Genomic DNA, 60,948 nt, shown 5'->3' on the forward strand with positions numbered 1-60,948 from the left:
TCCTAGCTACTCAGGAGGCTGAGATCTGAGGATGGAGATCAAGGTTCAAAGCCAGCCCAGTAGGAAAGTTTATGAGAATCTTATCTCCAATTAACCACTAAAAAAGCTGGAAGTGGCACTGTAGCTCAAGTGATAGAGAGCTAGCGTTGAGCAAAATCTCAGAGACAGCGCCCCAAGACAGACGGACGGACAGACAGATGGACGGGGACACACACACACACACACACACACACACACACACACACACACACACACAAATTGAGTGTATCATGGTGATATATACCTGTAAACCCAGTACTCAAGAGGCAGAGGAAGTAGGATCACAAGTTCAAGTTAGCCTGTGCTAACCTGAAAATATGAATAAATGAGGTGGTCCAAAAAGGGGTCAGGGAGCACTGGACCCGGGAGTTCACTGACGCTCTGACGCAGTGGCCGAAGGCCCCGGGTTCGGGGTGACGAGCACGGCTGAGGCCCACCGCTACCGCTCCACTGTGCCCCTCGGGCAGGCGAGGTCGGGGTCGTGGGCCTACTGGGCGCATGCGGCAGGGGAAGATGCATGGGTGCTCCACACAGCCACCTGCCTGCAATCCCGGCGGGGGAGGGGGGCTGGCACTGCTTTTCGGCGGCGTTCTACCCAAGCTGGGCCTCCTGGGAGCAGTGGGCCACTCTGATCCTCTTGCTCTGCTGCAGATAAACCGGAAGAGACCATCCCGGCCCCCAAGCCCTCGCGGGCTGCCGAGAACGTCGCCGTGGAGTCCAGGGTGGCAACCATTAAGCAGAGGCCCACCAGCCGGTGCTTCCCTGCGGTTTCTGACATGAATGTGAGTACCCTGCCCTGGATGGAGATGGGGCTCGGGGGTGCTGGAAGGTAGATGGGTAGAGAGACTTACAGCCTGTGTGGGAGGCAGTCTCCACAGTCCATGACACAGCCCCTTACTACACAGGCGCAAAGCCCAAATCCATATGCCTCCTCTAGTGCAAACCATGGTGGGGCCAGGGGCCAGTGCTTCACATTTGTAATCACTACTACTCAGAAAAATCGTGGTTCAAAGCTAGCCAGGGCAGGAAAGTCCAAAAAGTGGGAAGTGGAGTTGTGAATCAAGTAGTAGAGCACTAGCCTTGAGCAAAAGCAGCTCAGGGACAGAGTCCAGGCCCTGAGTTCAAATTTCAGGAGTGGTATATATAAAAAAAAAAAACAGAAGCCAGGCGCAGTGGCTCACACCTATAATCCTAGCTACTCAGGAGGCTGAGATCTGAGGATCAAGGTTCAAAGCCAGCCTGGGCACTAAAGTCCAACTCCAATTAACCACCAGAAAACCCAAAGTGGCACTGTGGCCCAGGGGTAGGGCAGTAGCCTGGAGCTGAAGAGCTCAGGGACAGCGCCCAGGCCCAGAGTTCAAGTCCTATGACAAAAAAATAAATAAATAAAAGGCATAGTGGGACTCAGATCCCACTGAGCCTGGCCGCCATTTGTCTTGCCAGCCTGAACAGCTCAGCACTGGGCCCAGGCCTCCAGAGCATCTGAATGGGGAGCTGACCACGTGCTCCTGCCCAGACCATAGAACCACACCTTCCATGGCTGCCCCAGGCAGAGTGCTCCCCACAGGAGGGCATGTGGTGCCCTCAGGACAGGAGTGGCCTGATACCCACATGCTTCATTCACTGCATGCCCGAGGCACGGGAGCCAGCTCGGAGCCCGTGCCCCCGTGCCCTCGCCCCCTCGCCCCTGGGCCCCAGGAGGGTCAGAGAGGGCTGAGACTCAGCAGCCCCCCAGGGCCAGCCCCGGGCCACAGCGTGGTCTCTCAGATCCCTCCGCCCATGCCTTTAGAGCAGCCCTCTCTGACCCTCCTGGGGCCCAATCCAAGCACTAGCTTCTCCCATTTGTTTTATATTTGCTTTGCCTCCATTTCAAGTTGACTCGGTTTAATTTGGCCTTTCTAAAATAGCAGCAGCCACAAACTGCATATATTTACCACAAATGTTGTCCGATATGCATTAAAACCACTGCTCCTAAGCCAGTGAAGTGTCACTCCATGCTCCTTCCTTCCACCCCAGAACTCCACCGAGATGCCCCACCAAACCCTAGCCAGCCTTGTGGGGCTGTCCCTGACCTCCTAGCACCCCCTGCCACCCTCCCCCAGCCTTAGTGAGCACGAGAGGAACAGAGGATATGGGCCCAGAAAAGTCCATTCCAGTGCCCAGTGCTGCGGATGAAAAAGCACAGACAAACATGCTTCCAACACACATATCTAATCCGCCCCGCCCCCTCCTGGTGCTGTGATGCACAGCTGACCGGTGTTCTCAGCCTTGGAGGAAACTCTGAGAGCGGCAGCCTCCCCCGGTAGGGCCGAGCGGAGTCTGCCTCCCTGGAGCAGGGCTCGGGACGTGGACAAAAATGTGTCTGTCTGCTGCAGGTTTGGTGCTACGTGCCAGGGCAGGCCTGCACCCACTGGAGAGCCCAGCACCGGCCACCATCACACTAGCTGGGGTTTTGGGTTTGGTTTGGCTGTTGGGCCACTACCAGGGCTTACGTTCTAACGTCACCCTTGAGCGCGATGGCTTGCTGGCGTCCCACTACCAGAGGCACACTCCCAGCCAGGTGTGCGCGTGTCTGCGGGGGAGGACTCTCCAGTTCTGGGGAGAGCCTGGATGCTGTCCCTGAGCTTTTTCATTTAAGGCTAGCTCTCTACCACTTGAGCCACAGCTCCACTTGCAGTCTTTCGCTGATTAACTGGAGATAAGTGTTGAGGAAAATCCAGTCAGGAAATGACAGCAAGGCTTCGGGAAGCCAGGTGCGCTTGTGCCCACAATCTCCAGTGGGTTTCTACCACTAAGAACAAAGGGCTCGGCCTTCCCTACCCAGCAGGCAGGTGCCAGAAGCAGGGAGCAAAGCCGATCCTCACACGGTCAGCAGTAGTCCCCCTGGCTGTCCCACCTCTATCTGACTCCCATGTTTCAACTTCCTGACCCTTCATCCCCTTCTCCCTTCTCCAGAACAAAGAGCAATTATGAACTTAGGCTCCTGGTCTCACAGACTCCCTGCCCAGCCTTGAACGTGGTCCTCACATCTCAGCCTCCCAAGTAGGTAGAGCTCCAGGCCTGAGCCACAGTGCCTGGGCTCCAGCCAGACTCTGCTGGCTCCTTTGGAGATGGAGCCTAGCGCCCTTTGTGCTAGCCTCAAGCCGTCCTCTGCTCTACGTGGCCAGGATCACAGGCTGACGCGCAGCGTCCAGCCACACCGCTCTGCAGGGGGTAACACACATTCCTCCACTAGGACTTGGTCAGGGTCAGAGGACATGGGGCCAGGTCTGACCCCACTTCTGTGCTGTGGGGCGTCTGCCCTGGCCCACTCTCTGAGGTCCATCTCTGTCAAGCTAAATGGAAAGGCGCGTGGGGAGTTCTGCCTGGCTCTCAGCCGCATCGCTGCCCTGGCCGGCCTGGGAACGCTCTGGTGGCCACACCTGCGACACCCACAGCTTCCTGTGGCCACTGGTCCCAGAGCCGGCCAGGTCTCACCCCAGCTCTCTGGTTTTCAGTCTGTGTACGAACGCCAAGGGATTGCCGTGATGACGCCCACTGTTCCCGGGAGCCCGAAAGGCCCGTTTCTGGGCCTCCCTCGAGGTACGATGCGAAGGCAGAAGTCGATAGGTAAGAAGTGTGACCCCACTGCCCCTCTGGCTTCCAGCCGCAGCCCTCAGTGCCCTGGCAGTCCCGGTCTCCGGGCCCCAAGCGTGGCCTGGGCGGGTGCCCTCCTCTCCCTTCTGGTCACCGCTTTAATGTCCAAGGGATGGGAACCTTTCTCCCCTGATAGACAAGAAGTCCAGAATGCTTCTCTGATCTAGAAGCAGGGTCATCTGTGACAGTCCCAGGGGTGCAGGGAGGGGTGGGGTGGTGTGAAGAAAGGGGGCAACAGGCAGGGTAAAGGAGTCCCTATGGTCCCATTCCCTAGGGCAAGCTCAGGGACAGACTTCTCCAGGCGGCTGGAGAAGCCGCCCTGCGTGTTGCAGAAAGCAGCTCGCCTTCCTCACTGACACGCTGCTTGCTCCCGCTGACTCCAGGGCAGGCCAAACCAAGCCTGACCCCTGGAAACGGGCCCTCTGGCTGAAGCTGCAGTGCGGTCGCTGCCACACAACCTCCTCCTAGCAGCCAAGGCCACGGCCATTTCCAGTGGGATTTGTGGTGGGAAAGAAAAGTGCTATGTGTGGCTCTGCCCCAGCTCCGCCCCAGGCCCACGGGGGAACATGGTTCTGTGTGTTCTGGAAGTGCTGCTGGAGGCGGGGCTTGTCTGCTCTGGTTTGGGGAGGGGGTGGTAGCTGCTGGCCAGTAAGGGCCCTGAAGCCTGCCCCTCCCCCCTCCCGCCCTGCCCGAGCTCACAGCTGCTGCGTTGTACCTCTGGATCTATCCTGGTTAATAATAATTGATCTCTCCCATCAGACAGCAGAATCTTTCTATCAGGTCAGTGAGCCTTTCAGTCTGGAATGTGTCATTTGAATGTACCCCGCATTATAAGGTGTATTCCTAAATTATTACTCCTTGGGAATGCAAGGCCGCCAAAATGGAGGGTCTCCTCAACCAAGAACAGTAGCACCTGATCTTGGCACTGCCAAATTATCTTCCCACAAGGAGTACGTTAAACTTAGAATACCCTTATTGAATGGAAGTTTTCATTTATAAGTAATTTGTTGTTCTGCTTCTTTGCTGCATGCCCCAGTCTGAGACCCTGGTCCTCGGCGTCCATCACTGCTTCTGTCTATGTCTGTGTCTCTGGTCCTCCCAGTCTTCAGTCGCACCCGTCAGCACACTCACAACACCTGGGTGACACTGGGACCACAGCTGGGTCTGCAGGTGCTTTGGGGGATGGAGTTTGACAGACAGACACATCCTCACTCACGTCCAGTACCCTCGTGCTTTCATTCATCTAAAATCTCAGTGTGACACGGAATTTGGGCCTTGGTCCAGTCTTGATACGCTGCCGTGCCCCGGGGCCCTGTTCTAGGGGATAGTAGATGAGCTGATACGGAGCTTCCATGGTGACTGAGCAGGGCTCAGCAGACCCACTGCCCGGGACCCCACCTCTGGGGTAGGCTGGAGGCATGTTTCACACCAGACTTGGCCTTCTTCTCAACCAGCCACCTCCTCCACAATGCAGTGGGCGCTTCACATGGCCTAACCACGTCAGGTGACAGAGCGATGCCTGCCACCTTCTGAGAGAATACCGTGACAATGACAGTGCCTCCCCTTCACGTGCCCAGGACCACTGGCTGGCAGCCAGCTCAGCTGATGGGTGGCAGGTCGGCCTGGTAGCCAGGGAAGCACAGCAGCACTCTGACGCCATTGTAATAGGCCATATAAACAAACTCAGCAAAACCAGCAGTCCTTGTACAGGGACAGTAGATAAAGCCCTAAGCCTTCAGTAGCCCTTAGCCAAGCCTAAAAGGGGCATCGATGGATGCCTGAAGCTCTCACCAGCCACCCTCATCTCACACACACACACACACACACGCACACGCACACGCACACGCACACGCGGTCACAGGGAGGTCAGATGACCAGGGTCTGACCTGGAGAGCTGCACATGGCTCAGAGTGGACGTCATAGCGCCCCCTGCACATGTTCACATGAACACAACACGTGCGCCCAGCACCCCCACACAGCACGTGCATTCCTCACCCCAGCCCTGTACTTGCATTTTCTTTGGTTTCTGGATGAGTGGACATCATGGGCCTCTTGCCGTCGTGGCTTGCGCTGCGTTCCCGGCGATCAGGTGTCACTGCATTCGTGGGCTGTGGAGATGTGGTGGTGTGTTGCTCGATCGCAAACACTTGAGGGCGGCTTCTGTGCGTTGCTGTGGTTTAAAACGGCCTGTTTCCTCCTCGCAGGAATAACGGAGGAAGAGCGGCAGTTTCTGGCTCCTCCGATGCTGAAGTTCACCAGAAGCCTGTCCATGCCGGACACCTCCGAGGACATCCCCCCTCCCCCACAGTCTGTGCCCCCGTCGCCCCCCCCACCCTCCCCCACCACCTACAACTGCCCCAAGTCCCCGACTCCAAGGGTCTACGGGACCATTACACCCGCGTTCAACCAGAATTCTGCCGCCAAGGTGTCCCCGGCCACCAGATCCGACACCGTGGCCACCATGATGAGGGAGAAGGGCATGTTCTATAGGCGCGAGCTGGACCGCTACTCCCTGGACTCGGACGACCTGTACAGCCGCAACGCCGCCCCCCAGGCCACCTTCCGCAGCAAGCGGGGCCAGATGCCCGAGAACCCGTACTCGGAAGTGGGCAAGATCGCCAGCAAAGCGGTCTACGTCCCCGCCAAGCCGGCCAGGCGGAAGGGCATGCTGGTGAAGCAGTCCAACGTGGAGGACAGCCCCGAGAAGACGTGCTCCATCCCCATCCCCACCATCATCGTCAAGGAGCCCTCCACCAGCAGCAGTGGCAAGAGCAGCCAGGGCAGCAGCGTGGAGATCGACCCCCAGGCTGCAGAGCCGCCGCCACCGGGCCAGCTGCGGCCCGACGACGGCCTGACCGTCAGCAGCCCCTTTGCGGCTGCCATCGCCGGGGCTGTGCGGGACCGGGAGAAGCGGCTGGAGGCCAGGAGGAACTCCCCGGCCTTCCTCTCCACGGACCTGGGCGATGAGGACGTGGGCCTGGGCCTGGGCCCACCGGCCCCCCGGCCGCGGCCCTCCAAGTTCCCCGAGGAGGGCGGGCTTGGTGAGGACGATGGTGCGGAGCAGCCAGTGTCACCCACCCCGGGGGCGGTGCCTAGGGAGCCCGAGAACCACTTTGCTGGCATCGGTGAGGTCGGCGCTCAGGGGGAGGCCGGGAGGCCCCCGAATTCCATAGCCAAGGCCAAGGGGCCTGAGAGTGGCCTGGCACTGCCCAAGAGTGGCGGCGCAGCCGGCCCCGAGAACTACGTCCACCCACTCACAGGGCGGCTGCTGGACCCCAGCTCCCCGCTGGCCCTGGCGCTGTCTGCGAGGGATCGAGCCATGAAGGAATCCCAGCAGGGGCCCAAGGGGGAGGCCCCCAAGGCTGACCTCCACAAGCCCCTCTACATCGACACCAAAATGCGGCCCAGCGTGGAGGCCGGCTTCCCTCCGGTCAGCAGGCAGAGCACGCGAGGGCCCCTGCGGAGGCAAGAGACGGAGAACAAGTACGAGGCGGAGCTGGGCCGGGACCGGAGGGCGGACGACAAGAAGAACATGCTCATCAACATCGTGGACACGGCCCAGCAGAAGTCGGCCGGCCTGCTGATGGTGCACACCGTGGACGTGGCCAAGGCGGCCGGGCCCCTGGAGGAGGAGGAGGAGGGGGAGGAGGAGAAGGAGGACGTGGACCTGAAGCCAGACCACTCGCCCTCCGCGGTGCTGGAAGGCGTTTCCGAAACCGAAGGTGCTTTACAGATCTCCGCTGCCCCCGAGCCCGCTGCTGCGCCCGGCAGGACCATGGTGGCAGCGGGCTCCGTGGAGGAGGCGGTGATTTTGCCATTCCGCATCCCTCCTCCCCCTCTGGCATCCGTGGACCTGGATGAGGATTTTATTTTTACAGAGCCATTGCCTCCTCCCCTGGAATTTGCAAATAGTTTTGATATTCCTGATGACCGCGTTGCTTCTGTCCCTGCTCTCACTGACCTGGTCAAACAGAAGAAAAACGACACCCCTCCGTCCCCTTCGATGAACTCCAGCCAGCCAGCCACCTCTGCAGACAGTAAGAAGCCAGCCGGCCTTGCCAACTGCCTGCCTGCCTCATTCCTGCCGCCCCCCGAGAGCTTCGACGCTGTCACCGACTCTGGGATCGAGGAGGTGGACAGCCGGAGTAGCAGCGATCACCATCTGGAGACCACCAGCACTATCTCCACCGTGTCCAGCATCTCCACCCTGTCCTCCGAGGGCGGGGAGAGCATGGACACCTGCACAGTCTATGCAGACGGGCAAGCATTTGTGGTCGACAAGCCCCCCGTACCTCCGAAGCCAAAAATGAAGCCTGTCATCCACAAGGGCAATGCACTCTACCAGGACGCGCTGCTGGAGGAAGACGCCGACGGCTTCGTGATCCCCCCGCCCGCCCCGCCCCCGCCGCCGGGCGGCGTGCAGTCTGGGATGGCAAAGGTCATCCAGCCAAGGACCTCCAAGCTGTGGGGGGACATCACGGAGGTCAAAAGCCCCATTCTCTCAGGCCCAAAGGCAAATGTCATTAGTGAGTTGAACTCAATCCTGCAGCAAATGAACCGAGAGAAGGCGGCAAAGCCGGGGGAAGGACTGGAGTCGCCGGCTGGAGCCAAACCTGGCGGCCTCGCTCCAAGGTAAGTCCACAATGGCTTCCAGGAAAAGCCCAAGCAGACGGGAAGAGGGGATTCGTGACACCCATGCTGGCACACCTGTTAAGCCATAGCCGTGCTTCCTTTGTCACCTCCTGGACCCCAGGACAGTAGTCAAGGCCACAGACACCCTTGCAGCACGCGGCACACACACCTCAAGACCGATAAGGAGACAAAGTCACACGGAGCCCTGCCCAGCGGGGCTTCCTCAGGAAGCTCGGTGCTCTGCTCTGGGCCCTTCAGCTCTGCTAGAAGCACCCTAAAAACCAGCAGTCTTGCCAAGCCCAAACAAGTGTCATGGCAGTTACGGGCAAGTAGCCAATCCCGTGGGGGTGGTGAGAGCAGGGCAGAGCAGTTACCAGAACCCGGGTGTAGGGGGCACAGCCTCCCTCCTTCCACCACCAGGGAAGCACCGGGTCCTGGTGCCACTGGCACCACCCCACTCCAGGGAGACGTCTCAAGGGATGTCCCCAGTCAGCCAGTCCTGGCAGCACACAGGGTTTAAGCGGTGAAATAAATCTGGAATTAGTTCTAAACTGGCTTCGAGACAAGCAGTCCTCGAGGCTCTTGGCTTTCCTTCCCTATGGTGGACTGGCACCGGCTCAGAGCACCCAAGCCAGCCCTCCTCAGGTTCTCCCAGGTACAAGAGTTCAGGTTTCCCCACCCCACCTCGGGCAGGTGTGATTCAAGCCCGCAGCCCATTCGTCAGTGACATCTCCCTCCACTCGGGTCTTGAGGTGCGGCTGAGCGCCGTCTTACTCCCCAGTTACCTTGCTGTGTAGATCCAGGAGTTGGTCATTTCCCATCACTCCTCAGAGTAGCATCCGCTGGCAGCCTGGCCAAGCTACACGGTGACTGACGCCGTCCCTTCACAGCCCCCCGCCACGCCCCCCGCCATGTACCACCTAATACAAATGGCAGCTGAGCCCCCATTTCTGATGGCCATGAGCACACTCACCTGCGAGCACACACTTCTGTGAGCACACTCACCTGTGAGCATTACATATGCACCCTCCCCAGTGTGCTCACAGAACCCCAAGTTTAAAGTGGACCCTCTCCACTGTGTGCTCACAGAGCCCCAACTTTAAGGTGGACCCTCTCCACTGTGTGCTCACAGAACCCCAAGTTTAAAGTGGATCCTCTCCAGTGTGCTCACAGAACCCCAAGTTTAAAGTGGACCCTCTCCACTGTGTGCTCACAGAGCCCCATTTAAAATGGACCCTCTCCACTGTGTGCTCACAGAACCCCAAGTTTAAAGTGGATCCTCTCCAGTGTGTGCTCACAGAGCCCCAACTTTAAGGTGGACCCTCTCCACTGTGTGCTCACAGAACCCCAAGTTTAAAGTGGATCCTCTCCAGTGTGCTCACAGAACCCCAAGTTTAAAGTGGACCCTCTCCACTGTGTGCTCACAGAGCCCCATTTAAAATGGACCCTCTCCACTGTGTGCTCACAGAACCCCAAGTTTAAAGTGGATCCTCTCCAGTGTGTGCTCACAGAGCCCCAACTTTAAGGTGGACCCTCTCCACTGTGTGCTCACAGAACCCCAAGTTTAAAGTGGATCCTCTCCAGTGTGCTCACAGAACCCCAAGTTTAAAGTGGACCCTCTCCACTGTGTGCTCACAGAGCCCCAACTTTAAGGTGGACCCTCTCCACTGTGTGCTCACAGAACCCCAAGTTTAAAGTGGACCCTCTCCACTGTGTGCTCACAGAGCCCCATTTAAAATGGACCCTCTCCACTGTGTGCTCACAGAACCCCAAGTTTAAAGTGGATCCTCTCCAGTGTGTGCTCACAGAGCCCCAACTTTAAGGTGGACCCTCTCCACTGTGTGCTCACAGAACCCCAAGTTTAAAGTGGATCCTCTCCAGTGTGCTCACAGAACCCCAAGTTTAAAGTGGACCCTCTCCACTGTGTGCTCACAGAGCCCCAACTTTAAGGTGGACCCTCTCCACTGTGTGCTCACAGAACCCCAAGTTTAAAGTGGACCCTCTCCACTGTGTGCTCACAGAACCCCAAGTTTAAAGTGGACCCTCTCCACTGTGTGCTCACAGAGCCCCATTTAAAATGGACCCTCTCCACTGTGTGCTCACAGAACCCCAAGTTTAAAGTGGATCCTCTCCAGTGTGTGCTCACAGAGCCCCAACTTTAAGGTGGACCCTCTCCACTGTGTGCTCACAGAGCCCCTTAGTTTATCAGAGGTCTTACCTCAGTGGTCTCTGTGTAAGACTTCCCCACATGGGTGTTGTGTTGGCAGCCACACTGGAGAGCAGAGATGGGTAATAAACCCGTTTTTCAGACAGGATAAGTTGGTTGTACCTACCTACATGGCGGGAGCCAGAGCCAGGACTCAAACCAGTGCCTCTAGCCTCTCATTCCCCTCATTAGCACTACAGAAAGAGAGGAGCCTCCAAAATAAGACTGCCAAAGCAAGTCCACTGTTCACGCTGGTGAGGAGGGGCCAAGGGCCCGGAGCCAGGGTCCCCGGAGCCAGGTGTGTGAGCGCGTAGCTCGTCAAGGGCAGCCTGTCTCGACAACAGCCGGAGCGTGCGTGCGCGGGTCACTCCTGATGCCATAGCTGGGGGGAGGGCTCTCCCTGTGCCCTTCTCCGGGTGGATGGCCAGCAGTGAGGGTGGGGGTCTTAGAGACCCCATCGCCAGGGAGAACAACTATGACCATGCCTGGTGGGCAAGAGCCACCACCCAAGTCCCTCAAGGTGGGGGCCCGCCCTCACCTACGAAACACCCGCCTGCCGGACACCCTGTCTCGCCAGCACCAGCAGCAGGGTCGATGACGATTCCCACTGCACAGATGAGAGCCTCGAGTTGGAACTGGGGAGCCAAGGGGGCTCAGAGGCGCAGACTGCTCACTGCAGCCAGGCTACCTTGGAAGGGAAGGCCAGTACCTAACGAGCTTCTGTCCACGATCCGGAGGTCCGCAAGGGAAGGGGGAACAGCTTACACTCAGAGCTCAGTGAGGAAAACAACGGCCCTTTGGGTACCAAATCAGGCCTCCAGCTCTGTCATTCCCTTCCTGACCTACAGGCCCCACCAGGCCGGACGCTGGGGACAAGGCCCTCAAGGAGGATGGTCGTGGCAGGCGGGTACACTGGGAGAACAGGAGGAGGACAGCAGGGGGGATCATGCAGGCCCTCTGGCCAGGGGCCTCTGCTTCTTCATAGGTATCACCTTCACTTAGGGGTACCCATGTGGGGGTACACTCAGCCTTGGAGTTCACTGCCACTTTAAGTGCATCTCAAAAGTAAGAGCTGTGTATTTCCCTGGACAAAATGAGGCCTGAAATTGGGTGGAGGTTAGTCCTTCCTACAGGAAGAGGAAAACTGAAAAGCAGCCATGCTTCCTGAACGAAGACAAGAGGTTGGCACAAAACTCCCATTTCCTTAGAAACAAGTTGGATGGCAGAGAAAGGGGCCCTTCCCATTGTCCCCCACTTGCTCCTCGCAGGACTGCAGAGCCCGCGCTGAGTGCGCTCCTCCAAATGGAGCTGCCTTGCCTTGGAGCCCTTCCGAGTCTCACCTTGCTGGACCAGGATCCAGGAAGAGGTGAAGCATTGCACGCAAGGCTGTGCTTTCCTGGGTGTGATTAATTTACGCAGTGCCAGGACTAAGCGTCTGTCTCTCTGAGTAATTGCTTGGATTGGGGATGACATGGAATCCGGAGGCAGGCAACTTCCTTCATGCGCGTGTAGTGGGAGGGGACTGAAGACCCTGTGAGGATCCGCCCAGAGTTCTACACGGCAGCCACGAAAGCCAGGCTCCCTGACCTGTGCCGCAGGCTGGCCGCAGCATGCAAGACTGTGAGCATCACAGCCCTGTGCTCTCACGCAAGGATGGCTGTGCAGTCATCAGATGTCCTGAACTCGCGCTGTGCCTTTGACTTCGGAGGCCTGAAGCACTCTCCTGGTGCTCGCATTGGTGGTGTCCGTGGCAGTCTGTGGTCTAAGGAGCTGAGCACGTGGTGTCTTGGACATAGCTTGGTGCAAACAAGCTGCCCAGGCTTGGGCCCACTGGCCCTCGTACGTAGGCGTCCACTGGCCATACTGGCTGGCAGTTCACGAGGCCAATGTTCTGCCTGAGCCCAGCAGTGGGCCTGGGTGAGGGGAGGAGCAAGAGGAGGATGCAAGGAGGATGCCAGGGCCCTCTGAGGTTGGGCAAACTGGTCATCGTCACACACTCAGCAAGTTCCTATGTGCCAGGCCTTACCACTGACCCACAAAACATGGCTCCTCTCCCCTTGGGAAGCTCGAATTCCTGCCATGGAAAGGGATAATAAACACCAACCAAAGAAACCCAATTGTGCTAAGTGCTGCAGAGCAGCCAGGGCATGCTAGTACTTAGAGGGGGCTGCACTGAAGAAATGACATCAGGATGCCTCAAGTGCATGCATGAGCCAGTGTGCAGATGCAAATGCAGAGCACCAGGTGTGGGGGCAGGGAGCCCACAGCCAGGGCCAAGACACAGCAAACACAAGCATCAATCAAGAGGGATGAGAGCCATCAGAGGGCATCCAGGGCCTGACACCATTACTGCTATGTGGCCAGGGGCATCCTAAGAAGGATACTTTGGAGTCTGGGTTCAAGGTGAGGAGAACCTGCATGCTGGAGACAGAGAGGTACATCAGAAACCCAGGAAACCACATCCTAGACCGTGCTCACCCCACCACACTGGTTGCAATCTAAGAAACTAAGAAACTCAGGCTCCACTCGCTCGGCTTCACTGAGCTGTAACTGACAATACCAGGCATTTTGTGTGTGTGCACCAGTGCCGGGGACTGAACTCAGGGCCTAGATGCTATCCTTGAGCTCCTCTGCTCAAGGCTAGCACTCTAGCACTTGCACCAGAGATCCTCTGGTAGTTTATTGAAGAGGCTCATGAACTTTTCCTGCCCAAGCTGGCTTTGAACTATCATCTCAGATCTCAGCTTCTTGAGTGGCTCAGATTACAGGCACAAGCCACTGGTGCCAGGATTGAGGCATCATTTTTAAAGCAAAATAAGTCTGTTATTGTGTATCAGATTTGCACTGATTCCCTGGAGGGAGGAACAAAGTAGCAAGTGCATGCGTGCAGGGGTTCCCCTGGCCTCCATCGGGGGTAGCCCTGGGCCAGGGGCCCTTGTCATTGACAGCCCTCTGATGATGGGCTGACCCGGGTGGAACCAAAATGGACCAGAGGTTGGCCTTGACCTAGCTGAGACACAGATACTTGGGGAAGAGAATTGTCTGTGGATGCCCAGGTCCCAGAAAACCCCTTGCGCCCCTCCCCCCCCCCCCCCCCGCCCACCACTTCCAGGAGTATTCATTCTGTCCAGCTCTCCACCCCTGCTGCGCTTCAGAGGTCCTTGCAAACACTGATTATAGGACACGCCCCTCTCACCGCGTTCCAAGGCCTTGGCAGGCTCTGCAGTGTTATCTCCACGTGACAATCCATCCGTGTGGGGTGTTGAAATGTTCTCTCTGGCCAGCTGGTTCCAGAGCAGCGCCTCCTAAACTGACTGGATGGCAGGGCATTTCATGCCCTCAGCCGCTCCGGCTCTAATGGGGCTGGGAAGGTGGGGCAGCAGGCAGTACTCAGAGGCCAGCCAGGCCCCTGCACATCTGCAGACCAGAGCCAAAGGTTCTCTTCCCCTAGGGCACAGCTCTGCCCACTGCCACCTCATGTAGCATGAGTGCGTCGCAGTGAGCATCTCTCCTTGAAAGCAGCTCCTTCTGGAGTGCCAGGGTGTCAGTTTCCGACAGGACGCCGCGTTTCTCAGCAGAATGGCGGCGAGCCCCAAAGCAACCCCTCCCAGGTCTGTAGGTCTCCAGGCTTCCCAGCGGGGGGACAAGCCTGAGACCCACCGACCATCCACACAGCAGCTCCTCACTGAGGCCTGGAGGAAGCCAGGCCTTGGGTGGTTCTCAGCGCCTCTGAGCAGTTGTGGGGCCCCGGGGTGTTCAGAAGTCAAGACACGGGGAAACATGGGCTCCTTGGGGAGGCGCGCTGACCCGGGTCCCAGTGGCAGACCCAGGGCAAGAGCATTAACAACTGGGCATCCCCACATTTGCTGAAGGACCTGCCCACGGAGAGGCTGTAAAGTCAGGACTTGGTAAAGAAGGCACCTCACTCGAGGCTGGGCCCTCATGTCCAACAGCGACGCAAGAGTAGAATAAGCCTGGCCCAAGGTAAAGAGCTCACACCAACAGCGTTCTAACCCCAGCACAGGTGTGGACAGCCAGGGCCTGGGCACACACGAAGTGTCATGGCCCTGAGAAGCCGTGGGCTGTCCTGCTGCTCAGGGCTGAACTGAATCCGCAAATGGTCTGCATCTCCCGTGAGATAGCCGTGCATCTCTCTGGGGGCCCCACTGCCTCTTGGGCTGCATTTTTCCCTTGTGTTTCAGTATGAATTTAATTTACAAGGCAGGCTAAAGTGATCAGCCAAGAAGGGGGTGTGTGTGAGTGTGTGTATGTGTGCCCGTTCTAAATCAGGGCAGCAGATCCCCCTGTGTTCCGCCGGCAGACCCGCAGTTGCTTAGCAACCTAATGGTGTGCGCACGAGGGAGGATCCAGTGAATCATATCAGTGTGATTCACTGGGAGGAGATGGGGCTCCTGGGAAGGCAGAGGGTGGGCCAGCTGGCCAGGACTCCGCTCCAGCTGCTCACCTCCCAATTACTCTCATCTGTAGCCAGCCGTGCTGAGCGGACCCCAAGGACAAGGCAGGCAGAGTCTGCCATCCCCAGGGTCAGCTGATGGACTGTCATCTCAGGGTGCAAATCTGAGGCAAAGCCCACATTCCATTAGGAGTGTTAATTTACCCTTCCTGAGCTACAGAAGGAAAGGAGGATCCAGGACCTGAGGTAGGGACTTAGCAGTAAGCCAGTTCTCAGAGGCTTCGGGCAGAAGCTGATACCCTTCCTTCTGCCTTCCTGCCCTCAAGGGCTATAATGTCTGAGGCCAAAGCAGGTAGAGTTGTGGATTTCCTGCCAGCTATGAGAGAAGGTGGTGACTTTGCAGACTCCAGGCTGGTGGGCAGTCTGCCAGGTAAGGGTGGCCTCCCCAGGCGCAGGGCTGCTTCGTCCCATCCTGGAAGGAAACTGCTCTGTTCTTGCTTTGTCATTAACTTTGCAGTGTTGTCTCGTTTGCCTTGGCTCCCATGATGGGTGTTTGCAGAAGAGGGTCATGCTGAACAGAAGTAAGTGCTGCCCACCTACCCGCCCGCCCGCCTGCCTGCCGAGATGAGTGTCCCTCTGGTGTGCCACTGTCCCTGCTCCCGCTGTCTTCCAGGGGTCAGCCTGGGATGGAGGGGAAATCCTGCTGACGTGGGGGGTCGGGGTCAGAGGGCCTCCTGGGAAGGGCATGGGCTAGGGCAGACACTGACCTTGGAAGGACTGGCGAGCCTCTTCCCAGTGAGCAACTGGTGGCTCCCTGGCAGGCAAGTGTCAGGGTCACAGCACAGTCCCCCTGCAAGGCAGTGTTGGAGAACACACAGCCTCATCTGGACCAGGTGTGGGGTGCAGCTCTGCCTGCCAGGATCCTCCCCTCTCCTCCGCAAGGCCTCCTCTGCTCAAGCAGGGTTGGCTGTGTTGGCTCCATTGTCCTAGCCTGGGACAGTACTGGTCCTCGCCTGCACTGCCGGGGGACCCCTGCCAGGCGGGCCCTGCAGCCAGGCGGGCCATCCCACCTGAGCATCAGAGAGGGTGAGCAGTACCTTGAACCCTCCCTGGAGTCTCCAGCTCGCCTCCCCACGAGAATGCAGACCTAGATTCTCAGCTGCCCACCCCATTCACTCTTAGGCTGCTGGAGCGACCCCTTCCACGCAGGCCAGGCCCTGCACAGGCTGGGCCCAAGGTGCACGCCTTCCAGCCAACGCCAGTGGCTGGGCGCCGACATGCTCACCCGGCTGTCCTGGCCAGCAGCCCTGGAATCCTCACAGTAGGCCTGACACTGAACCAGGTCGTGGCGCCATCTCTTCAGATGCATGCCTGCTTTCTCATTCTGGAATGTTCTGTACGGGAACCGATGACCGAGTACACGAACCCAAGCACCACAGGGCCGAGAGCCACCCAGTAAGCAGCTGGGGCTTTCACCCCACCACGTAGCAGGCAGAAAAGAAAAGCAGCCCAAAGGAAACGACAGAGGCCAGAGAAGGGTCTGCTGCGCTGGCTCCACCCCCTCACTTCCGCTCCAGGGGGCTCTGGACTTGGAGTGTTTGTCTAAAGGAAAAGGAAGGGGCCCCCACGGGTAGTTCATGCCTGTAATCATAGTTACCCAGGAGCCAGAGATCTGAAGATGACAGCTCAGAGCTGGCTGGGCTGGAAAGTTGGTGAGACTCTTCTCTCCAATGAACCCCCAAAAGCCAAAAGCTATGGTTCAAATGGTAAAACACCAGATTTGAGCAAAAAAAAAAAAATTAAGGGACAGTGTCAAAACTTAGGACCAGCACGGGGGAAGGAGGGGAGGGAGAGGAGGGAGAAAAAGGGAAAGGGAAGGAGAGGGAGACAGAAGGAGAGAGAGGGGTCCTAAGCAAATGATGCTAAATTAGCCCAGTGTCTGTCAAGCAGAAACCTGGGGAAGTCTGGCCGGTGGCAGCCTGGGCAGGGGAGGGGAGGGGAGGGACGCAGCGCCCACTACCTCACTCCAGGACAGACACAGCTCTGGAACCCTCACTTCCCTCCCCGGAGGTGGGAGCCAGCCAGGCCCAGATTACACAGAAAGGCCCGGAGACTCGTAGGCTCAACCCACACGTAGACTGGCATTTGACAAATCAGTCCAGATCCTGGTGTGTGCATGTGGGGGAAGGGGTTGGGGTGGATCTTTCTCAAAGGGGTGAGTGGGCTGTCCTCATTCATGTGCGTGAGCCTGGCGGCAACACACACACTTTGCCTTCTCTGTGGTGTGCGTGGCCCTAGGGGACGGGGACAGCAGAGGAAGACGCAGGCTCTGTTGGGGTGTCTCACCTTCCCAGATAGGGCCACAGCCAGTGATGGGCTCCGCCCAGACGAAATAGGGTTCCTGGAGCCTCTGCTAGGGAGCCTCCACAGGTGGGGAGCACCCGAGAGATCCTGGCTGGGACAGACCACTGCCACCAGCAGCAGCAGCCAGGGACCCGCCACATGCACAAGCAGACAGCGCAGAGGGAGGGCTCCAGAGGGTGCACGTCCTCTACCTGCTGAAACAGAGCATGTCCCCTCGTCAAGGGACAGGTGCTGTCATGGGCACCCTCCAGGCCCTGAGCAGGTCCCCTCCAGCTGCCCTGCCCCTTCCGGCTTCCCCGAGCTGGGTCAGGTGAGCGGGCTGGCTTGCTGTGCTGTGGTGTCTCTGAGGCCTCTCAGCCTCCTGCTCCTCTCTGGGCCGGGCTGGCGCGGTCGTCCTCTGCTCGGGGCCAGCCCCTCACGCTCCCCGGGGACCTGGCTGTAATGGCTTTCTCTGTTGTTGTTTCAGAAGCCCGGAGGTCATGAGCACGGTCTCGGGGACACGCAGCACCACGGTCACCTTCACTGTCCGTCCTGGCACCTCCCAGCCCATTACCCTGCAGAGCCGACCCCCCGACTATGACAGCAGGACCTCAGTCACCAGACGCGCCCCGAGCCCCGTGGTCTCGCCAACAGAGCTGAGCAAGGAGGCTCTGCCTGCCGCTGCCGCTGCCTCTCCGTCCCCCTCGCTGTCCGAGGTCTTCAGCCTTCCGGGCCAGTCCCCGGCTGGGGACCTGTTTGGCTTGAACCCGGCGCCCCGCAGCCGGTCACCGTCACCCTCCATACTTCAGCAGCCAATCTCAAATAAGCCTTTTACAACTAAGCCTGTCCCCCTGTGGACGAAAGCCGACGTGGCAGACTGGCTGGACAGCCTGAACTTGGGCGAACACAAGGAGACCTTCGTGGACAATGAGATTGACGGCAGCCACTTGCCAAGCCTTCAGAAGGAGGACCTGATCGATCTGGGGGTGACCCGAGTCGGGCACAGGATGAACATAGAAAGGGCTCTGAAGCAGCTGCTCGACAGATAAGGACGGCTGTTCTCCACTTCACAGACGTTTTGTTATAAGTAGAGATGGGCTCACGCTGAAACATCTGACGGCGAAGCAGTCTGCGAGCAACAACCCCGCTCAAGGGTTTGTCTCCCGGTACCCAAAGAAATGCCGAGGGTGTCCAGGGTGTGGCCAAGCCAGGGCCTTGAAATGCCCAGCTCCCCACAAGGGGCTGCGTGGACAGCTTCCGTCCAGCGGGGGATGGGGAGGAGTTTTCCCAGCATGCCTCCCAGTAGGCAGGCGACTTGCTTTGCCAGGCCCCGGGGCTCCCGTCAGTGTCGTGTGGGGTCCTTGCTCGCGTAGGCAGACACCGCTGTACTCCAGATACCTCCTGAGACCTCCCTCCCCGGCTTCCCGGGCAGCTCTCGCCACTCCCGGGCCCCGGCACGTGGCCTTTCCTCAGTCCTTTGACCTCGGAGGAAGCGCGAGGCTTACTTGCTCCGGTCTCTCTCCTGTTCTCTGTCTGCAGGCAGATGCTCCCCGGCGGGCTTCTCCAGTGCCCTTCGGGGCCTGAAAGGTAGACACACTCTTTCCTGTCCAAATCTTTGCCTGTCTCCTTTGCTGATGTACAGCCATGGTTCTTTGGCCATGGGTTCTCGGCAGTGGTGGGCGTTAACATGGGATCGTGCCCAGCTTAGCTTGCTTGCGTTCTGAAAATCGACTAGCGTATTTCCAGGGTGGCTAACCAGATGTCACGTGGAGTCTGTTCAAGCACAGAGTCGCGATCCGGAGGAGTGAGGCCTGCCGTGGGACCCAGCCTGGCGCAGCCTCCTCCAGGCCAACAGCAGTCATTTTCCCGGGAGGGAGAGAAGGAGGGGCGCAGCTGCTCACAATTCCTGTCCACTGGAGGCCTGGTGAGCTCTGCCGTAGCCGGGGCAGGTGAGCATCCACTCTGACACGGACGAGAAGACACACGCTCGCTGTGAGCACATGTGCGGCGCCCATGTGCAGCCACCGCTGAGCCAGCCTCCATGGCCAGGAGCTGGTGAGCTGCCAGGCCTTCCGCCTGAGCCTGGCACGGGCGAGCGTCTCTGCTCAGTTGGCCCCTCGGCTCTCAGAGGCCAGGCAAGGTGGACACCTAGGGCCTTTCCTCCTCCTCTTGAGTGTCCAGGGATCCCACCAGCTTGTCTTAATAGTGTAACAGGGTCTCAGAAAACCCTGTGGGCAGGGAGTTGGGCAAGACCAAGGCAGGGAAGAGGGGGGACACGGGATGCAGGTGCAGAGCAGATGCACACGGAAAGGACGTCAGGAAGCACGCCTGAGCCTCGGCCCTGCCTCTGGCTGGGCTAAGCCTGTCCCTTTCTTGGCCCTGGAGTCTCCCCAAACCATACCTCGAATGTAGAAGGGAGGTCACCCCCTGCACACAGGCCACAACACATCCAGTCAGGCTCTCCACACACGCTCCCGCCTTCGAAGGAGACACGAACGTCAGGTGTTTGGTTTTACTATGATTTCAAAGCTAGCCCAGCCCATCTCTAATTATAAGACTTAATTTCTTTTCCTTTTTTTTTTTTCTTTATGCTCATGACCACATGTTTGATGAGGTCTGGAACAACTCTAGAATGAACTCATAAAATTTAGCAATTTACAATCTCTTTCTTTACTGCAAGTTTAAATAGGTGTACAGATAGTTTATAAGCACAATATTTTAAGAAAAAAAAGTGGCTGGTCGACTGGGCAGCCTTTGTGCCACTTCAGTGCTAGAAAGTTAAAGAACAAAAACTTTTGTGACTTAATGACACTGTTTCTGTGGGATAACTACACAAGTAAGACCTTTTTAAATCAACTTTATCTGGACGCATCTGAACCAGCAGAGCTGTGTCATAATTTTCTAACTTTGCTAGAGCTTCATTGCCGAGGATGGTACAATTCATAGTGCAGCAGTTTCTCCCAAAACAAGACCTCAACACCCTCCCCTCCCCACACGTGCATCTTCTTGATGTGGATACCAAGTATTTGACCTTATTCTGTTCCAAATCCTTTGGCAGGCCCATCTTTCTGTGTGGTGATCTGATCTGCTCCAACAGGAAAGGAGCAGAGTGTTAAGGCTTTGCTTTGCGTACTTTCAGTTTTTCCACCACCATGAGGCGAGTATCACTCTAGAGAAATTCCAAGCCAAGCCCCCAGGCGGACATGGGGGGTGCCCCAATGTCTCAGAAAATGGGAAAATGGTGGTTCCACCATATGTTTGTCTTCCACTGAGCAATGTTGCAAATTTTCCTCAGCAGCCACCTCACCAGGTCATCCCTTTGCCTACAGTTGGCATTACCTCTACAGTCAGTGCCAGGCAGGATGCCAGACGGGAGATCTGGTGGCTCTGTGACCACTAAACTACTCCCTTCCTACGGCACCAAGCCACATACCACTAACCAGAAGCCTTGTGAGCTGACAGCACAGCCATCTTGACACGGTCCTGTGACACCTGTCAGAACCTGCGCTGGCCAACAAAACACACCCATTGCCAGGATGACTTTAGCTCTACCAGGTGATTCCGCTAAGAAAGCAATAGTCCCCTGTTTCAATCGCTGCCCACTCTCTCCCCTTTGGCACATGTCAGGACCAGGCCCTACCCCAGGACCCTCTTTCACGGTGGAACAAATGTTAAACTGCTCATACAATGATCATGTTAATATTACTCCAGGTTTTAAGATCCACTTTTGTTATATACTGTAATTTAAATAAATTGCATTTAAATGCCTAGTTTCTGTAAAATTGTGTATACAAAACCAAAATCTCAAGATGTAAATTATGTATACCTGCCAAGATACCTTTTCCAGGTGTCTGTGCATATTTAGGTTGATTCATACACTATAAAACTGATTCAATGTGACTGTTGATTTGCTGGACTTTACATAATTTATTTGTGATACCTGAGTTAATAAAATGGTGACTTTTTTTCTGAGTTATTAAACAAGCAAACATTATCCAGTTGATCTGGCAACAACTTTTTGTGTGCGAACCACAAAAATTCATTTTCCCATTAACAATTTTTGTTTTTTAAATACTAATGTGTTTTCACACTATAGTTTGTGTAATGACACGTTCGCATTATCTATGTTGCTGTTACTTTTGTGCTTTTGTTCTTTTTAGACTTTATTAAAAAAAAAAAAGGCTCCTGTAATTTGCACTTTCTCCCAATCCTTAAATCTCTTGTATGGCAACCAAAATTACTGTAAAAAAATAAATATACTCTTGCACTAAGGTCGTGCTTCTGATTGCAAACAGTGAAAATTGTCTGAATTAAACAAACATGGTGTTGCCAAACTTGCAATCTAACGTAGGATACTGGAACTGTCATAGTCAGCTTTACCTCTAGAAACTCACTGAGTTCAAAGGCCTCTTTCACTGACCTGAGTCTTGGTCCTTACGTATTTTCAGTATCTACATGGAACACGTATACTATCTCAGAAATGTGCAAAATGTCCTGTGGCCACAGCATGGGGCTGAGGCCTGGCCTGGGGTCCTCCAGGGTCTGAGTCTCGCTCGCTGGGCTCCCTCTCCTGGGAGGTCAGGTGCCCCGTGCCCCTGCACACTGCCTTCTAGCCATAAGGCCCGGCATAAGAGTGGCAGATCTGGGTGGCCTCTCTGGCTGATATAACCCTACAACACTTTGCTAAGCCAGCCACACACTAAAGCCTGGAGCAGAGAGGATGTGTATCCTTTGGGGAAGAATCCAGCAGGAAGACCTGCACTATCCTCTCATGCTTTATAAGGAAGCACCTATTTAACTTAACACACTGAACCTCTTCGGCTTCCTCAGTGGAAATGGGTTCTCAGCTTCTGAAGTTTTTCTACTTTTCCCTGTCCCCAATTCATACAGAAGTCTAAATAATCCCTCAGTCTTTGTAGTTTACCCCCTTGCTTCACCTTCTAATAGTTACCCCCCCCAACCTTCACCACCCCAACTTCACACCCTGTGGTCTCTTCCAGACCTCCTCCTTAGATGAGGATTAGTATGTCTCATTAGGGGAATCAAATTATTGGAAGACTTTTTCTTCTGTCTGAGCTTTGAGACATTTTAATAAGCAGTGATCTGGAATGTATCTCTGTGTCTGTAGCTATCAGGTACACGTGCAAGCAGGAAAAATGCCTCCGTGGCTGAGGGAGCACGCAGCTGTGTGCACAGGGTGCGTGATTGCCCGTGGGGTGTGCGATTGACTGACTTGGGCAGACCCCACCACTACCCAGTTAGTCCACACAGCTGGTACCATGTCTCCACCTCACAGTCTTTACTGTTTTGTGTTAAAATTACAACGCTCACTGTTCATTGCTTCTACTCTGGAACTCTTGGTTCATAGCAATTCTGAAACTTTAATATGAGCCTTCAAATAAATACAGAAAAGAAAAAAAACAAAACAGGAAAAAGCAAAGTGTGTGCCTTGGGTGTTTTGAACCTGATTTGCATAAACCATATTGTATTTAAATGCTGTATATTTAATGAGAGGATGAACCTATCTTCAATGTATTAATGTAGCTGATAAAATAGTTATAGTGCCTTGTTTTCTGAACTGAGAAGCCCATATCAATGCACAGCATAAATTAAAACTGACTAGAGGAATGAAATGTTGAGAAGACCTCGCCCTAATTCTGGAGCCTTGCTCATCAGAAGACTGTGGAATATGCAGTCATTCAAGTTTAAAATAAAAACAACATTGAAACAAGATTGTGTTATCAGTTAATTTTCCATTAAAGGCGCTTTCTACAGTGTCACTTCAGTATGTCCACTGAACTGCAATGATTCTCACAGAAGTCGCTCTGACCAGTCCTGGGCTTTCGGGCCTTCCTCCCTGTGTTGTGTCGCCCCCTGGTGGTTCTGGTCAGTAATGCTCACCGAGGTCAGCGGTAGTAGTAGTCATCCATTTTCATCCGTTCTCCCATTTTGTTAAAAATGCACAAAATATTCATGTTTACTGATTAAAGCCACACAACTGTCTTCCTTTTAGAAGAAAATGCTGTGAAGAGATCCATCTGTCTAACTCATCTCAACACTGCCGGCTCTGTTCTGGAAGTTCGCGGTGAACCTCCTTGAGCACCCTCCAGCATCTCAGGGTAGATGGACGGGGGCGAGACAGACAGACGCGGGAGCACACTAGGTGCCAGCGCCCTCCTGTGGGACCTGAGGAGTGGCAGTGAAAGAGTCTTAGTAGGGAGCAGCCCACCGAGAAGCCCAGAGGCTGAACAAATCCCATCTGCTCTGTCCAATGACAGGCCCTTCAGTGGTCCTGCCACATGCCTCCCAGGAGCAAGGCGCCCTCCCACCGGAACTGCCCTCCACAGCAGACCTCAGTGCTGTGTCACAGGCTAGACGTCAACTGGACATCCAAATTGTGTAGTTTCAGACAATACAGGTAGCCAAGAACTTGAGAATCTCCCTTCGCCCCTCCAGAGTCTACTGCTGTCTCTGCTCTAGGGCACCTCCCATGGGGCCAAAAGTCAAAGGTAAGGCAGAGCACAACGGTGACCTTGTGATACAGCCACTGGGAGATGGCTGGGAGTTGGGCCCTGGACCCTAGATGTGGTACAGACCAGGTACACAGAACCTGGAGATAATTCAGCAGCCACCTACTCAAAGGCAAGCCACCCAGCCACAGCCTGAGATGAGTGCAAAAACACACTCTCCCAACTCAAGACCCAGAGCGCGGAGGAGCACTCAGCAAGGACAGCACCAGCGGCTGGCGGGCATGCGGATGGACCCCAGAGGAGACCCTGCCTAGAGACCGAAGGACATGGACCTGGGCTGGGCTGTCGGTTCCTGATACCACGCAGAGCACCACACCCAGGGCCCAATAGCCCCATTTTACAAATGAAGAAACCAAGTCTTGCCAAGGTCCACAGTGCCTTTCAGAGAGCCTTCCTGACCAAGCCCGTCCGTGGTGAGGGATACCACAGGGGCCCTTGGGAATCACCACGTGATCAGAATCTGACCCTGATGTTCAGATGCACAAGGACATTCTGTCACTTTCCAAAGTCACTTGTGAGGGGGACTGGCAGGTTTCCAAAGGCTAAGCAAAGTAAGGATCCCCATCCTTAGCAAGTTCGGGGTGGCCACACACACAGAAGCCTGGTTTTCAGAAGAATACCTGGCACTGTAACCTGGCACCTTGACTCCATGGGGCAGTAGCTGTCATTTCTGCAAGAATCCATGTGCGAAGCACCACCAAGGTGATAGCTCCTTTCAGATAATGAAACTAAGGCTAGCAAAAGAGGCGCCAAGGCTGTGGCCCACAGGCAGCTAGAACCAATATTCTTGAAGGCAGAATCCTCACCACAGGTATGGCGCAACCCCAGCCTGGTCTTTCCCAGGCTCTCTGGTTGAATTGTCTTCCCAGAAACATCGAGACTCGCTTCCTCGGGGCTCCCAAGTCAGCCACAGCCAGCTCTGGTGTTCAGGATGGCCAGACTCCTGACCCAGGACAGGGTTTTCTCCCCAAGCCGCCCTCCTCTAGTGAGAACGGGGCCACCCCAATGACATGGCGGCTGAACAAGGACAGACAAGACAAGGAGGCACACAGCTACAGACCCACCACTTTGAAGTTTACATAAAGCCAGAGGCCTAGAGTAGCAGCAGTCTTTCTTGGCCTCAAAATCTGCCATCTGGACAAGCTAAAAATAAGTGCCCCATTTTCAAGCAGAAGTTTATCAAATGTGACTACAAAGGTCCCTACAGAGACATTGGGACTCCAGGGAACCATATACTCTAAAACCTTTAGCCCCCTGCAGGCAGCTCTCCTCCTCCACACAGGAACCCAGACTAGCTCACCCTGGAGGACTCAGGTGAAAAAGAAGGAGAACACAAAAAGAGAGCTCTGATCATAGCATTCAAGGCAAGCCAGGTGTACTTATGGCCGCAGCACAGACAGGGTCACCCTGCCCCAGGCCCACCCAACCTGAGCCATCTGCCCCAACCCATCTGCTGTGTAAACAAGCCTCCTTCCATGCTCACTTTGCTCTGGGAAAGACATCAACAGAGGGTGTCCTGTGCTGGCTCCTGAGGTACACAGTAGGTCATGCACATGTGTGCACACACACACATACATACATATGTATGGCTTCCTGGACCGCTAGACTTAAAGCAGAGCATAGACCAATCATACCTCACACCTCCCTGAGCACTGCCCGCTGCCTCCAAAGGCTTGCTACTTTTTTGCCAGCTGGCCAACTGCATGCTTCCTGCACTTTACCTCCTCTGGAAGATCTGCCCCATGGTACAACTCTGAGTTGTTTTTTTTTTTTTTTTGGGGGGGGGTGAACTGCCTCAGTTCAGGACAGAAGATGACAAAGATTTTCCCCTTGGCCAAACTCCATCCAGGCAACTCTCAGCCCTCGCTTTCATGAGACCGCAACCCTGGCCTAGACTAGACTCTCGGTGCACGCTGTTGACTCACACCTGTAATTCTAGCTGCTCATGAAACTGAGATCTGAGGATTACTGTTCACAGCCAGCCTGGGCAGAAAACTCCATGAAACTCTCATCTCCAATTAACCAGCAAAAAGCCAGAAGCAGAAGTGTGCCTAAAGTGGTATAGAATGCCAGCCTTGAGCAAAAAAGCTAAGGGGCGGAGCCCAGGCCCTGAGATCAGGGCCCAGGATCAGCACAAACTAAAATTAGACTCTCTGCTTCACAGGTGTGCTGGTCACGCCTCTAACTCCAGCACCCAGGAGTCTGAGGCACAGACCCTCAAGCTAAGACCTTCCCCAGGGCCCACCAGTCAAACCGGAAACCCCCACGAGTGACCCCTGACCTCCAAGGGCAGGCCTGTAGATGTGTAGCACGAGGCCGGCCCCGCCCACCCCACACAGCCCCGCCCTCCCGCAAGGCCCCGCCTCTCCAGGCCCCGCCCCCTCCCTCCGGCCCCCCCCTCCCCCTCCTCCCCACCGGCGGCCTCCTTCCATGTCTGTCTCTCCCTCGCTTTTACCTTCCACAGCATCAAGGTCTTCACCCTCTTCAGGGCCCACAGGGCTGCTGGGCTCTCCCGCCAAGGTTCAGCGGGGCAGAGTGGCCCCAGAGACCGGCCAGGAGTCGCAGCCGTCGCCCCGCACCATGGCGTCCACGGTCGCGCTGCTCCCACATTGCGGATGAAGGCGCAGAGAATGCTGGGCCGGTAGGTAGGTCACGTGGCCCGTGTAGCCCAATCGCAGGCAGAGCCCCCGCCCCCGTATCTCCCAGCCAATCCGTATGGCTGAGAGGCGGGCTCAGGAGGGGAGGGGGCGGGGCCCGGGCTGGCCCGGCCCCGGCTGGCCCCCCAGCGCCTGGTCACCCCGGAACCACGCCGGGAGCGGGGGAGGCATGGCTCAACGCAGACCACGAGGTCCTCAGTTCACACTCCTGTGCCTCGAAGTAAATGGAAATGAAATACTGGCGCACACTGGAACACACAGACAACCACGCCAGCGCGGAGGCCTCTGGGCACCCGAGTCACCTTCCAGTCGTGGGGCGCCCACCCTACCCGCCCCCCACGTCTGGGAGTGCTCATGTCCCCCCACACACACTCTCCCGCGCTCGTCTGTGCACCTGCTGCGTCTGCGCTTCTTCTGGGTCATGGTAGTGCGATGTCCCATCCAGTGAGGGCGCCAGAACTGTTTCTTCACTACTTGAGTGAATCCAAATGGACACTCAACTTACGGAAAATTTCTGGACGCTCCACTTCCAGTAAACATTTCAACAGCATCCTACACCCTGCTCAGTGAGGGTATGGCTTACACATCACCCTGATACTGCTACTACACACGTCTCAACCCAGGTGACAGACACCCACAGCTATGCAGATGTGAGCTGGGTATCAGCAAGGCTTGTGGGAGACAGAGGCAGGGCACCAGGCTAGAGGAACACCTGTCCACATACAAGTTCTGGGTCTTGTGAGTATGTGGCTAGGACAGCTTAACCCAGGCTGAGGACATCCTCCCATGTCCCCCTGGAAGCAGACCAATTTACATATTCATTATATACCTGATGACGCAATTGGCTGGCATAGCAGAAAGCAATTCAAAATCACTTAAATCATGTTCTGTTTCCACACGATGCAAAAGTGTCTCTCCAAGAGGAATTCAATTTTGTCTGTCTTGTCCACTTTCTTAGCACCTACAGTGAAGGATTCCCAAGAAAGGTAGGGGAGCAGTGGACAGTCCCCAAATCTATCAAAAATAACCAGTCCCAGAGAGAGCTCAGCAGTAGAGTGAATAGCTGCCTAGCCAACTCAAGGCCCTGAGCTCAGTCAAATAAGCCAGTCACAAATAGCCGTTTGTAAGAGTCCATTTACATGAAATGCTCAGAACAAGCTAATCCACCGAGACAGAAAGTGGCCCAGTGGGTGTTAGAAGGATGGGCAGCAATTACTGAAAAAACATGGTTTCCTTGAGGACAAATTAAACACCAGAAATGTTTCCACAATCTGTAAATACACTAAAAGCCATTGTGTTATATAACCCAAGCCTGTGAATTATGGCTATGCCTCAATATGCCCCAATATGTCTATTCTTCAAGAGGAAAAAAAAATGCTTATTTAAATTCCATGTGAAATCCTGGGCTGGATCTTGGAGTAACCAAAGAGCACTTAAGGAAAAATGAATGAGTTCAAACAGAGCCTGTGGTTTAAGAGCACTACACGCCACAGTGGTTTCCCATTTTCATTAAGGACACCAAGGCCAAGCTGTTGAGCGAGGGTCTGCAGCAACTCTCTGCATTCAATTTGTACTTAGCTGTAAACCTGAAATTACTTCACACTTGCCCAAATTGTTGAGTGAAAACGCAATGGTAAAAGACAAACGGCCAGACTCTTATCTCTAATTAACCAGCACAAAGTGTAGAACTGGAATGAGGCTCAAGTGGTAGAGCAGCTGAGTGAAAAACAAGAGGAAACAGTCTTGAGTTCAAACTCCAGTAGCAGTCCCTGCACAAAAGTGGTTAGACTAGCCAGACATGTCTTACAAGTGCACATCAGCGCTCTCAGCACTCAGGAGGCTGAGGCAAGAGGAGCTCATGCCAGGGGCAGTTAGGACTGACCACACAGAAATGCCTTCTTCTCAAGTACCAAATACAAGCTGGGAGTTAGTGGCTCACATTTGTAATCCTACTAGTCAGAAGGCTTGCAATGTAAGGACTGGTTCAAAGCCACCCAGGCAGGAAAGCCCATGAGACTCTTATTTCCAATTAACCAGCACAAAGCCAGAACTAGAGCTGTGGCTCAAGTGGTAGAGCAGCTCACTTTGATCAAGAGAGCTCAGAGACAGTGCCCAAGCTCTAAGTCGAAACCCCAAAACTGGCACACACAAAAACAAACAAACAAAAAATTCATCTCAGAATGGGGAAGGCTGCTCCAAGGAAATGATAAACAAATTACATTAGCCAGGTGCTGGTGGCTCACATCTGTTAATCTTAGCTACTCAGGAGACTGAGATGTAAGGGTGTCAATTCAAAGCCAGCTTGGGCAGTAAAGTCCAGAGACATTATCTACAATAAACTACCCAGAAAAAGCCAGAGGTGGTGGTGCTGCGGCATAGGGAGGCTCAGGGACAGAGCCCAGTTCACGACCCGGGACAAGAAAAAAAAAAAAAACAAAAAGGCAAGCGCTCCTAAACAAATGTAAAGATGTTGCTCAATGTAGTGAGCCATCCGCTGGTGCCTGTCCTTTCCATGGAGGGCAACTGTCAGCAGGTACCAAAGTTGAAGCACTCAAAGTGTGCCACGCCAAGTACTGTGGGTCACACCTGTAATTCCAGCTACTGGAAGATTATGGTTCAAGGGGCTGGGAGTTTGGCCTAGTGGTAGAGTGCTTGCCTAGCATACAGAAATACGGGTTCGATTCCTTGGTGTACCATATACGTAGAATAAGCCAGAAGTGGTGCTGTGGCTCATGTGGTAGAGTGCCAGCCAGCCTTGAGAAAGCCCAAGGACAGTGCTCAGGCCCTGAGTTCAAGCCCCAAGATTGGGGGTAAAAAAAAAGATTATGGTTCAAGGCCTACCCAGGCAAAAAGTTCATGAGGTTCCATCACAACTCAAAAAGCTAAGCACAATTAATGATGCATATCTATCATCCCAGCTATGTGAGAAGCTGAGATTGGGGAGCCTGCTTTCAGGCCAGCTAGAAGGGGAAAAAAACTAGAGTGGCCTGTCTCAAAAATAATCAGAAAGAAATGAGCTGGAGGGGCCAGGAGTTTGGTCTAGTGGTAGAGTGCTTGCCTAGTATGTACGAAGACCCAGGTTCGATTCCTCAGTACCACATGCATAGAAAAAGCTGGAAGTACCCGGTTCAAAGCCAGCTGGGCACAAAGGGACCTGAGACTCAGGGCCTAGGTGCTGACCCTGAGCTGCTTCTGCTCAAGGCTACTGCTCTACTGAGTCACAGCTCTACTTCCAGCTTTTTGGTGGTTAATGGAAAATAAGTCTCTCGGACTTTGCTGCAGAAGCTGGCTTCAACCATGATCCTCACAAAGCCAGGAGCAGCTGGGATTATGGTGTGTTACTGATGCCTGCTGGCTCACCTACATATTCTGAACAGAATTCCAAAGGAGAGGGGAAACCACCATGTGTCCTGTCACACGCTTCTGGTAAGGGATGTTCACCCTGCAACTCCGGCTTGCTGCTCCCAGGCAAGGGCCTGCTCTGCTGCCCAAGCTGCTCTCAAAAAATCCTCCTACCTCAGCCTCCAAGGGCTGCCTGGGTGTGGAGGGGCCCTGCGCAGGGTGCCCCATTTGTGAAGGTACCCTGGAAAATGTCCAGCTCCAAGAGGGAGGACGGGAGCCCGGGGCTAAGAGGAGGCAGTTATCTCCAGCCTTGCCCGCCCATGAGAAGTGGGAGCTGGCAAGGCAGTACATATGGAGAAGCCAGTGGTGTCTGGGGCCCAGGGTGGGTATTACCCAGTGGGGCCTGCAGCCTGCAGGGCAAAGGAGCACAGGAGAGCCCCTAGCCAGCCCAACAGTACCCCCACTTAGTGGCCAGCATCCACAGCTGGAACTGAACACCACAGCTCAGCATAGGGGCAGAGCCATGTCTCACATTCCTCAGGAGCCAGCCAGCCAGCCAGCCACAAACCTGGAACGCCAACCCCTCCATGGACATCTTGTGAAGATGCAGGAGTGAGCAGATGACCTTCAGGCTGTGCCCAAAAGAAACCATCAGATAGAGCTGCCTGTGTGGCTGGCAGCATCTCCAGCACTCCCACTGCCCCTCCCCACCTATCCCCCAATGGCTGAGCACAGGCTGCTTGAATTAAGTGCATCATAAAGGAAACCAGGTAGGGAGGTGAAGATAAGGGAGTCCTGAGGTGCTCTTGGTAATCAACAGACCAGAAACAGAGCCACTGTGTGCCCTATCTCTGTGTCTCTGCTCAATCCCCATCTGCACCCCCACCAGTTGTCACACCTGACCCCCAGCCAGTCCAGGCCCTCCCAGCCTCAAGACCAGCCTCCCACAAGTGGCTGAGGCCACGCCTTGCAGACAGCTCCCACCCCCTGGGCACTGAGTGAAGGACAGGCCCACCCTCAAACCTAGCCCCTGAGCTGGCCTTGCTCTGGGAGGACATCAGTGGCCAAGGCCATGCTGGAGAAGGGCAGGGCCAGCTCAAGGCGGCTGCAGGAGCTGGAGGGGGCTTGTCAACAGAGCCCTCAGGAGGTTCCATGGGAAGACCTGAATGGGGGGCCCCGCTGTTCCACAGAAACCCCGGCCAGCTCCAACAAGATGCGGCATGGGGGAGAGGGGTGCAGAACAGCTGATCCCATCTTAATTCTCACACCATGGAAAGGGAAATTGTACAGAACTGGCACTGCAGCCAACCCCAAGTGCCAGCCAGAAAGTGAGAGGCCTACCACACCCAGTCCAGAGAGTAAGAGCTCAATGGAGGTCTGGGCGGCTCAGCCTGGCCACAGCTTGCTTGGGGAGAGAGGTCACTAGCACAGGGTCCTGGCTACAGAAAAACACCAGAGCACAAGCCAGCACATGTAAGGGACTGACAAGACAGGAGGAAAGCCTGTCAGCTACCCAGGGAGCAGAGGTAGATGGATCACGAGCCAAGGTTAGCCCCAGACACAAGTGTGAGGCCCTATCTAAATTAAAGCCAAAAGGGCTGGGCATTTGGCACAAGGGAGAGAGTGCCAGCAAAGTAAGCACAGGGTAGCACCACCAAACAAGCACAGAAAAGAAGACAGGAAAAGAAGGAACTGCTGCTGGGACTTGGGAATCGGGGCCTGTCCCTATCAAGACTTTGTGGCTGCAGGGGACAGCAGCTCTCCCAAGGGCAGAACACTTCCTCTGATGCAAGGCTGTGGGCGGCCTCCCCGATGGCTGGACGTCCTGCACCCACCAGCTGCTTCCCTGTACACCTGCTCTGATTGGGACCGCTGGCTCCTCCTGCTTCCGGCTTTTTGCGTCCTGAAAGATTCCGTTAGCTACACAGCACTTGGGGGCCAGAGTGCTTACTCAGAAACAACTCATTCACACATTTTCTCTTTTGCTTAGAGTTCTTGTGGAAGAACATGGGCATGAGCTCCCCAGCGGAGCCTCCTGAGAACCGGCAGTGCCACCAGAAGGCCATGGGCCACGCAGGCAGTCCAAGCTGGCCACCCGGGGACACATGGGCCCAATGCAGAACAAAGTGACCCAGCAGCCAAGGAAATAATGGAATCAAAAGTTTATTCTGAATACTTAATTTTAAAAAATCATATCTATGAGGAGTGCTACAGAAATGCAGATACAACAGGCGCCTATAAAACCTGTCCCTGTAGTGGAAAGGCAAGGACTATGCAGAAATATACTTCTGGAGAGAAAAGGCAGGCAGCAAGCATGATCGCTCTGTGTCCCAGGCAGGGAAGTGTCTGCTGGTCTCTCCGGGGCTCACCCAGCCCAGTCCAGCCTTCCAGCTTCTCCACAGGGCCCAGGGCACCACCATGTGAGCAGGCAGGTGGGGACAGCCGCTTCAGAAACTGCAATGGCAGCGGCCTCTGGAAAGAGCACTGCCTCACCCACCCTGTATGTCAGCCAAGTCCATCCACTGCCTTTTGCTGTGCTGGAACAGTTTGGCAAACCTTGCCACCATCCTCACTGAGGCACAAATCTGGGTCACCAGGCTGTGGGGCCTGTGGGTCTGAGCTCAACACCAGCGTCGTGGAGCCGAGACAAGCAGGGAGGGAGACAAGGCCCTTCAGGCAGGGCAGGGCAGAGCAGGGCACGGCAGGGCAGATAAGAGGCCTGACTGGAGTACCAAGGTAGGTGTGGAGATGGAGACACGACAGGGAGGCAGCTGGAGAACAGCCTGGGTCCCAGCTGTCACAAACCCTGCACTCTCACAGCACAAGACTGGAGGTTCTCATTCCAGGTGCTGGACTCCACCATTTCCTCACCACCACTGCCATCCACACTGTACATGCGGCTGAGTGCGCTGGCCTGTGCTAGGATACCGGCCGTCACCCTGCACACCAGGACACAGCCCTCCCCACGCAGGAGAACTGCAGGACACAGCCTGGACACCAGGCACAACCCTCCCCACGCAGGAGAACTGCAGGCCCCTGAAATGGCTGTACATGACAGTCAACTTGCAGAAAAAGAAAGGAAACTCCTTCAATGGCTAGAACAACGACCAAAGTCCTCCTAACATGATTACAATGTGTTAGCCAGTTCTGGGGCATAGACATCTTTGAAAGCATCAGCAAAAGTATTAAATATAAAAGCAATATGTATATCCCCCCATCCTCTGGAAAAACAAAACACAAAAACCAAACCCCGAACCAGCGAAGGTGTGATCATGATCTGTAGTGTCAGCTCCGACTGGCAGTGGCCGGCCCGAGGTGGCGGCGCCTACTGCCGCAGCTCCACGTAGTTGGCCGGGAAGAGCCCGTACCGGCCCTTGCACACGCCTCGCCACCAGCCGTCATCGATCATTTCGATGTTGGTGATGATGTCGTCAGGGTCAAAGGAGATCTCATCATCGCCAGCTGGGGAGAAGGAAGAGAAAGGCTCGGACCCTCACACTCTCTGGAACTCACCCACTGTCTTCCCGTGGCAAAGCCCAGCCACTAGGACACGGACACATGACTGAGGGTGATGCACACATTCTCCATGCAGCCGCTGCAGTGGGAGTCAAAGCCTCAGCCCCAAGGACACGGGACACGTGAGAGTGGGGGTGGGCACTGCAGAAGTGGTTTAATGGGGCACAAGGAAATCTACAAAGCTGAGGCAATGGACTGACTGGGAAGTAGGGGGACAAATGGGGTACTGGGAATGCTTACAACATGGAGCTTCACAACATCTAGCACATGAGTATACATGGCTGTGGGAGAGCCTCTGTCTCCTGCTCCAAGGTCAGGGGCACTGGGAAACCGCTGTCAGCGGAAGCAGGGGTCTGAAGACTTTAGGGACCAGATTAGCATCCCAAAAAGTGCTCCTGGACCACTTAAAGAGTGTTGGCACCAAGGCTGGGAGTTTGGCCTAGTGGTAGAGTGCTTGCCTAGCATGCATGAAGACCCGGGTTCGATTCCTCGGTACCACATACAAAGAAAAAAGCCAGAAGTGGTGCTGAGGCTCAAGTGGTAGAGCTCTAGCTTTGAGAAAGTCCAAGGACAGTGCGCAGGCCCTGAGCTCAAGCCCAGGACTGGCAAAAAAAAAAAAAAAAAAAAGAGTGTTGGCACCACCCAGACAGCAAAGGAACAGGCACACAGCGACTCAGAAAGGCACAGGGAAGAACTGCGCCATTCACAGCCTGGAGTCAGGGCAGCAGGGGACCCTCACTCAGGCAAGGCATGTTCCAATGGGGCCCTGGCCCCTCAAAATGATGACCTGAGTCCTTGAAGACCTGAGAAAGCCTGCAGATAGTGAGTGGGGGTGGGATCTGGTGAGGCTGGTGGGGGATCTGTAGAAGGAGACACGGGGGTTCTTGGCACCATATGACCAACTTTTTTAACATTTCAAAAGCAAATTGGTATGTGTGCGCACACACACGTATGCATCAGTACTGGGGCTTGCACTCGGTGTCATGGTCTTGCTTGGCTTTTTCCATTCAAGGCTGGTACTCCACCACTTGAGATACTCCACTCTTGGTTTCTGCTAGTAATTAGAAATATAAATCTCTCAAGAGATGTCTGCCTGGGCTGACTTTGAATGAGGCCCTCCTGAGTAGCTAGAATTACAGGCATGTTCTAACCATACCCATAAACCAGCCTTGGTGGTGGAATGTCTGAAATCCCTGAACAACACAGTGATGCTTTGCCTCGAGAAGGTTAAGGAATTGTAAGCAGGCTCAATGGTGGGTGCCTATGTGGTTCCAGCTACTAGAGGCTGAGGCAGGGCTGCTTATGCTCACCCAGAAGTTCAAGGGCAGACTGGGCAACACAGCGATGTCCCATCCTAAAGAGAAATCTAGCTAAAGGAGAGGCCCTGGGAAGCGGGGAGGGGGGAGCTCACCAGCCTGGTAGTCATAGAGCGCGATGGCTGTGACGCCCAGGTCATTCTCATACTCGTCGTATGTGTTCTCCTCTGAAAGCAAAGCGTGAAAAAGCTGAGTGGAGACTAGAGACTGATGCCTTCTCTACCTTGGTTTTAGACAGCACCCTAAGACCTGTGCCAGGAAGACACAAGGAGCAGAAGTCAAGCCTCAGAGCAACAGAAGAAAGGCCTCCAGCTCGGAAGGGCAGCCGTGGGGCCTCCATTCCCAGACGGGTGCCCAGACCTTCTCACTTGAGTTTGAGGGCAGAGGGCCAGTGATTCAGGAAAGACTAGGACAGCTGTGGCCAGTGAGCGGACGCCTCACCCCAACACTGTCCTCCTGACTGGAGGGGAAAGCAGTTGTCCAGTCAGGAGTGGCTCCCACGCCTGACGCCATCCCACACTGCAGCGGCCAGGGCTAAGGTGGGCCCTTGTGTGTCTCCGGAGCAAGACCTTCTCGGGGCCCAGCCCGGGGCCCATGTCTGTGTGCTCAGCATCCCATGGCGCTTTCTGGGACAGCCAGGCAGGGAGGAGCTCACCTGTCAGGAAGGTAGGACATTGAAGGGCATGGACGTGTGGATTTGGGAGGCTCACCTTCTTGGTAGTGGCCCGGGACTTCTGTGGTTTCGTAGACGGCCTCCGTGGTGTAAGCCAGGCCCTGCTGGCTGGTGGCCTCGGAGAGGTCTGTGGCCTTGGTGCTGTAGGCAGGTTCCAGCTCACTCCCTGCCGCGGGGCCTCGGGAACCGGGCTCTGCCTTGAACGAGGCTGCATCCTGGGGAGCGGTGGGTACTTCTCAAGGCCCGTTCTGGCTAAAATGTCACCACTAGTCCACTCGTCACCAAGAAACCACAGCCCACGCTGGCCTAGGTCTCACATCTCATCAGCCTGGGCGTTGCCAGGCTGTTTCAGGCCTGAGGTCTCTGAGGGTACACAAGTCCTCCACCTCGCATGGCTTGCCGCCCCCTCCAGCTGCTGCCTGGAGCGCAGGTGAGGGACAGCAGTGTTCTCATCTAAACAAAACCCCAGCCTCGCCAGGAGGGAGCCGCCACGGAAGCACATTCCAGAACAAAAGTCTTAAGAGGTAGCCACCTGGTTATCTGAACCACTGGACTTTAAGGTTTCTAAGCAGAACCCTCTTCCCTCCTCCCCCTCACCTCCCGCCACAGGGCAAGACCAGGAATTCCCACAGAAAGTCTCAGGGCGGGCGGCAGACAGGGCCAGCAGCTCCTCCGCTGAGAACAGCATCTACCTCCCGGCATGGGTCGGGGTCCACGCAAGAGCTCAAGCCAAGGGAGTCACAGGCCATTCCAGCCAAGGGAAGCATCAGTGCTGGCAGCCAGTTTATGGTATCGCAGCTGTGCCTAGCCCTCTTCTGGCAGGAATGTCAATAATCACACAATGGCCCACATTGCCTGCCACCAGCTCCTCCTCATCAAAGGCCGTGGTCTGGCAGGAGACTGGCTATGTAGTGACAGCTCAAGGACAGAGCCACATCCACACATCTCCGCACAGGGCTGGTGCCACAGGCACAGGCCCCCATCAGTGAAGAAATGTGGCCTACTCCTACTAGTCACCGCAGGAGCCTCCCGACTAAGTCTTGCCACGCAGCTGTGGGGCCACAGCGCCAGACACATGTACATGGAGAGGGAGCTCTGAGCCAGAGTGCGGGAGTCTGGGCAGACAGTCTGAGCACAGCGCCGGGATGGGACCAGAGGGTGTGTCAGCCCACGCTGTGGAGAACAGTCAGAGAAGACAAACCACGGCCAGCCACGCAGCAGTGCAAGGCTGGGAGGTGACGGAGGGCAGCCACATGGTAGAAGCACTGCCACCTAGGACTCCACTGCACACCCTGTTCCATACAGATGGGGGCATGACATCTGCCTGGCATCACCCAGAGAGGGCGTAAGGACTCCTAGTCTCAGACTGTGAGCCACTTGTTCACAAACCCAAGGGAAATACCAACCTCGTAGACAGGGCTGGAAGGTGGCTTCTCCGCCGCCGCCGGCTGAGGAGTGGGGGAGGCAGGGGGTGTCTGCTTTTTGGCTCCAGCTTGCTCCTGTAATGGAAACACAGCAACGCCGTCCTTACCAGGGCAGCCTGTGCTGCATCTGTACCCACGGAACTAGAGTTTCACAAGATGGCGCTCAAGTGTAGTACAGAAGACACCCAGCACACAGGGTGAGTGAGGAGGGCCAGGACAATCAGCGAAGGGCATGTGGTCAGGCAGGCCTTCTCCAGGACAGTCCTCGTGCGCACAGTGCCAGTGCCCTTCAAACTGTTAGATGCCAAGCCACTCCACACAGGGTGCCGAGGACAGAGGCTCCAGGTCTGGCCCTCATGGAAATGATGATTGATGACCCTGGGGAGGGCTGGGGGTCTGAAGGGGGTGAGCGCCTCCCGCATGAGCAGACATGACAGCCAGCCAGGCTGTGGGAGACAGAAGGTTGCCCACGAACTATCCCCAGCTGCTGGGACCACAGCCTGTGAGAGGAACTGTAGTGGGTGCAAGGGGCTGCAAGCTGCTGATGGCGAGATTGCTCCAGGCTGCCTGGCGGCCCTCATCCCGTCCTAACAGGAGGGGTGAGAATAGGAGACGCTGAAGGCAGGCGCTGGGAGAGGTGGGGACAGGGCCAGGAGCCAAGAAGCATAAGTGGCCTCCAGAGGCTACATAAAGCAAGGTAATGTGTCCACCCCAAGTGGGTAAGAGCAAAGGAAACACCTGTGAACAGAGAGGATGTCTGGGGATGTAGAGAGGCACCTAACAGACAGGGAAGACCCTCAGTTACGCTGCTCCCCACTACCAGGTCAGCCCTGGAACCACCTGCAGCTGAAATGCCCAAGGCATCAGTGCCCCTCTCCTACAGGCATGGAGGCCAGGGTGACAGTTAAACCCATCACTTCCAGGCACCACTCCCAGCCCCTCCCCCTCCAGGAATGCAGCTAGATGTGCACCTGTGGGAAAAGCCCAACCCTCACACGAGTGCCCTGTACACGCAATCCGGCCTGCCGGCCAGCTCTTTACTTACTTCTAGCCTCCTTCTAGCTTCCTCCTGCTCCTGTCTTTCCTTGGCCATCCGCTGAGCTCTCTCTGCCTCAGCCTTCCGCCTGTCTTCCTGTTCTCTCTCCTTGGCCAGGTTTTCAAAGTTAGCCCTGATGTTACTAGTTTTGCTGGTCACTGGAGGAAAGAGAGAGGACAACTCCCTCAGGACACACCCCGAGGACAAAAGCTGCTCCAGGGCAACGGCCACTCCCAGGGGACCTGGCCCCACCCTCTGGAGGCCTCAGCCCTGAATCTGGGGCACAGCAGCCAAGCTCCCTTTAGGCTGAAACAGCAGGAAGTAGTGATCCCAGTTCATCATCATCACCCCTGCATACCCCTCCTCCTACTGGCTTGAGGTGCTAGAGCTGTGTGGATTCGGTGTCAGGAAGACATTTCCACCAAAGCCAGGGCCCAGACGCAATTGGCAGGAAAGTTTGCCACCAGGGGGAAACATGAAGCTTTCAAGCAAACTCAGGGCTTTGGAGAATTTGTTGGGGCCACCATAAACATGGTAGTGTCCCTTAAGATTCTGCTCAAGAGGTGTATGACAGCAGCACATGTCCACACCTGCACAGGAGCACAACCACGTCGGTACTGCCCAACGGCCAACCTGCAGAAGTGCTGGATGACAAACCCACTGTGGCCACTGTGGCTGAGAGAGGCTCAAAGCTCCTCCCCATCCCCTCCCTAGGAAGGGGGAGGGGGCATGCAGTCTGCCATTCTCTATGAGACAAAACTGGACAGGCCATGTTTCTCATTGAATGTTTTTCCAAGTTGGAAACTGTAGCTATTTTCCAAAAGGAATGCCATCAGGTCAGCATAATAGCCTTATTGTTAAATGATCCAATTTCAAACTGTTCTGTAACACAATAAGCATCAGCTAAGATGACCACAAACACACTCTGCTCAGAGACTGTCATGCATGAGTGAGTGTCCTGGAACACAAAGTGTGTGCCTGTGTGAAAATATCATAGGAAAGCCCTACACACATACATACACGCACGCACGCACGCACGCACGCAGGACCTCTAGTAACTCTGCTTTATCATGGCTTTGATGGCGGCTAGCCCACATTCCACCCTGGTAGCCCATGACAGGATAGGCACAGGCAACCTGGTCCATGGCACACAGCGAGAATCAAGCCCTCCACTTTCCCCCCAAGTGGAGGCCAGGATATTTTCCTCCTCCAGTGGCTGTAGCCAATGACCGCAGAGAAGTGAGCATAGGGCGGTTCTCAGAATCAGTCACAGGACCCATGGGGCACAATTAACCCATCTAAGACGTGCCCTCAAAACAAACCCTGCCCAGATCCCAGAGCAAGCAAGACCCCTCAACTGTCACAGTGTCTCCACAAAGACTCAGCAGCTACAGGCTCTTGGCTAAGGCCTCTGTGCTCCTGGCTCAGCTCCTCACAGGAGCCCAAGGCACCCTGTCCCTACAAGTCCACTCTGGATGTGGGGGAAGCAAGACTCACCAGCCTCAACTGGGATGGTCTTCTGGTAGGCGGAGGACACCTGTGCAACATCCTCAAAGGTGGACGCGTTCTGCAGGCAGGAGAGAAATGAGTGCGCTTCCTGATCTCTCTACCCACAATGACACCTCGCTGATCACCCGTCACAGCCATCCCCATGGCATGGCATCCTGACGTCCAGTGCAAAGCAGGCTCCTGGATCTTGAGTGAGGCCTGGCGGCACTTCCTCACGCACACTGTTCATCCTGAGTCAGCACCATACACAGGCTCTCACGTGGCATGTGCAGTGGCTCACACCTGTAATCCTACATACTCAGGAGGCTGAAATCGGAGGATCACAATTCGAAGCCAGCCTGGGTAGGAAAGGCCATGAGACTCCTACCTCTAATAAACTACTCAGAAAAAAAAAAATAGAAGCAGCACTGTGGCTCAAGTTGGTAGAGTGCTAGTCCCGAGTAAAAGAAGCTCAGGGATAACACCCAAGTCCTGAGTTCAAGCCACAGGACCAGCCAATGAATGAATGAATGAATGAATGAATGGCATACAGATCATACAGATGCCACTAAGTCTGCTGAGGACAAACTGGGCTCCGCCCCTGCTCCATGGATGAAGGCCCGGACAAGTCCTCCCCTTTCCTAGTGAGTGTAATCGTGCCTTCCATTCCCTTTCATGGGCTCTCAATTGATAGCACCAGACTGAGGAGGTGCTGCCTGTCTGTCAGGATTCTATTCTGAGAAGCAACTCACCTCTAGGCCTCAGATGGAAGCCCTGAGGCTGGGCCAGCTCACCGCTTCCTGCGGCTTCACACTAGCAAAAGGGCCCAAGCTGAGACAAGCCAGGTGCCCATGCAGAGACAATGAAGTCTGGGATGGAAAGCAGGTTAGGCGAGCACTGAGCCGCACTCCAGCCCATGCATGGACCACAGCCTCCATCTTGCTCACACTTTAGTCCCCCTCACTCACAGGGTTGGTAAAGGCAATGCTAACCTCCCGTTTCCGCCCAGGGAGCACGAGGTCAGCAGACTGTCACTATCATCAGCACCCAGCAGACAGGACAACAACTTCCTCAAAACCTTACCACAAAGCCACAACCAGCCCATCCCTCCTTCCCCCACAGGAGCTCCTTCTTCCTCCTTCCTCGGTCTCCCCTGATCAGCCTGACCACTGCCCTCCTGTGAGGGAGCTCTGGGGATTCCTACCCCTTGCAGCAGCCAGCCCCAGGCTCTTCAGACTCTGCCCCTTTTTTCGGTCCAGTCTCCCAGGGCCCGATGCCTCCTTCCTCTTAACCCAGAAGAACCCCAGCCATGCTCCTCAACCTCTGAATGCCTCAGGGCAGCTTCTCCACTCATCATCCCAACTCAGGCTCACTTGCAGACTGTCCTCCACTGTGGCCAGGACCATTCAGTCCATTCATGAAAGCTCTCACAGGTACCACTCTCAATTCCTCAGCCATTTCCCACCCTTAAAAACCTAACACCCAATGCAGACCACGCCTTCCTACGCAGAGCCTGGAGGGAGGGGGGCTGTGTCACTTGAGGGAGCACCCTGGGTACCAGAGAGCTGTGAGCTCAATGGAAGCAGGTGTCATGAGAACCACACCGCAGGTAAGCCTGGCAGAGCCGCAGGGAAGGGGAGAAATTCATGCAGCTGAACTGAAAGGAAGCAGAGACTCATTGCTGGCTGGGCAACTCAAGAGCCCACCTGGCAAGCAGAGGACCCACCTTTGGCATAACTGGACTAAGACTTGACAGCCTGCACTCCATAGCTTAGGATTGATTCCCCAAGGCTTAGAAAACAAAGAACAGCAGAACGCTTCACACAGGAGCCCCTGGGAGAGGACAGGCTGTTCCCACAGGATCTTCCAGCAGTTAAGAGAGCAGACACAGCCTGGCAAGGTGGGGCACAACTGCAATTCTAACACCCAGGAGGTGAGCCAGGATCGGAGTGTTTGAGGCCAGCCTGGGCCAAACAGCAAGGCCCCAGTGAGGCCAGCATGGTCCCTCCAATTGGCCATCTGCAATGTTGTGTGGAGGGTCCCCAAGACAGCAGCCACTCATGACCACCCAACCAGCAGTCACATGCTGCCACCCCATCCCAGCAGTGATATGTGGCACCCCCACCAGCAGCCACATGTGCCCACCCCAGTATGACCATGGACCAAGTTCTTCTCACAAAGAAACTCAATTCTCAACCTGAGCCAATGAAAGCCATGAAGTCCAAATACCCATGTGTGCTCAAAGCCCCCAAGTTAAGGCACCCTGCCCTCATTGCTAGGCTGAGGCCAAGCACGAAGCCAATCTGCCTAGTCTCCCAGCTGGGCAATGAACAGGTATAGCCCACAGGTGTGTTGAGGGGGCCAAGCGCCAACCTCCCCAGGTGAACCCCAGCCCTCAGAGCTGAGTGCTAGAGGACATGGGCACAGCAACAGGTACACAAACCTACAAGCAGAGAACTGCTTGTCTCAAATGCTCACCTTATCCATCCGATCCTTCTGGACCCCATACTTCCCACCAAATCCTTTGGCGTAATCTGAAAAGTGACAAGAAGAGACTTGCTGTGAGGGAAAGGCAAGCCGGCCTGGGCTCAGAACAGGGGCATGCAACAGGCCCAGAGACAGCCAGGAAATGCACCCAGAGCCAAAGGACACAAGAGCTACCAGGGGACGGGCTTTCCTGGCCAGGCAAGTGTGTCATCTAACCACAGCGTTCAGTGCACAGGCAGGAAGCGGGATGGGGAGGGGTCATGCATCCAGCATTCTCCAGGGAATAGGAAGGGAAAGGGCAAAGGCTGGCAGAACAGAAGCCCAGGAAGGTGGGCACAGGACAGGCCTTTGCAGTGGGCCACTTCAATAGCACAGTCTTCCGCACCAGTCAGGGGCCTTATTGCCATCTGTCTCCCGTGCGCCTGCTTGACTGAGCGCTAAATAGAGGCTGAGCTGCAGTTCTCTTGCTTTTTAAAAGAAAAAGAAATTCCATGTGGAAACCCTGCCAGCCAGGGGGTCTGTTACAGCAATATATGTCCACTTGACAGTCTCACTGCCTGGCAGCAGGCAGCCAGCTGACCCTAAACCTACCTCAAATCTCAACTGTGCCCTGCCCTCTACTGTGGGCCCGGGTTCTATCTGCAGGGATGAACACTGAGGGCAATGAAAGGCTGCATGCGGCAGGCCGTGCCAACTTCAGCCTGCCTACCTACATGTGTCTTCTGGGCTTCATGGGCCACCATGTGGCTCTGTGTAGGACAGGCTACACATGGATGGTGTCAGAGTACAAAACAAATAGGACACCACCAAGGACACCACACGGAACCCACATGGAGCACCTTTATCTCAAAGGTGACGAGGCCTGGCTCGGAGCCAAAGCTTGTGCAGAAGCTGCTGGCACCTGGCCAGGACCCCATTCCAGGAACGGAACACAACACGGGACCAGAGCGACATGACCTGTACACTGCCTCTGCCCGCTACCCTCCACGAAGACTGTAGGGTGCTCGGCTGTAACTCAGAGCTTGGTGAAGAAGGCCAGCGTCCTGGCAGTGAACCTGAAGCCTGGCTACCTGTGGCCACACTGCAATGGGAGGTGGGGTGGGGACAACTGTGCCTTGCTGGGACTCGTGCTTGGCCAGTCTCTCCTTGTAATCAAACCCCACAGCGGAGGAGTCCTGCCTCTCCGACTGAACACCAAATTTGCCTCCGAAACCCGTCTTATAATCTGGAAATCCGCAAGCAACAGTAGGGAAAGCAAACCAAGAGCAAAGACAACCGGGTTAGAACCACGTGGGCAGTATGCAGCTTCCTCGTAGGGCCCGATGGCCTCAAGGTGACTAAAACTGGCTTGTAGCCAGCACAGGTAACAAAGAGACTGAGAACTACGTTGGTAACTATTCCAGCAAGGCCACTCCACGCTGAAGCGGCTGGCCAGGGAGCGCTGTTCCCGCAGGAAGAGGCAAACTTGAGGGCTTCCCTCCATAGCTCTGCCCCCTGCTCCCTCCCAGGTTCCTCTCCCAGGGACAGGTCGCCTGTTCTGATAAGGAAGCACTTCTGTGTGTGCAGCTGGGATGCCTGTGACACATGCTTGCCTAACGGGTGCAAGGCCCTTGGTTCCATCCCTAGCACCACCAAATAAAACTGTGGCCCTCCTCTGTATGGAGAAGACCCCATGGCAGGAGCCTCCCTCCTGGGTGGGTGTGGCAGCACTCTGGGAGGACGAGGACAGCTTCATACAGTGAGGACAGAACACCACTAGGACAGGAATACAGTGGACAGTACAAGGATGGACCTAGAGATGGAGGAAAATCCCAGAATGCCTGAGGACTGTACCTTTTTGGGACTCATGCAGCTGCAGCTTCTCCTGATGATCCCAGCCAAGGGCACACTTGTCTTGTCTGTCTGTCTGCACACCAAACTTTCCTCCAAACCCTTTCACATAGTCTACATGCACAACAGAAGGCCACGGGGGACCGTGAGCAGGGGCTGGGCCACAGGCCACATGCCCTTCTCGGGAGGCACCCTTGCGCACACAGCTGGCTACTGTTCAAGGGAGGCCATCCTCAGAGTGGCCAGAAAACCAGGGGTCTGTAACATCAGTGCTGTGACAGACAGACAGACAGCCACAGAGCAGCTGCAATGCATGCGGGGCGGACAGCACTCCGACCAGCATGGGAACAACTAGGGCGCCATGGGCACGTGCGGGGCATGGGCCCAGGGCGAGCAACACCAAGGGTGTGATGCCCCAGAGTGCACTGGCCTTGTTACAGAGGCACTGCACACTTAAGGCCACCCGCTTTCAGGGTTCCCCCACCCCCACCACCCAGGTCTGACCAACACCCAGCCCCTGGAGAGGCCCTGCTGGGTGGGGAAGGGGTGGGGAGGGGAGGGAAAGAGGTGGGCAGGGGTGGGGAGGGGAGGGCTCAGGCACCTTTCTGGGACTCGTGCTTCTCCGTCTTGCCCTGGTATTCGAAGCCTACGGCACTCTTGTCCACATTGTCCTTGTCAATGCCGTACTTGCCACCAAACCCCCTGGAGTAATCTAGGAACAGGAACCATAGACCAGTCAACACACCAGGTCTCAGGAGCTGCTAAGAGACACCTGAGTTCAGGTCCCGAGCACCGTCCTTGGGCTTTCTCAAGGCTAGAGCTCTACCACTTGAGCCACAGAACCATTTCCGGCTTTTGCTATATATGTGGTACTGAGGAATTGAACCTGGCTCTTCATGCATGCTAGGCAAGCACTCTATCCCTAGGCCAAACTCCTGGCCCGCAAGAGTTACTTTTACTACTCTATTTCTTTTCTTCTTTTTCTTTTTCCTCCTCCTATTTTTTTTATTTTGTTTGTTTGCCAGTCCTGGGGCTTGAACTAAGGGCTTAAGCACTGTCCTTGAGCTTCTTTTGCTTAAGGCTGGCACTCTATCACTTGAGCCACAGCACCACTTCTGGCTTTTTCTGTTTATGTGGTGTTTAGGAATGGAATCCAGGGTTTCATGCATGCTAGGCTAGCACTCTACCACTAAGCCACATTCCCAGCCCTTACTACTCCATTTCTAGTCTTAAGAAGCTGGGCATCAGCTCAAAAACTTTACATGCTACAGGTAAGAACTGCCATTCTGAGTCCTCAACTCCATTTCCTGCCCAGGACATGGACAGTATTCTTCTCTACTTTATATACTAAAATATATCCTTGCTATATTGACATGAACGCCACGAAATGGAAACGAGATGTTTTCCCTTTGCTGTTGTTTCTGTTTTGATTGTTCATTTCCAGAGAGACACAGAAATGGAGGGACAAAGGGGAAACAAATGCCGCAGTGTACTCACCACACAATGTATTGAAAATGAACTATATAACTTCTGGGTATCAATGGGAAGAAAACTGGAAAGGAGGGAATTGGTGACATTGTCCAAAAACAAAGGTGCTTTTTACCTGACTTAGGTAACTCTGCATATCACCTTTACAGTAACAAAGAAGTATTCAACACACACACATATACCCTTGCTAAAATTGTTTAAAACTGCTGAGTGCCACTGGCTCATGCTTATAATCCTAGCTACTAAGGAGACTAAGATCTAAGGATTTCAGTTCAAGCCAGCCAGACAAAACCCATGAGACTCTTATTTGTGATTAATCTCTAGAAAACCAGAAGTGATACTGTGGCTCAAAGTACTAAAGCACTGGTCTCAAGCAAAACAACTCAGGGACAGCACGCAGGCCTCCAGTTTCAAGCCCCACACTAAAAAAAGGACTGAAGGTGCAGTTCAAGTACCAGGCAAGCATAAAATACTTAGTTCAAACCCTAGTACTACAAAAAAAGGAAAGAGAGGTCAGGCACAATGGCTCACACCTGTAATCCTTAGCTACTCCGGAGATTGAGATCTGAGAATCAAGGTTCAAAGCCAGCCCGGGCACAAAAGGACCTGAGACTCTTACCTCCAACTGACCTCTAGAAAATGGGAAGTGGGGCTTGGCTCAAGGGTAGAGTGATAGCCTTGAGCTAAAGAGCACCCAAGCCGAGTTCAAGCCCCATGACCCACAAAAAAATAAAAAAATAAAAAATAAGGAAAGAGAGGAGGGGAGAGAGGGAGAGAGGGAGAGAGGGAGAGAGGGAGGGAGGGAGGGAGGGAGGGAGGGAGGGAAGAAGGGAAGGAGGGAGGGAGGGAGGGAGGGAAGGAGGGAGGGAGGGAAGGAGGGAAGGAGGGAGAAGAAAGAGGGAACAGAGAGGGAAAAGAGAAGAGAGAGGGATGCGTACCCTTCTGGGACTCGTGCTTCTCAGTCTTGCCCTGATAGTCGAAGCCCACGGCGCTCTTGTCCACCCTGTCGGCCTGCACACCGTATTTACCCCCAAAACCACTGGAGTAGTCTAAGGAGACAGAACAGTAAGCTTGGTGATGTTTCATTTCGTTAAATAAAACTTCAGTCTTTTTAGGGTTACAGTTTCCAAGAGGAGTAGTATTCTAAAATGGACAAGCCACTCACAATTCTTTTTTTTTTTTTTGGCCAGTCCTGAGGCTTGAACTCAGGGCCCGGTCACTGTCCTTGGACACTTTTTTTGCTCAAAACTAGTGCTCTATCACTTGAGCCACAGCGCCACTTCCAGCTTTTTCTGTGTATGTCGTACTAAGGAATCAAATCCAGGGCTCCATGCATGCTAGGAGAGCACTCTACCACTAGGTTATGCTCCCAGCCCCGCACCCACAATTCTTTCAGGGTGATGCACGAAGGAATTGTGATTCCTCACGATGCAGGGGGTCTTCATCTGTGTTGGCCAAACCCACTTGAAACTGACTGCTCGTTGCTGGCGACCCAGTGACTCACACCTGTTACCCTAGTTACTCAAGAGGCTCAAATCTGAGGATCTCAGCTCAAAGCCAGCCCAAACGTTTAAGTCCATGAGGCACTAATGTTCAACTAACTACCAAAAAGCTAAAAGTAGGGCTGTGGTTCAAATGATAGACCACCAGGTTTGAGTGAAAAAAGCTAAGGTAATGTGTTCAAAAAGCAAGGTCACGAGTTCAAGCCCCAGTAGTGACACACACACAAAAGGAAATGTCCAAACAATCTCAGCAGCTGAAATCCTCAAGGTGGAGTGAGGAGGGCCATGCCTTGCCCCAGTGCACCTCTTATGGTTGAGAGCAACTTTCCGCATTACAGGGGAACAGAGACAGGAAGAAACAAGCCTGCAAAAAAAACCAACTGAAGTCAGACGCAGTGGCTCACATCTGTAATCCTAGCTACTCAGGAGGCTGAGATCTGAGGATCAAGGTTCAAAGCCAGCTCCCAGCCCAACCTGAAATTCTTATCTCCAATTAATCTCTAGAAAACGGAAAGTGGAGCTTGGCTCAAGGGTGATAACTTTGAGCTGAAGAGCTCAGAGACAATGTTCAGACATGGGGTAGGGTGGTAGCCTTGAACTGAAGAGCTCAGGGACAGCACGTAGGCTAAGATCAAGCCCCACGACCCACCAAAAAAACAAACAAAAACTGAGGGCCAAGAGTTTGGCCTAGTGGTTGAGTGCATGCCTAGCATGCACAAAGACCCGGGTTCGATTCCTCAGCATCACATACATAGAAAAGGCCAGAAGTGATGCTTTGGTTCAAGTGACAGAGCTCTAGCCTTGAGAAAACCCAAGGACATGCTCAGGCCCTGAGTTCAAGCCCCAGGACTGGGGAAAAAAAAAAAAAAAACAACAACAAAAGAAACAAATGAACAAAAAAGAGCAACTGATTCCTCAAAAGGCAGAAGCAGATCATAAGTTCCAGACCAACTTAGACTGGAGGAATAGCACATCTCAAAAGAGTAAAACCAAGAGTCAGGGTTGGATTACAGACCTATAACACCAACTCAAGAGGTTAAACTAGGCAGAAAATGAGTAGGACTCCATTTCAATAAACTGGGCATAAAAGTTCATGCCTCTAATCCCAGCTACACAAGACCCCTGACTCCTAGGTATAAAGATGGAGCTCTAAGGCAAACTCTAGGCAAAAATACAAGATAGAATCTAAAAAAGAAGAAGACCACAGTCATGGCTAAAGTAGATGAGCACCTGACTAGCAAGTGTGAGCCCTGAGTTTAAACATTACCACTGCCACCCCAGGAGCGAAGGCTCACGCCTGTCATCCCAGCTACTTAGGAGGCTGAGATCTGAGGACCAAGGTTCACAGCCAGCCCAGCATGAAAGTTCTGAGACTCTTATCTCCAATCAACCACTAAAAACCAGGAAGTGGCATTGTGGCTCAAGAGGGTAGTAGAATGGTAACCTTGAGTTGAAGAGCTCAGGGACAGAGCCCAAACAGAGAGTTAACACCCCACCACCGACAGAGAAAGACCCAAAACACATTATTACTGCCAGAAAATAAAACAACAAAACCCACCCTCAGTGGCGTAGGGAAGCAGTGTGTGTGTGTCATGAACTAGACTGTGTGGCATGGTCAAAGTGAGCTGCCTGCAGAGCACCCAGGAGTACAATGCAGTGGACCAAGCAGCATCTAGAGCTGTCGGCACAGCCGGCACGGCTCACCTTTCTGGGAGGCATGCTTCTCCGTCTTCCCCTGGTATTCAAAGCCCACAGCAGACTGAAATCAGAAAAAAGTAAACAAGTTAACACTTTGGGGTTTTGTTTTTTGGCCAGTCCTAGGGTTTGAACTCAGGGCCTGTGCCCTGTCCCTGCATCTCTCTGTGCTCAAAGCTAGGGCTCCAGCACTTGAGCCACAGTGCCACTTCTGGTTTTTTCTGCTTATTTGGTACTGAGGAATCAAACTCAAGGCTTCATGAATGCTAGGCGAGTACTCTACTACTAAGCTACACTCCCAGACCAATATATTTATAAAATGCAATTTAAACTATCACTTCTTTGTTTTGGTCAGGATCAGATTATGAAAACTATTTTTTTGACTCTTGGTTTCCTACTCCGAGTACCAGTCAAATTAGAGGCAAACATGGCATTGTGACCTTCACACTGCTCTCCAAGGACTGGGCTTCCAGCGCCACCTCGTGCCCTGGTGCCTCCTCAGCCACACAGGCACTCACATACTCTGCTAACCACCAGCAAAGCGTGTCCATGTGGTTGGATGCACACCCCAAGCTAGGCATTCCCAACACCCCGCATTCCAGACACCAGAACGCTCAGTGACTAGGCCACAAGCCAGTCATCAACATCTCAGTCCAGCCAGAGCGCAGAGGATAAAAATCTGACAGCTAAAGAGAAGGTGAGAGAAGGTAGAGGCCTCGCTGGGGAACCACACTGCAGAGGACAGGGTAGGAAATGAGCCCTGGTCACATCTAAACCCGGCCGTGGGCTATTTCCACACCAACACAACACGGGCCTTTTTTAATTTGCACTGTACGGGCGACTGCTTTGCTGTCCTCGCCTAGAGTAGGACTCAGGGGGCATGGGAAACCTTGTCTGCACTGGGCCCCAGCCTGCTCCATGTCATGTCACCAGAGGATGACATGGCAGTAGGGTGTGGGGTATGTGTACTGAAGGCAGCTTGGTCCCCAGGAAACACTGTCCCCCACCTTCCATGAATCCCATCGCTCACCTGATCAACTCTGTCCATCTGGACACCAAACTTGCCTCCAAAACCCCGGACGGAGTCAACCTGTGAGCAGTGCTTGGAAAGTTTGGACTGGTACTCATGGCCAACGGCTGACTAGAACAGAGTACAAAAACAAATGTCACCAGCATCGCAATGTCACCTGCACACACCCATAATGCAGTGTCACCCACATGGAAGCCCCTCAGTGTCATCCATACCTAGGCCACAATGTTACCCACAAGCATCCATACCTTTCGGTCTCACCTGCACACACCTGTGTAGCAGTGTCACCCCACACATCCATTCCCCTCAGTGTCACTCGTACCCAGTGGTGGTATCCCCCAGGAGGGACAGGGAGCCCCTCACCCCTGATCAGAGTAGCAACACCTCCCTGGGGACGGTTCCAGGGACAGTTCTCCACTGAAGTAAGCACTTCTGACTGTACAGCCCAAGAATGGGACAACACATTTGCCTGGCTAACTGTGACAGACACAAGCAGTGGCAAAAGCTCAAGTTCAGGCTCCTTACAGAGAACCAGAGTGATGCAGGCAGGAGCTGGACCCTGCCCCTGTTTGGCACAGCACATCCCACACTACCAGCATCACCAGCCCCCGTCAGAGAAGGAAGAAGGTGCCCAGGCCTTCTGGTCACACACGGACTGCGGAAAAGCAAGGACATCGTGGCCAGGACCAGCCCACATCCTGGCTGGCATCAGCAAACACTGCCCGAGGGGCTATTCTCCAGCATGGCCCCAGCCCCGTAGTTCCCCGCACCTTCTCACAGCATGGGCATCCTAGTGGCTCCTTCACGTGTGGAGAGGACACATGCCCATGTAGTCCCCTGAGCCAGCTTTCTCATCCCGCCTGCAGGATGAGACAGTCAATTCCACCCCAGGGGCTACCACTGCGAGGGATGGCGGGGCTTTGAACTTGGACAATGGTCAGCACATGGGTGACACCATCTTTGGATGCTCTCCTTTCCAGGCCCACGCTGGGTTCAAGAGCAGTGACCTGGCCCTGAAACATGGCCCCGAAAACCCTGGCAGGTGGAGACAGCTGCCCTCGGCCCAGGAAGGGTGAAGATGGACACAAAAGGTGGCCAGCATGGAATTCACCAGCACACTCTCCGAGAAAGGACCTACAGGAGACAATTCTAACAGCATGGCAGGTGACAAGGTTTGTGACTGGCTTGCAGTCCTCAGGACTGCTTTTCATCTCCCATTGGCAGAACAGCCTATGTGGGGGCAGGCAAGCAGGAATCCTGTAGGAACCGGGAGAGTGGACCCTAACCATCTGTATCCTGAAAGAAGGGTGCCATGAGCTCAGACACCAGGGTCTGAGGCGGCAGGGGCCCCATCCACACTCTGCTCACCGATGGCATCGCTGTGAAGTCGACACATCCTCAGTTCTTACCAAGGGGACCCAACCATTTTTCAGTTCCTAGAGTGGACAAGTTACAAAACCGAGCGACTTATCCTCAGGTTTTGAAACCGAGTGACCTCTAACAACAGCAGTCTCGCTGCCCTGTCATGAGAGGGCGGGTGGGAGGGGGGTCCGCCTGAACCTGCGGGATGGGACAGGTGGAGGGAGGCAGTGGTGGTCTGTGGTAGTCACCGCAGCCTCCTCAGTGCCTCCAGGACAGCCAGGGCCTGAGCCAAGGGGTAAGACTGGCGAAATCAGCCCCCAAGGAGACCAGCCATCACCATGTTCCCCTATTTGGCAACCTAGACCCAAGAGACCACATTTTAAAAGAAACCTGTCCTTCCTGGAACTGAGCTTGGGCCCGCGTCGAGTTGGGGGGAGAGGCTTCTGGTAGACAGTTGGGTCTGTCTGCTCACCTGCTAGTTTTCATTTTGGTTTCTACTGGTATTGGGGCTTGAACTCAAGGCTTCTCCTGCTCTCCTGTGAATTTTTTGTGATTATGGCTGATGCTCTACCACTTGAGCCACACCAAAAAAAACTTCTGGCTTTTTGGTGGTTAATTTTAGAGATAATGAGTGGAGGAATTTCCTGCCTGGGCGACTTCAAACCAAGATCCTCAGATCCCAGCCTCTTGAATAGCTAGGATTAGGATTACAGGCAGGAGTCACAAATAAGCTTGCATTGCTGAAAGGCTACTAGACTTCTAGAATCCTGATCATTCCTCTCCCTACACTGCCTGCTTAGCAAAAGGATATCTGGGTGGAGGGACACACTGACACAGCCAGTGGCGCCCTGTTCTCATCAGATTATAGCTCTGGACACTCTCTGGCTGTGGATGGGATGCCCTGGCCCCAGTCCATTCTGCTTCCTGGACCAGATACTAGTCAGATGCAGCATGCAGGGGTGGGTAGGGGGAGGATGAGTACCACCTGATCTTCACACCACTTCTGTCCACCTGCCAGAACGATCTCCTGCACTCAAACACAGAAATTCACCTGGACAACAATGCCTGCACAGTATCAAGACCTCTTCACTGTAGAGACAATGCCTCTGCCCAGGCTAACTCCTCTGTGGGGTAACCAGCTGACCCTCCTAAAGGAACATCACTCCCCTTTCCTAGAGAGAGGGCAAGAAGCTCCTTACCACTGGGTACCAGTGGCTCACACCTGTAATCCTAGCTACTCAGGAGGCTGAGATCTGGGGATCCCAGTGTGAATCCAGCACAGATAGGAAAGTCTGGGAGACGTTTCTCTCCAATTAACCACTGAAGAGTCAGAAGTGACATTGTAGCTCAAATGGTAAAATGCTAGCCGTCAACGTAAAAAAGCTCATGGACAACACCCACATCTGGCACAAAAGACAACTTGCTGTGTTTAGTCCACAGCTTCTGTCACCATCTGCAAGGTGATCTACCAGGACTGCCCAGAGGCTTGCCACAGCAGCTGCCCAAAACACTGTCCCCAGTCTGACTGGCACTGAGGCTCCACCAGAGCTCCCTGAAATCAACAGACAGATGCACATGGACTCCTGGCCAGCTGGTGGTGACACCTGGGCCATGGGCTGGCACCAGGCAACGGTGAGGCAGGGCATCTGTGGTCAGGACTTGGCCCTGTTCACAAGGCTCACATCTGCCCACAGACCCTGTCTACCCACCGACCCTCCCCAGCCCTTCTGACACTGTCAAAGAGCTGTGGAAAAAGAAAGCAAGAGCCTGTGACTGGTCCAGTCGAGTGGAGACTCAGCACCTCGCCTCACCAAGCCACTCTCACTGTGAAGCTAAGTGGTGAGTCCAACAGCGCCACCCTGCAAGTGCTTACTTTATCCATTCTGTCCTGCTCCACGCCAAACTTGCCGCCATAGCCATGGGAGGCTTTTGGTCCTGTTTCCAGCTCCTTCTCCTTGAGAGTCTGGTGCTCCTGGAAGACGTTTTCTCTCAGCTTGTGGATGCTGGAGGCAGAGACGGACAGGAAGATCAGGAGGCACACAAACGGAGCTGCCCAGGGCAATACGGCCAGGGACAGACAGCCTATACAGCAGGGCTGGCTGCCCCATGGTACTGTCCAAACAGCCATGGCACCCTCTCCCTGTTCCCGCCCTCTCCCCTCACTTCCCTGGCTCTCCCATCTCCACCTTTCTCTAACTAGGGCCCCTCATGTACCGCAGGTCACCCACAACCCCAAGTAGCTCTGTAACCTGAGCTTCACTTCAGTTGGTGAAAGCTCTTCATTTTAGTAGCTCTGTGATGGGGGAAACAAAGTCAAAGGTCTCTCCTTAGATCCCCAAGGCCCTTCACTGAACATTGGGAGTTAGCCTTTTTTGTTGTTGTTGGTCGTGGGGCTTGAACTGAGGGCTTGGTGCTGTTCCTCAGCTGTTTGCTCAGGGTTAGCACTCTACCACTTTGAACCACAGCTCCGCTTCTAGTCTTCTGGTGGTTAACTGGAGAAAAGAACCTCATTGACTTTCCTGTCCAGGCTAGCTTCAATTCAATCCTTCGAAGTCAGTCTCCTAAGTAGGCAGGAATGCAGCCATAAGCACCTGGCCCTTTTTCTAGTTTTTGATAGTTAATTCGAGCTAAGTCTCATGAGGGCTGGGATGTAGCTGAGTGACAAAGCACTTGCCTAGCAAGTACAACATCCTGAGTTTGATCTCTAGTACCAAGAAGAGGGAAGATGGGAAGAAGGGAAGGAGGGAGGGTGGATAGGTAGGAGGGAGGGAGGGAGCAGGGGGGAAGGACTTTTCTACCAGGACTGGCTTCAAACTTGCAATCCTTAGATCGGAGCCTCCAGTATGGCTAGGATTATAGGCCTAAGCCACTGGTAACTGGCCACGAGTTAATCCTTTTTAAATTCCAAGGATATGATAAAGATTCCTATAAACTATAATTGCTACACTATACTGCTCCTGCACTAATCACCTAGCCACCTAACCAAGTTATAGAAACAGCCTAGTTGCCGCCCTACAATGGATACATGGATTAAGAAAATGTTATATAGTTAAACACTTATATATATGTATATATTTGATATATATGTGTGTACATATGTGTATATTACCTATTAGAAAGATTATATCATTTTAAAAATTGCTAAACCCAGAAAAATTATGTTAAGTGAAATGTCAGACTCTGAGAGACAAAGGATGTACATTTTCTTTCATATATGTAAATCAGATCTAAAAAATGGCTGCAATTCACTCACACCACCCAACTATTAAATATGCAGTATTCTACAGCACTGTGTTCTCAGGCTCTGTGGGCAGAGCAAGCGGAGGAACCAATGTGAGTCGACAAGCTATCACGCACACTCTGCTTCCTTCTGGAGGACAGGCATTAAAACTTCCTCAGTCAAAGACATCACAGCGATGCATGCCAGGGGTTCCCAAGACGGAGTGGGCCCCCCATCAGGGAGCCTCCAGACACAGCTCAGGACTGAGAAGCTGCTCTCAAGCCAGCACAGGTTGAGACAAGCGACTCTCTGTGTGCTGTGCATGCCTGCACACTTTACAGATGCCCTTCCATCTGCACTTCCTGACCAGGGAACAAGTGGCACACACCGCCGGCTCTATTGACAGGATCAAGTCGGAAACATGGACATGTTCCCTCTTCCCGTTTCAGATACTCCCACAGTCTTCAACTCAGCGCACCATATCCAATTATCAAAGACTAAACCGGCTTCTGGTGTGTTCCTGGAAGGGAACCCTTTAGAAATCTCCACTTCTGGAGAAGAGCTTATAACTAATAGTTGCTTGATACAAAGCCCAGCATATGCAAGCAGAGTCAACTGCAGCAAAATGCAAATGTTGTAATGTCTGCAAGTAAACATAATAAATTCAGGCATCAGTACATGTGTCCTGCCCGTGTCCATTTCCTGAACCCACAATAAGCTAAAGCAAAGCAGGTGGTGTCTGCTCAGAGGCTCTTACTTGATGTGCTCCTGGTGTCCAGACCCCTGCACTGTTTTGGCACCCCATCTTTGCTCCTTTTCGCTCACATCATTCTGCAAAGAAAAACAAGCAGTAGCCCTCACATCCTACACGTGTAAACACACAAACAACCCAACCCAACAAAAGTCCAGAAGAACACTTGAAGAGGAGAGAGACAAGCCCCAGCAGACTGACGCCTACCACAAAATCGGGGTCAGTCTCCCAGTCATCAGCTCCCCCGTTGTCCTGGGTGATGGACACGGCATGGCCGGCCGATGCTTTCCACATCTACAAGAGCAGCACTGAGGTTAAGAGAGACCTCATTGCAAGGGCAGGACTGGGGGGTGGAGGGGAGAGATGGGGAGGGGGCAGGAGAGACACGGTCCCATTGCTGTACCTACATGATATATACAGGGGTCAGATCTAACAGCCACTGGTCTAGCTCTATTCCAGGCAGCAACTGAAATACTCTGGCTTCACTATTACTCTGCTACAGCTCAGATGGAACATGTTTCCAAGCAGATAAAAAAGAATATCTGGGGCTGTGCCGAGGGTAAATTTCATACATTTTATCAGAGTTTAGAAAAGCATTCGTTTTGACTTCAAGTACTGACTGCCCTTATTTAGACTGATAATTTAATAAATGTTTCAAACTCGCTCTGCTATCCACTGAGGACAATCCACAGCAGGGAAGGCCAAGTCTCCCTGTCCGAGGAGCTCTGGAAGCCGAAGTCACAGGTATCATTTAGAGAGGCAAGAACACATCTCAAGACACTAAGGTTCTGTAACTTCAGGTACAGGAGTTTGTAGGGAGTAGATGGACTCATTCCCCACAAGACAGAATGCCCCTTAGGCCAGGAAGTAATGGAAGCGAAGTCAAATCAACTGAAACTATGGCCAGGGCTCTGAACAGAGGGAGCCCAATGCCCTCTGGGCTCCCCACGGTGGTGTGGGCCTTGAATCCCACAGGACAAAAGCTCTTGACTAGCTTGAAAACCAACTTCTCTACTTCTCCCTCAGCTCTTCCAGGTCTCAAGTCCACACTCAAGTTGCCAGTGGAGGTTGGGACAAGGGGAGGGTCAGAGTGAAGACTGGTTCCATCGGGTGGAGCAGGGCATAACTGACAGGACTTTAAAGAGTGGATGAATACACCAAGAGGCGAGGCCAGAGCAGAGCCCCGTCACCTGAGTCGACACAAAGGAATGCCTTGGTGGCGAGTGTGGACCGTCAGTAGGGAGCTGGCTTCCATTACACCACAGAGGAGAGGGAGGTCTCAGGGCGGCTGAGGCTGACTCGCTCCACAGGGCTGCCTTTCAGACCCATCAGGGGAAGGTGAGGAGGAGGGAGGGCTGACGCTGCCAGCACGGTGAGACTTCACACCTGGCGCCTCACACCTCATGTACAGACAAGAGGCCGGCAGGTCCACCAAGAGATAGCAAGGCCTCCAGTTCCTCAGTTCCAGAGCTATCTGCAACTCCTTTTACTTTCTCTTTTGTGAGGGGGCACAGTTAGGGGAGTGACCGTCCTGAGGTTTGAACTCTGGACTTGGGATTGCTAAGCAAGCTCTGGACCACCCGAGCTAGCCACTAGTCCTTTTGCTTCTTGCCTGTTTTGGGGGAACAGTCTGGTGCTAACTACTTCCGGGCTGAATCAGTAAACTGTGATCTTCCTACCTCTGCCTCCCGAGTTGCTGAGATTACAGGCATCACCACCACACCTGACCTGATTTTAGTTGTTTTTCCTGCTGAACTCTGAGCCTTAGCACTGAGTTTTTTGCTCAAAGCTAGTGCTCTGCCACTTGAGCCACAGCACCACTTCTGGCTTTTTCTGAGTAGTTTATTGGAGATAAGAGTCTCATTCAGAGTTCAAGCCCCACTACTGACCAAAACCAAAAAAAAAAAAAAAAGTCACACAGGCTGTCCTCCTCAGGCTGACTTTGAACCTTGACCCTCAGATCTCAGCCCGAGAAGAAGCTAGGGTTACAGGCGGGAGCCACTGCACCCAACTCTGATTTTAGTTTTTAAACCATGACGTTTCTTTTCAGAAAATTTCCATCTCGACCTTCCAACACAAAGAATCCCCCGTGCCTCCCATGTACTTTCGGGATCCCACCCTAACCCCCGCGGGAGGAACGTGGGTGCTCACCAGCCACACACCTTTTCTCCTTGCTGTCCAGAGGCAGAGGCAGCTCACGGTTGGTCTGAAACCTGGGAATGCAGCGAGGAGTGGCCAGGCATGGGGAGCACTTTTCTGTAGAGACAAGGAAGAAGATCACAAGAGCATCAACTGACAGCCTCTGGCACAGCCCTGTGAGGGTAGATCTTCTTGGAAGCTCCGAAACCTCCCAGATATCACAACGTTTCAGGAAGTGCTCTCAACGGAGGGCAGGAGGACTACCTTCTCCTAATCAAAATGCTCAACACAGCAGCACGGAGGGAAACTCAAGGGACTTGCAAGTGCGTATCGTCTTTCCTCAGTGCCTCACCTGTCCATCTAGGGCGTCTGTGCTACAATTCTGATGGTTCCAACTTAGGACATTGGTAAAGATCAGCAAATTCTACTACTGTAAGGTTTTGTGTTTTTGTTTTTTTTTCAATTAGTAATAAAAGCCAGAGGCAAACAATCTCCAGTTCAAGGCCAGTCTGGGCTACACAGCAAGACACTGTCTCAAAAACAAGACCAAAATGCTAATGAGTCAATGGCTCATGCCTGTAATCCTAACTCTCACAAGGCTACGATCTAAGGATTGCAGTTCAAAGTCAGACTAGGCAGAAAAGTCTGTGAGACTCTTATCTCCAACTAACCACCAAAAAGACAAAACTCCAGAAGTAAAGCTCAAAGGGTAAGCGCTAGCCTTTAGTGAAAAAGCTCAGGTACAGTGCCCAGCTCAAGTTCAAGCTCCAAGCCTGGCACCCAAAAAGCACAGGGCTTCAGAAAACATCGTCAAGAAAGCACAAGGAACCAGACACACAGTACACACCTGCAGTCCTAGCACTTACCGCTTGAACCCAGGATTTCAGCATGGCCTGAGCAACAGAGTGGGAGGGCAAGACAGAGTCAAGGGAGTATAGAGAAACAGGTCATTCGACCGACACGTCATACACTGACATATCCACTGTGGGAACAGAGAATAGGAAGATGGCTTAACCACACATACCACATGGCCCAGCAACTCCACCTACAGCTATTCATGAAAGCAAGGAGAACCCAAGTCCACACAAATCCATAAACCTTGATGCCCATAGCAGCAGTGTAGACCAGCCTGAAAGGGGGAGCTGTGCAACACCTGCTACCAGGGGAGTGTTACAGCTGCACAATGGAATAGTAGCCAGTCATAAAGAGGAATGTATGTCTACACACTGCACTGTGAGTGAACTCTGAAGAGGCCCAGAACAGCCAGACACAAAGGCCACAGGCTGCAGCCTCATTCCTATGAAATGTCCAGAACTATGCACAAAGTACATCAGTGGCTGCCAAGCACTGGGATTCCAGAGAGAATGGGAGATTGGGAAGTCATGGCAGAGACACAGGATTCTTTTCTAAGGGCTGAAGAACTCCCACCGTGGCTGGAACTACTCTGTGCCCCTATAGTTCCTTCCAGAGATAAAACTGTCCAAAAGATGACAAGTGCAGATGGTTGCCCCTCAGTGACTATACTAAAAATCACTGACTAGTATACTTTGTTTTGTTGGTGTTAGGTGATGTTATGCTATAAAGCATTGGCCTTGTTTTCGTTTTCTTTTTAAGTGAACAATACAATTATTTCATCTTTGGGGCCGGGAGTTTGGCCTAGTGGTAAAGTGCTTGCCTAGCATGCACGAAGACCCGAGTTCATTTCCTCAGTACCACATACATAGAAAAAAGCTGGAAGTGGTGCTGTGGCTCAAGTGGTAGAGCTCTAGCCTTAAGAAAACCCAAGGACAGTGCTCAGGCCCTGAGCGCAGGCCCTATGACTGGCCAAAAGAAAAAAAGTTATTTTTTCATCTTTTTATTATCTTCAAGCAGTTGTATAAAAGGGTTTCAGTTGAACACTGGCCTTGTTTTCAAGGCCTCCAGTACTTGAAACGCACCCTCTCAATGGGTAAATTGCATGGTATGCGAGTTATATTGCAATAAAGTTGTTACAAAACACAGCTGAACAGATACTCTCCACCCAGCAGGAGTGCTGCCTCCTTTTCCTTTCCAAGGCCCCCACATGTCGAATGCACCGAGCCAATGGTCCACCCTGCTGCACAAAAAACAAACATCTCTGCCCCATCACAGACCATCTTATTGGCCTGGTAAATGCACAGTCCAGAGCCAGCTTTCCAGAAACCTGGCTAGTCCAGCAGAAAGCCACAGAGCACAAACAAGAGCCTCACAAGGCCCCTCCTGGCACCCCAGGACTCCTGCAGGGCACCCAGCACCCAAGAGCCAGGCCTAGGGCTGGCTGGCCCCTCTGGGCTTGCTTGCCCAGGGACACCACTGAAAGGCAAGCTGCCCCCTACTGTCAGATACCCTGGACAAAGAACCCCACACACAAGCAGGGGAAGTGGAGGTGATGCCCAAGTACCCCTCCCTCTGTGCCTCCTGAGCACCACGCTGAGACAGACAGGTGAATGTCCACTGTGCTCCATGTATTGTGTATGTATGTGTCTGTCTTCCAGGATGAGAGCTTAAACCAAGGACCTTACACCTTCTCAGGGTGGCACTCTCCAACTTGAGCCACAGCTGCATTTCCAGCTTTGTTTATTAATTAGCGATGCATCTTAGGAACTTTTTTGTCCAGGGTGGCTTCAAATAGGATCCTCAGATCTCAGTCTTCTGAGTAGCTAGGATTACAGGTGTGAGACACAAGGACCTGGCTTGTGTTCCCAATTTCAAGTCTTGTGAAGGCCCATCCCTTACAGAGCCTCCATTAAAAAATCCACTTTATGGCAGAACGCTAGCCTTGAGCAAAAATATGCCCAAGGACAGTGTCCAAGCCCTGAGTTCAAGCCCCAGGACTGGGGAAAGGGAGAGGGAGAGGGAGAGGGGAGAAACCCACTTGATCCCAGCACTGGTGGTTCATGCCTCTAATTCCGGCTATTCAAAAGGATGAGACCTAAGGATAATAGTACAAAGCCAGCCCAGACAGAGATGGCCAAGTACCTATCCCCAAACCGGAAATGAAGGTGTGGCTCAAGCGGTGGAGCGGAGGAGCCCAGGACGAGCCCGTGCCCAGGCCTAGCGCTGGAGCCCCTGCACGCGCACGCGCACGGCCGCCGCCTGGAGGGCCAGCCCGGCTCCCGAGGGCAGGACAGCTACCGCAGCACCTCTGCCCCGGGTCTGAGGACGACGGGCGTGGACTCAGGCCGGCGCGGGTGACTCACCGCGAGCGTCCCACCCCGGGCCGGGGCGAGGCTGCAGCCCCGCGGAGTCGGCCGGACCCCGGGACCCCGGGGAGGCGCTCGCCCGAGCCGCGGCGACCCGCGGCCCCCTCTGCGGCCAGGCCCGGCAAGGCGCGGCGGCCGCGGGGCCGGGGCGAGCGCCTCCCCGCGGGCGGCCCCGCGCCCAGGCCTCGCGCCCGCGCGCCGCGGGTCCCGTCCGCCGCGGGTCCCGTCCGCCGCGGGTCCCGTCCGCCGCGGGTCCCGTCCGCCGCGGGTCCCGTCCGCGGCCCCTCAGGCCCGCCGCCCGCCCAGGCCGCGGGGGGCTCCGCGCCGCCCGGCCCGGGCCTCGACGTGGAGCCGGGCCCCGCTCCACAGCGGCCGCCGCCCGGGCCCCCCCCCCGCGCCCGCCCTCGCCTCACACCCCGAAACCGCGAGCGGAAGCGCGGCGAGACAGCCGCTTCCTGCCCGCGCCTCGCGGCTCCCCGGGGCTCCCCCGCGCGCGTCCGCTCACCGCCGCGGTCCCGGCCGGCTCCAGCCCCGCGCGCCAGGCCCGCCTCGCGTCCGCCGCGCCCGGCCCGCTCACTTCCGGTCCTCGAGGGCGGGGCCCCCTCCGGAACCGCGCGAGGCCACGCCCCCTGCGGCGTCCCCCTCCCGTCCCCGCCCCGCCCCTGCTCCCTCCCCCGCGCTCCCGGGCAGCCCCGCCCCTGCCACCGCGCACACCTGCACGTCTTGTAGTTCCAGCCCCGCGGGGGCCAAGATGGGAGGATCTCAACCCAAAGCCAGTCTGAGCAGGGAAGGCCGCTCCTTGAACGCTGCGCCCTGGCGCTGTCCCACCCCTGGAGCCACGGCCCCACTTCCGGTGTTCCGGTGGTTCGTGGGAGAGAAGAGTCTCACAGACTTCCTGGCTGAGGCTGGCTTTGAACCCCTGATCCTCAGATCTCGGCCTCCTGAGTAGCCACCACACCCCGCTAGGTGAG

At 54.5% G+C, this 60,948-nt stretch overlaps 2 protein-coding genes across 8 annotated transcripts in view; one reads left to right on the forward strand and one right to left on the reverse strand.

Moving 5' to 3' along the window:
* Positions 1 to 19,137, forward strand: part of LOC150052249 (SH3 and multiple ankyrin repeat domains protein 2) — an 86,410-nt gene extending 67,273 nt beyond the window's left edge. Inside the window, exons 7-11 of one of the 3 annotated variants that reach the window (XM_090347181.1) lie at positions 691 to 821; positions 3,537 to 3,648; positions 4,435 to 4,455; positions 5,880 to 8,307; positions 17,758 to 19,137. In XM_090347181.1, coding sequence (XP_090203307.1) covers positions 691 to 821; positions 3,537 to 3,648; positions 4,435 to 4,455; positions 5,880 to 8,307; positions 17,758 to 18,319 — 3,254 coding nt within the window. In that variant the 3' untranslated portion in view covers positions 18,320 to 19,137. The remainder of the gene's footprint in view (positions 1 to 690; positions 822 to 3,536; positions 3,649 to 4,434; positions 4,456 to 5,879; positions 8,308 to 17,757) is intronic. The other 2 variants (XM_090347183.1, XM_090347182.1) reach the window with 2 other exon arrangements.
* Positions 19,138 to 31,946: 12,809 nt separating this feature from the next.
* Positions 31,947 to 60,566, reverse strand: Cttn (cortactin). Of its 5 annotated transcripts, none has more exons than XM_090347187.1 (18): positions 60,483 to 60,566; positions 56,780 to 56,873; positions 54,825 to 54,911; positions 54,624 to 54,697; positions 52,520 to 52,649; positions 49,285 to 49,395; positions 48,264 to 48,318; positions 45,996 to 46,106; positions 44,171 to 44,281; positions 43,573 to 43,683; positions 42,854 to 42,964; positions 41,731 to 41,786; positions 39,262 to 39,331; positions 37,774 to 37,922; positions 36,711 to 36,803; positions 35,342 to 35,519; positions 34,727 to 34,798; positions 31,947 to 33,261 (listed from the first exon to the last, which is right to left on the reverse strand). In XM_090347187.1, exons 3-18 carry the CDS (start codon positions 54,909 to 54,911, stop codon positions 33,125 to 33,127), a joined length of 1,656 nt encoding a protein of 551 aa, XP_090203313.1. In that variant the 5' UTR covers positions 56,780 to 56,873; positions 60,483 to 60,566; the 3' UTR covers positions 31,947 to 33,124. The 5 variants fall into 5 exon arrangements, with proteins under 5 accessions (XP_090203313.1, XP_090203315.1, XP_090203311.1 ...); XM_090347189.1 differs by having other exon boundaries at positions 56,769 to 56,873; positions 60,483 to 60,560; XM_090347185.1 differs by lacking the exon at positions 60,483 to 60,566 and adding an exon at positions 57,623 to 57,643 and having other exon boundaries at positions 56,769 to 56,873.
* Positions 60,567 to 60,948: the final 382 nt, after the last annotated feature.

Source organism: Megascapheus bottae, chromosome 16 (assembly GCF_031878675.1).
Source record: "Megascapheus bottae isolate mThoBot1 chromosome 16, mThoBot2.hap1, whole genome shotgun sequence".
Lineage (NCBI taxonomy): Eukaryota > Metazoa > Chordata > Mammalia > Rodentia > Geomyidae > Megascapheus > Megascapheus bottae.

Bases quoted from the DNA above. Each gene is read 5' to 3' on its own strand.
- Cttn (XM_090347187.1), bottom strand. From the start codon at position 54,911: ATGTGGAAAGCATCGGCCGGCCATGCCGTGTCCATCACCCAGGACAAC. The intron at 49,396-52,519 runs GTAAGCACTTGC...ACTCTGTTCTAG, and splicing joins AGCAGGACAGAATGGATAAA to TCAGCCGTTGGCCATGAGTA. The intron at 44,282-45,995 runs GTACGCATCCCT...TCCTGTTCCTAG, and splicing joins GAAGCACGAGTCCCAGAAGG to ATTACTCCAGGGGGTTTGGT.